Here is a 72,089-nt window from a genome sequence, read left to right on the forward strand (position 1 = left end):
AACACCTCGGAGGTGCAGAGTTTCCTTGGGTTGGCAAGTTACTACAGACGATTCGTTGAAGGGTTTTCGAAGATTTCTTCACCGATGACAGAGTTGACAAGAAAGAATCAGAAGTTCGTCTGGTCAGAGAAGTGTGAGAACAGTTTTCAAGAGTTGAAGCGACGACTCATTTCTGCACCCGTGTTGAGTCTTCCTTCGGAGGAAGGAAAGTTTGTGGTCTGTTGTGATGCATCGAGGATGGGTTTAGGCTGCGTGCTGCAGAAAGAGAAAGTTATAGCTTATGCATCTCGACAGCTAAAGGAGTATGAACAGCGATATCCAACTCATGATTTGGAGTTAGCAACAGTGGTATATTCGCACTGAAGGTGTGGCGTCATTATTTGTATGGAGAGAAGTGCGAGATATACACTGATCATAAGAGTCTGAAGTATTTCTTTACTCAGAAAGATCTGAATATGAGGCAGAGACGTTGGTTGGAGTTGGTTAAGGATTATGACTGTGACATCCTTTACCACCCTGGGAAAGCCAATGTGGTGGCAGATGCGTTGAGTTGGAGGGGCCCAGGACAGTTGTATAGTTCCACCCAGATCTCGAGGGAATTAACTGATGAGATGGTCAGGGAAAAGATAGAACTGGTGGTAGGCCAATTAGCCAATATTACCTTGCAGTCGACCCTGTTAGAGCGAGTCAAAGAGGGTCGGTTAGTGGATGCGCAGTTGTAGGAGGTTAGACAACATGTCTTAGCGGGGAAAGCAAAGGATTATTCCTTTATAAACACACAGTGTAGAGGTCTTGGCTATCCAGGGCGTTACATAACGAGTGAAAATGAAATGTATTAGGGAGAGATAAAACAAATTGTTTCCCTGTACAGTCTAAAATGTCCCAAAGAAGGGACTAATATTCCAACTAGTTGATATTTTAACAAGTACTTCTCAAATTATATTCAATAAGTTCCAAGGTAGTGAGTCGTGAGTATACCGAGAGATAAAAGAATGATATTTGGGAGACATAAAATGAAACGTGGCCCTATACATTCTTAAATGTCCCAAAGATGCCACTACAGCTCAACCTAATGGGTATTTCACCAATTTTCATTCAAAATTTATTCAATAAATTCATGAGTTAGAGACTTGGTGATACGAACCACACCAACGATTGTGGTGAAACCCGATACCAAATATGGCAGCCACCAAGAACACACGAAATTGGAATGAAGAACCGCAACCCAATGCTTAGCCAAGCACGAACCTTGGTATGAGGAAGACGCCACAAACGGGGATGGGAATCCGTTTGATAAGTCAGGTTGAACGCCACAAGGAACCCCCTTGATAAGTTCTAATAGTTTCTTCAAGAACTCAAGAAGAAAAAACTCACAAATTTCATTTCATCATGATCTGACCTTTCCCAAACGTTTACAAGGCCTAATATAGCCGAAAATTACATCAAGACAAGCCCCTTTGTCTTCCTAATGAAAACTGAAAATTAAAGACAAGCCATTTGTCTTCCTAATGAAAACCGAAAATTACAAAAAAAAAAGACTCTTGGACTCACACAAGTCAAGTGTTTGACTTTTCATAAAATAAACAAAGACTAAATAAAAAAAATACAAGATGACAAAATACAATAAGACTCATCAAGCTCCTAAACTGAGTCTTTTGGCTCGCGCCCTCGTCACCGGACCAACTGAAACTAGACTTGGATCTTTAGTCTTGGTGTCCTCATCATTCCCCCCTTCTTGAGAAGGATTTGTCCTCAAATCATCACCTGCATCAAAAGGACTCAAATCAGAAACATTAAAAGTAGCACTAACAGTATACTCACCTGGTAAATCGAGTCTGTAGGCATTGTCATTGATCCTTTCTAGCACTTGAAATGGACCATCTCCTCGAGGTAGCAATTTGGAACGTCTATATGCTGGGAATCGCTCTTTCCTCATGTGTACCCATACCCAATCACCAGGGTCAAAAACCTGCTTGTGACAACCCTTGTTAGCATCAAGTTGGTTAGTGTTTAAAAGAGCCTCCTTAACCTCACTTTTTTTTGCATAAAAATTATTCTGTTTTCTCTCTAATTTTCCCTCATTGATCGAACTCTTCGCTTTCTTTTCTCTCTCACTTGATTCGACCCTTTTCTCTCTTTGTCTCTCTTTTTTCTCACTCCCATTCATCTTTTCACTCTCCTTCTTTTGCTCACTCAATTTTTTTTTATCACTCAATTTTTGCAACCTCACTTGGTCTTCATATACTTGTTTTGGCGTCAATGGAGCTAGAGTGATTGTTCGTTGACGGAACGTGAATGAGTACTTGTTGGTGAAGCCATCATGTTGGACTCGCCGATCAAATTGCCAAGGTCTTCCTAGAAGGTGGTGTCCAGCTTGCATGGGAACCACATCGCACAATACCTCATCCTCATACTTGCCAATTTGAAATGATACCAGCACCTGTTTTGTAACCCTCACTTCACCACTATCATCATTCAACCACTGCAACTTGTATGGACAAGGATGTTTAAGCGTTGGGAGCCCCAGCTTTTCAACCATGGAAGAACTAGCAACGTTAGTGCAACTACCACCATCAATAATAACACTGCATACCTTGTCTTTCACATGACAACGAGTGTGAAAGATGTTCTCTCGCTGCACCTCTTCTTCCTCTTCTTTTGCTTGCAAGTTTAAGGCTCGTCTTGTGACTAGTGCAAGCATTTCACCAGATTCTGGCCCATACTCTTCATCATCGATAGAAGCATCTTCCAATGGTGGCATGTCAGCAACATCATCTTCATCTTCAGAATCGAGCTTGCCACTTTCTCGAATCACCATAACTCTCTTGTTTGGACATTGGCTAGCTATGTGTCCTCGCCCCTGACATTTGAAACACTTTATCTCACTAGAACGGGACGAAGTAGGGGCTGTTTTACCTTGAGGGATCGTGGCTGTGGTGGCTGGTTTTGGTGTAAAGGATGAAGTAGGTTGGTCTTCTTTCTTTGGATAGTTCATCCTCCAAGGTGTTGTACTTGTATTGTGTGGGTTCGGTCTTGGCCTTGAACTTATACTACCCTTCTTGAGCTGCCTCTCAACTTTGATTGCCATATGCACCAAATCCTCCAATTCCACATAATGGTGTAGCTCAATTGGATTAGCAATCTCTCGATTCAACCCATTCAAAAACCTTGCCATGGTTGCCTCCCGATCCTCTTCAACATTGGCTCTAATCATAGCCATCTCCATCTCTTTGTAATACTCATCAACACTTTTGTATCCCTGACGAAGACCTTGCAACTTAAGGTACAAATCTCAATAATAATGAGGTGGTACAAACCGTCGCCTCATCACCCTCTTCATAGTCTCCCAAGTGTCAATGGCACGATCTCCATTTCGCCTCCTGTTGATGCACAACTGATCCCACCAAACAATAGCATAATCAGTAAATTCAATGGCAGCTAGTTTTACCTTCTTCATGTCAGAGTAGTTGTGACAATCAAAAACCAACTCCATCTTCTTCTCCCACTCAAGGTATGCTTCAGGATTGCTCTTCCCCTGAAATGCTGGAATTCTCATCTTGATATTTCCTAAATAATTATCTACCTGGTTCCTAGCTTCTCTATCCTGACCATACCTCCTATGGTTACCCACCGACATCCTATCAAACTCTTCATCAGAAACTAACCCTTCCAAATCCCCTTCATTCTCATCCTCCCTTTGGTACACCCTATTCCTCCGTGGCCTTCGTTGTGTTCCCTCTTCTACCCTATCCAACCTCTCATGTATTTGTTCACACTCCTCCCTCATCATCTTTCGCATCTCCCCAATTAATGCTTGCATTTGTAGATTCGGAACCTCAGGTGGTGGAATATCATTGCTTGCATTTTTCTCTGGATTTTGTGCCATGATGGAAATCTGCAAAATAAGGTTAGAATAATATGGAGAAAAGACCTCACCACACTCCCTCACGTGTCTCGCTCGAACAATATTTTCACTCAACTCCCCTCGTGTTTCACTCAATTTCAATGGCTTTTACCTAGGCTCACACCTCTGCCTTTTTCCACTCGTATTCTTCTTTAAGTTCTTTCAAAACTAATCCAACGGTAATATGGAGTATTCAAGCAGCAAATCCAACCAAACAAACCAAACGATTACCGATGAAAAATTGGCGAAAAATGATGATTTTTGGAACACTTGACTGGGGTTTTGGCAAAAAGTCCTCTAGACCATAGGGAACAAGAATAGAACAAAAATTTTTAGATCGGTTCCTCTTGATTTTTTTTTTCTTCTTCTTTCTTTTCTGTCTTTTCTTTCCTCTTGATCCTCAAACGCAGGTACAAGACACAAGAAAAAAAAATCAGACTTGGATTCGAAAACAAAACAACTCGGATTTCACAAAAGAGCAAGAGAATCTCAATGCAAATTCGGATTTTCACAATGAAAAAACAAGAGAAACTCACTGTCAATTCAGATTTCACAATAAAACAAGAGAAACTCGATGTCAAATCAGATTTCACAATAAGAACAATAGAGACTCAAGGCCAAATTCGGATTGTACAATAAGAACAAGAGAAAAACTCAATGCCAATTCGGATTGAATAAGAACAAGAGAAACTCAATCCCAATTCAGATTTCACAATAAGAACAAGAGAAACCCAAGGTAAAATTCGGATTTCAAAAGCAAAGCAAGAGAAACTTAATGAAAATTTCGGATTTCACAATAAGAACTAGAGAAAACCAAAAGCCCTAAGTCACGTTAAGAACCCTAATTCATGATTTCAGAGAGAGAAAAAAAATTTAGATAGATTTTCAACAACCCTAATTCAAACGCACCAATTGAATAAAGAACTCTATGAAACAAGATTTGTGGCTCGGATTTCACAACAAATAAGGGAAACTTTTGAAAAAAAAAAAGGAAACAATTGAAACAAGGAAACAAATGAAATAAGAAAATTAACAAGCTCTAGAATAGTTTTTTTTCTTCAAAAGTAATATATAGAAACACGAATTGAAAGAAAAACACAAAGGAAAGGATAGGCCAAACCGGATGATCCTAATCTCTGATACCAACTGATACGAACCACACCAACGATTGTGGTGAAACCCGACACCAAATATGGCAGCCACCAAGAACACACGAAATTGGACTGAAGAACCGCGACCCAATGCTTAGCCAAGCACGAACCTTGGTATGAGGAAGACACCACAAATGGGGATGGGAATCAGTTTGATAAGTCAGGTTGAACGCCACAAGGAACCCCTTGATAAGTTCTAATAGTTTCTTCAAGAACTCAAGAAGAAAAAACTCACAAATTTCATTTCATCATGATCTGACCTTTCCCAAACGTTTACAAGGCCTAATATAGCCGAAAATTACATCAAGACAAGCCCCTTTGTCTTCCTAATGAAAACTAAAAATTAAAGACAACCCCTTTGTCTTCCTAATGAAAACCAAAAATTAAAGACAAGCCCTTTGTCTTCCTAATGAAAACCGAAAATTAAAAAAAAAAAGACTCTGGGACTCACACAAGTCAAGTGTTTGACTTTTCATAAAATAAACAAAGACTAAATAAAAAAAAATACAAGATGACAAAATACAATAAGACTCATCAAGCTCCTAAACTGAGTCTTTTGGCTCGCGCCCTCGTCACCGGACCAACTGGAACTAGACTTGGATCTTTAGTCTTGGTGTCCTCATCACTTGGGGGCTTAACGAGGGAAAAAGAAAGGTATTAAGGACATATAAAATGAATTGTTGCCCTATTCATTCTAAACTGTCCCATAGAAGCAACTAGCATTCCACCTAGTGGATTACCAATTTGTTCTCTATTTTAGATTCAATAAGTTTTGTGGTTGTAGTGTCTCATAATTTTACTTAACTAGATAGTAGTACTAGTAGCTAGTTGTAGCTTGTAGTATGTTAGTTTCCGTGGATATTGATTCAAATCAAGACTTAGTTGGAAACTCATTGCAATAGTTATGGATTTTATAAGTTTTGCCTGTAGTTTAAAAATATTAATTATAACATAAGATTTGATTAATATTGCTCGTCTTAGGTTTATAATAACATAAGGTTTAGATTTAATTTATAAGAGCGTGACACTTGTCACAAGCATGTTTATAAAGGAATTAATTATTTTTGATGAATAGTTTAATTAAAAGAAAGATCTAGAAGCTCTAGAACCTTCCATGAGCTGTTAGGATCACGTTTTACTCAGTCAAAGTTGTTTAATCATTTCATAATATGCTGAAAAAGTGCAAATACGTGTACGTTGATATATCGCATACGGGAGATATGGAAAACACGTCGACTTCTCATGAATGAAAGCACGAAGGCTTGGGGTATAGGTCCTGGCGATATATCGCCCAGGGTAGGCGATATATCACCCTTGGGAGATATTTTTGAATTACTTGAGGATTTAAGATTTAAAAACAGCCTTAACCACTTGGACTTGCATCTATTGAACGATTTTGACCGAGTTTTGTGCATCTGTAGACAAAAATTCAAATCTTTTTCATTTTATATTCATTTATTTATTCATCTTCAAAGGGGTTAGTTTCACTCTTTGAACTCTATAAATAGGACCTAGTACTCAGCCATTTCACTCATCATTCAAGCATTGTTCAGAGCCTCCAAGCTGCTAAGGTTACTATAGAGAGAAACACTTGGGTTTTGTATGAAAAGCTTTTCCAATCTAAGCTTTTCTAAACACTTGGGAAGTAAGATATAGTATTATTTCGGTATCAAGGTGTAGATCTAAGTCACAGTTCAACAAGGGTATTTGATACGAACCACGCCAACAATTGTGACGAAACCCAAACCAAATCTGGAAAACAACCCAAGAACGCTCGAATTTGGAATGGAAACCGCGACCCAATGCTTAGCAAAGCACGAACCTTGGTATGGTGAAGACGCCACAAACGGGGATGGATTATCCGTTTGATAAGTCAGATTTGAACGCCACAAGGAAATCCTTGATAAGTTCGAAAGTTTCTTCAAGAACTCAAGAAGAAAACTCACAATTTTTTTTCATTAACCAAAAACTATCTATCTTCCAAACTGTCCACAAGACCTTATATGGCCAAAAATTACAAAGAGGGTTTTAGACATATAAAAACCCTAAAATACCCTTAATGAAAAAGCCCAAAAAAAAACCTAGGCAGAAGACATGTCTTTGACTCCAACAAAGACTCTAATAAAACATGAAAAATATAGTTCAAACTATAACATATAATTAAAGTAAGGTTACAAAGAAGCCAAATCTTAATCAAGCTCCTAAACTGAATCAACTTTGATGAGCAGCACAAGCCTTTGTTCACCCTCAGTAGTGAACTCGATCTCTTCCTGTTGTAGAATTCTCCTGACTAAGTTGTTAAGCTCTTCTTTTAATCTCCTAGCTCGCACCCTCGTCATCGGACCAACTGGAACTTGAATTGGATCATTAGTCTTGATGTCCTCATCATTCCCCCCCTCTTGAGAAGGATTTGTCCTCAAATCGTCACCTACGTGAAAATGACTCAGATCACTAACATTGAAAGTAGCACTAACATCGTACTCACCTGGTAAATCTAGTCGGTAGGCATTGTCATTGATCTGTTCTAGCACTTGAAACGGACCATCTCCTCAAGGTAGCAACTTGGAACGTCTTTGTGCTGGAAATCTTTCTTTCCTCGTGTGCAACCACACCCAATCACCGGGCTCAACCTGCTTGTGACGTCCGGGCTCAACCTGCTTGTTAGCTTGCTTGATGTATTGCTCGGTCCTCCTCTCTATGTTGATCCGTGTCCTCTCATGGAATTGCTTCACAAATTCTGCCTTCTTCTTGCCATCTAAATTCACATGCTCAGAAACTGGTAAAGGTGATAAATCCAAAGGAGTTAAAGGGTTCATAAACAATTTCAAACGGTGAAAACTTAGTAGCAGAATGCATGGAACGATTATTAGCAAACTCAACATGTGGTAAACAATCCTCCCAAGTGTTAATGTTCTTACTAATGATAGCACTCAACAAAGTGGATAAAGTTCTATTCACTACTTCTGTTTGACCATCGGTTTGAGGATGACAAGTAGTAGAAAACAATCGTTTCGTTCCAAGTTTACCCCATAATGTCTTCCAAAAGTAACTCAAGAACTTAGCATCCCGATCTGACACAATTTTCCTAGGCATACCATGTAATCTCACAATCTCCCTAAAGAACAAATCTGCAACATTAGAAGCATCATCAGTTTTATGACAAGGTATAAAGTGAGCCATCTTAGAAAACCGATCTACAACCACAAAGATTGAATCCCTCCCACGCTTACTCCTAGGTAAACCCAAAACAAAATCCATCGAAATATCTACCCACGGTGAACTAGGAATAGGTAAAGACCATTTGGCTGAACTCTCGATTTAGCCTGCCTACAAGTGACACACCTACCATAAATTCGCTCAACATCTCGTTTCATGTGTGGCCAATAGAAGTGCTCCTGTAACATAGCTAGAGTCTTACGACTCCAAAATGTCCCATCAACCATCCACCGTGGGACTCCCGAACTAACAAATCTCTCAACGAACACTTAGGTATACACACAATCGATGCTCCCTAAACAAGAAACCCTCATGCCTATAAAACTTTCCTTCAGCAGATTTTTCACAAGCACCATAAATCTCCCCAAAGTCGTGGTCAACATGATAAAGTTCCTTAATGTGCTCAAAACCCAGGAATTTAGCATCAAGAGTAGAGAATAAGGCATACATGCGTGAAAGTGCATCAGCAACCACATTCTCCTTACCTTGTTTATACTAAATGACATAATGAAACATCTCAATGTACTCAACCCATCGTGCATGTCTCTTGTTCAACTTATGTTGTCCTTTCAAATGTTTCAAAGATTCATGATCTGTACGAATCACAAACTCCTTCGGCCACAAATAGTGCTGCCATGTCTCTAAAGCTCAAACCAATGCGTACAACTCTTTGTCATAAGTGGGGTAGTTAAGTGCAGCCTCACTTAGCTTCTCGCTAAAGTACGCAAGTGGTCTCCCATCCTGCATAAGAACATCGCCAATACCTACACCAGAAGCATCACATTCGACTTCAAATGTGTTAGAAAAGTTAGGCAAAGCAAGTAAAGGAGCGTGAGTAAGCTTGTGTTTAATAAGCTGAAATGCCTCCTCTTGTGCTTCACCCCATTTGAATGCAACGTTCTTCTTGATAACTTCGATAAGTGGTGCGACGATGGTGCTAAAATCCTTCACAAACCTCCTGTAAAAGCTAGCAAGTCCATGAAAACTTCTAACATTACCTACACTGGAGGGGGTCGGCCACTCTTGGATAGCTTTGATGATATGAACCTCACCAATAGTTGTGATGAAACTTGATAACAATGATGTTTTGGAACCCCAAGATTGTGTAGACAAGATTTGTGGAGCCTTGACCCGTCACCTAATTAGATGAGAACCAAGACTATAGAGGAAAGAAAACGCCACACCATGAAATCTAAGAATATCTCAAGGATCAAGGTGATAAGTTTGGTTGTTTGAATGCCACAAGATTAATTTGATAAGTTCAAGAATTCTTTCAAGAACTAAGAGGAACACACCTCACAATACTAATAATATTTTCTCAAAATATAATATCTTACAATGTTCATAAAACCCCTATATATACTTGGAACAATCCTCCAAGAATAGGAAAAGTCATAATTCAGCCTTAAAAGCAACACAAACATAAAAATAATAACTCCCCACGTTTTTAGGCATTTTGGACTTCAAAAGGCAGACAAAAATAACTTAAATGACTAAATTCAATGCATTAACATAACCAGCTAAGGTCATTGGCATTACCCTATTTAATATCCTTGAAACTCATCAAATTCATGCCCTTTAATGACTAAACCATGCTGATTACGTTTTTGGATGTTAATTAGCCTTCACTTGCTTTGATGACATGGACTAAGACTTGATTATTATTTGAGTCAATCTTGGTCTTTTTAGAATCAGCCCAATTCTCTTGGATTAGCCCATTTAGTGCTTCCTTGAAACGCTTGGCTCTAAGTCTTGTAATTGGGCCACTAGGAAGTGACAAAGGGTATAGTGTGATGAAACCCGATAACAATGATGGTTTGGAACCCCAAGATCGTGTAGACCATATTTGTGGAGCCTTGACCCGTCACCTAATTAGATGAGAACCAAGACTATAGAGGAATGAAAACGCCACTCCAGGAAACCTAAGAATATCTCAAGGATCAAGGTGATAAGTTTGGCTGTTTGAACGCCACAAGATTAACTTGATAAGTTCAAGAATTCTTTCAAGAACTAAGAGGAACACACCTCACAATAATAATAATAATATTTTCTCAAAACATAATATCTTATAATGTTCATAAAACCCCTATATATACTTGGAACAATCCTTCAAGAATAGGAAAAGTCATAATTCAGCCTTAAAAGCAACACAAACATAAAAATAATAACTCCCCACGTTTTTAGGCATTTTGGACTTCAAAAGGCAGCCAAAAATAACTTAAATGACTAAATTCAATGCATTAACATAACCAGCCAAGGCCATTGGCATTCCCCTATTTAATATCCTTGAAACTCATCAAATTCATGCCCTTTAATGACTAAACCATGCTGATTACGTTTTTGGATGTTAATTAGCCTCTTCACTTGCTTTGATGACATGGACTAAGCCTTGATTATTTGAGTCCATCTTGGTCTTTTTAGAATCAGCCCAATTCTCTTGGATTAGCCCATTTAGTGCTTCCTTGAAACATTTGGCTCTAAGTCTTGTAATTGGGCCACTAGGAAGTGACAAAGGGTATAGTGTAAATCCAGCTCCATTCCCACATGTATGATCAGCATGTCCAACTCCTTGGTTTGCATCATTTGATCTTCTCTTCATCAACCTCAATACCTTGAGCACTCGCAACAAAACCTAGGAAAACAAGCTTATCAGTGCAGAAAGTACACTTCTTGAGGTTAGCATATAACTTCTCTTTCCTAAGCACATCCAAAACCGAATGCAAATGTGAGGCATGATCATGCAAACTCTTGCTATAAGAATATCATCAAAATACACAACAACGAATTTTCCAATGAAAGCACGAAAAACATGATTCATTAAGCGCATGAAAGTACTAGGTGCATTAGTTAATCCAAAAGGCATGACTAACCACTCATACAATCCATGTTTAGTTTTAAACGTTGTCTTCCATTCATCTCCTTCTTTCATTCGTATTTAATGATACCCACTCTTAAAGATCAATCTTAGAAAACACACAAGAGCCATGCAACTCATCCAACATATAATCTAAACTATGTTGTTGATGGCTCGGCAGTAAACACACATTCTCCATGTCCCATCCTTCTTGGGAACTAGAATCACTGGAACAGCACAAGGACTCATGATACGAACCACACCAACGATTGTGGTGAAACCCGACACCAAATATGGCAGCCACCAAGAACACACGAAATTGGAATGAAGAACCGCGACCCAATGCTGATGAGGACACCAAGACTCAAAATCCAAGTCAAGTTCCAGTTGATCCAAGTCAAGAGGGGAGGAATGATGAGGACACCAGTTTAGGAGCTTGATCAATATTTAGCTTCTTGTAATGAGTCTTTTTATTTTTAATCACGTTTTTTTTAGTCTTTGTTTATTTTGTGATAAGTCAAACATTTGACTTGTGTGAGTCCAATAGTCCTCTTGTCTTTAATTTCGGTTTTCATGAGGAAGACAAAAGGCTTGTCTTTAATTTCGGTTTTCATTAGGAAGACAAAGGGGCTGCCCTTAATTTTTTGGTTTCATTAGGAAGACCAAGGGTCTTGTTTTCATGTAATTTTCGTCCTTATAAGGACTGCCAAAACATTTGAAAAAATCAGATTTGGATGAAATGAAAATTTGTGAGTTTTCTTCTTGAGTTCTTGAAGAGACTATCCGAACTTATCAAGGGTATCCCTTGTGGCGTTCAATCCGACTTATCAAACGGATTCCCATCCCCGTTTGTGGCGTCTTCCTCATACCAAGGTTCGTGCTTTGCTAAGCATAGGGTCGCGGTTTACCATTCCAAATTTTGTGTGTTCTTGGTGGCTGCCATATTTGGTGTCGGGTTTCATCACAGTGTTGGTGTGGTTCGTATCAAATGCTTAGCCAAGCACGAACCTTGGTATGAGGAAGACGCCACAAACGGGGATGGGAATCCGTTTGATAAGTCGGATTGAACGCCACAAGGAATACCCTTGATAAGTTCGAATAGTCTCTTCAAGAACTCAAGAAGAAAACCTCTCAATTTTCATTTCATCCAAATCTCCTTTCCCAAATGTTTACAAGGCCTAATATAGACGAAAAATTACATCAAACAAGCCCCTTTGTCTTCCTAATGAAAACCAAAAATTAAAGACAACCCCTATGTCTTCCTAATGAAAACCGAAAATTAAAGACAACCCTTTGTCTTCCTAATGAAAACCGAAAATTAAAGACAAAAGGACTATTGGACTCACACAAGTCAAAAGTTTGACTTTTCACAAAATAAACAAAGACTAAATAAAAAAAAACGTGATTAAAAATAAAAAGACAAGATGACAAAATACAATAAGACTCATTACAAGAGGCTAAATATTGATCAAGCTCCTAAACTAAGTCTTTTGGCTCGCGCCCTCATCACCGGACCAACTGGAACTATACTTGGATCTTTAGTCTTGGTGTCCTCATCAACTCATGCTTTCTCTCACATGCCCTTTCTCCATCAATTCTTCAACTTGCCTTTGAAGTTCCTTCGTCACCTCCGGATTGCTCCTGTATGTTGGTCGGTTTGGGATTGATGCACCAGGAACAAAATCAATTTGATGTTCAATTCCTCGGATTGGTGGTAAACCATGTGGTACCTCCTTGGGAAACACATCCTCGAACTCCTGCAAAATAGAAACAACAACACTAGGCAACGAAGAATAAACCTCCTTGTACATGAGTAAAATCATCGGCCGTTTTGCAATCAATGCTCGCTTAACCTCACTTGTTTTTGCATACAAATTTCTTTGAATTCTCTCTGATTTTCCCTCCTTGGCCAAACTCTTCTCTCTCTCTTTTCTCTCTCACTTGATTCGACCCTGCTCTCTCTTTGTCTCACTTTTCCCTCACTCTCATTCATCTTTTCACTCTCTTTCTTTTACTCACTCAAATTTTTTTGATCACTCAATTTTTGAAACCTCGCTTGATCTTCATATACTTGTTTTGGTGTCAACGGAGCTAGAGTGATTGTCCGTTGACGGAACGTGAATGAGTACTTCTTGGTGAAGCCATTATGATGCACTCGCCGATCAAATTGCCAAGGTCTTCCTAGAAGGAGATGTCCAGCTTGCATTGGAACCACATCGCACAATTTTTCATCCTCGTATTTGCCAATTCGAAATGATACAACAACCTGCTTTGTAACCCTTACTTCACCACTATCATTCAACCATTGCAACTTGTATTGACGAGGATGTCTATGTGTTGTGAGCTAACACAACATACCTTGTCTTTCACATGACAACGAGTGTGAAAGATGTTCTCCCGCTGCACCTTTTCTTCCTCTTCTTTTGCTTGCAAGTTTAAGGCTCGTCCTGTGACTAGTGCAAGCATCTCACCATATTCTGCCCCAAACACCTCATCATCCATAGAAGCATCCTCCAATGGTGGCATGTCATCAAGATCATCTTCATCTTCGGAATCTATCTCGCCATTTTCCCGAATTACCATAACTCGTTTGTTTGGACATTGGCTAGCTATGTGTCCTCTCCCCTGACATTTGAAACACTTAATCTCACTAGAACGGGACGAAGTGGGGGCTGTTTCACCTTGAGAGGTTGTGGTTGTGGTTGCTGGCTTTGGCTAGGTTTTAGGCTTGTGAGTAAAGGGTTTTCTTCTTTCTTTGGATAGTTCGACCGCCAAGGTGCTGCACTTGGATTTTGTGGGATTGGTCTCGGATTTGAACTTGTACTACCCCTCTTGAGCTGCCTCTCGACTTTGATTGCCATATGCACCAAATCTTCCAATTCCACATAATGGTGTAGCTCAATTGTATTAGCAATCTCTCGGTTCAACCCATTCAAAAACCTTGCCATTGTTGCCTCCCGATCTTCTTCCACATTGGCTCTAATCATAGCCATCTCCATCTCTTTGTAATACTCATCAACACTCTTGTAACCTTGATGAAGACCCTACAACTTAAGGTATAGATCCCGATAGTAATGAGCTGGTACAAAATGTCGCCTCATCACCCTCTTCATATCATCCCAAGTCTCAATCAAACGATCTCCATTTTGCCTCCTGTTGATGCACAATTGATCCCACCAAACAATAGCATAATCAGTAAGTTCAATCGCAGCATGTTTTACCTTCTTCACTTCGAAGTAGTTGTGACAATCGAAAACCAACTCCACCTTCTTTTCCCACTCAAGGTATGCTTCGGGATCACTCTTCCCTTGAAATGCGGGGATTCTCATCTTGATATTTCCCAAATTATTATCTACCCAGTTCCTAGCTTCTCTATCTCGGCCATACCTCCTATGGTTACCCTCTGACATCCTATCAAACTCTTCATCTGAATCTTCCCCTCCAATCTCTCCGTCACCCTCAACATCCCATTGTTGCACCCTGTTCCTCCATGGCCTCCGTTGCGTTCCCTCTTCTACCCTATCCAACCTCTCATGTATTTGTTCACACTCCACCCTCATCATTAATGCTTGGATTTGTAGATCCGGAACCACAGGTGGTGGAATCTCATTGCTTGCATTTCTCTCTGGATTTTGTGCCATGATGGAAATCTGCAAAATAAGGTTAGAACAATATGGATAAGAGACCTCACCACACTCCCTCACGTGTTTCACTCGAACAATATTTGCACTCAAATCCACTCATGTTTCACTCAATTTCAATGGCTTTTACCCTCAAATAAGCTCGCACCTCTGCCTTTTTTCCACTCGTATTCTTCTTTAAGCTCTTTCAAAACTAATCAAACGATATTATGGAGGATTCAAGTAGCAAATCAAACCAAAACAAACCAAACGAATATATATATTTTTGCAAAAAACTGATGATTTTTGATACACTTGCGTGAGGATTTGGCAAAAGAGCCTCTTTAGGCCATAAGGAACAAGATTATAAAGAAAAAATTTAAGAGAGGTTTCCAAAAATTTTAAGAAAGACCCTCATGTGATTTTTTTTTTTTCGGATCCCCTTGATTTTTCTTCTTCTTTCTTTCTTTCTTTTTTTCTTTTTTTTTTTATTTCTCAAACGCAATTACAAGAAACAAGAGAATCAGAATTTGTGGAACTACAACGATTCAAAAACAAGACAACTTGGATTTCACAAAAGAAACAAGAGAAACTCAATGCAAATTTGGATTTCACAATAAGAACGCTAATTCATGATTTCAGAAAAAAAAAATATTAGAGGGTTTTCAGAAACCCTAATTCAAACGCACGAATTGAACAAAGAAATGAAAAGAAAACAAGGAAAAGGATAGGCCAAACCGTATGAACCTAGGCTCTGGTACCAACTGATACGAACCACGCCAATAATTGTGACGAAACCCGAACCAAATCTGGAAAACAACCCAAGAACGCTCAAATTTGGAATGGAAACCGCGACCCAATGCTTAGCAAAGCACGAGCCTTGGTATGGTGAAGACGCCACAAACGGGGATGGATTATCCATTTGATAAGTCAGATTTGAACGCCACAAGGAAATCCTTGATAAGTTCGAAAGTTTCTTCAAGAACTCAAGAAGAAATCTCACAATTTTTTTCATTAACCAAAAACTATCTATCTTCCAAACCGTCCACAAGACCTTATATGGTCGAAAATTACAAAGAGGGTTTTAGACATATAAAAACCCTAAAATACCCTTAATGAAAAAGCCCAAAAAAAACCTAGGCAGAAGACATGTCTTTGACTCCAACAAAGACTCTAATAAAACATAAAAAATATAGTTCAAACTAAAACAAATAATTAAAGTAAGGTTATGAAGAAGCCAAATCTTAATCAAGCTCCTAAACTTAATCAACTTTGATGAGCAACACAAGCCCTTGTTCACCCTCAGTAGTGAACTCGATCTCTTCCTGTTGTAGAATTCTCCTGACTAATTTGTTAAGCTCTTCTTTGAATCTCCTAGCTTGCACCCTCATCATCGGACCAGCTGGAACTTGAATTGGATCGTTAGTCTTGATGTCCTCATCAGTATTCTTATCCTTAAGTTCAGTTCTTCATGGTTCTTTAGTTTTCATTCAGATCCTAACTCTTTGTTATGATTCTTGGTTAGGTGTTTAAGTTCTTTGAAATGTAAGGTTTTCGGTAAGATTCTACCTTGATGGTTTAGTTCTCTTTTTCATGTCCTTTTCTTTAGAAACTCATGGTTTACTATTGATTTTAGGAGTATTCCAAATCTCGTTCTTGTCTCCATATCCCGGTTTTTGGTAAGGAAAATAGGTTAGATTATATGTGTTTATATGTTTATGCTATGGTATGTTTTATGCTATGATATGATATGTGATATGATATATGTTTTGCAGTCACTTGGGCATATGACTTGCTTAGATAGCAAGCCCCAAGAATTTTTATTATTTTCATGGTTTAGAGTTATGATTTACCCTACCTCGATTAGTAGACAGAGGACCTAGATGGGTTATCATATACTATAGTTGTGATCTAACCTACCTCGATTAGTAGACTGAGGACCTAGATGGTTTTATCACATATCACGTTAATGAGTTAATGGCCATTAATATTGTAGTCCTATATGATATACGCTTTTATAGTCATATGTTTTAAAGTATATGCTTTATGATAGTCTTATGTTTTATGATTTATGACATATATGTTTTTAGTAAATTTTCCTTGCTAGGCATTAGGCTCATTCCTTTCTTTTTAAATGATGCAGGAAAATGAGCATGGAAGGCAAGAAGGATTCGTGACAGCTTGGCATGTGTATTGAGGATGAATGAATTGAATGGACTGCTGGAAGATCGAGGATCACGTTGTTTTTAGGTGTTTTGATTTATGTATTTATGTATTTCCGCACTTAGTTTTTTTTACAATTTATTAAAGTTATGATTTTATGTTTTATGTACTAAATAATGGATACACATACCATATTTTGTATTTCGTACCTTATTTTGGACTCTAAGTGAAGTTCTATTATTTTCTGTATTCGAAAATAGTAGTTATGTTTAGTAGTTTTTAATGGTCCGATGTCTAGAGTTAGTCGGGGCATTACAGTGGTAATGAGTTGTAAGTTTAACTAGAGATAAAATGAATCGTGGCACTATACATTCTTAGATGTTCGAAATAAGCCATTAGCATTACAATTAGTGGATAATTCACCAATTTTCTTTCATATTTGAATCAACAAATTCCGAACTAGTTGCTAGTGGGTTTAGCGAGTGAAAAAGAAAAGTATTAGGGAGAGATAAAATGAATTGTAGCACTATTATACATTCTAACTTATCCCAAAGAAGCAACTAGCATTCCAATTAGTGGATATTTAACCAAATACTTCTAAAATTAGATTCAATATGTTTCGAGGTAGTGAGTTGTGAGTTTACCGAGAGATAAAGAAAGATATTTGGGAGAGATAAAACAAATCTTGGCCCTATACATTCTTAAATTTCCCAAAGAAGTCACTAGCATTCTAATTAGTGGAAACTTCACGAACTTTCTATCAAATTTGAATCAATAAATTCTGAGCTAGTGACTTGTGGGCTTAACGAGTGAAAAAGAAAGTTATTGGGGAGAGATAAAATGAATTGTTGCCCTATACATTCCAAAATGTTCTAAAGAAGCTACAAGCATTCCAACTAGTTGATATTTTACCAATTAGTTCTCAAATTTAGATTCAATAATTTTCGAGGCAATGAGTTGTGAGTTTAACGAGAGATAAAGAAAGATATAACAGAGAGACGAAACGAATCGTTTCCCAATACACTAGCATTCCAATTCGTGGGAACTTTACCATTTTTTTTTTCAAATATGATTCAATAAATCACGAGCTAGTGACATGTGGGTTTTATGAGTGAGAAAGAAAGGTATTAGAAATAGGTAAAACGAATTGTGGCTCTATACATTCTAAAATGTCCACAAGAAGCAACTAGCATTCCAATTTACTGATATTTAACAAAATACTTCTCAAATTATATTCAATAAGTTTCAAGGTAGTGAGTTGTGAGTTTACCGAGAGAGATAAAGAAAGATGTTAGGGAGAGATAAAATAAATCGTGGCCCTAGACATTCTTAAATGTCCAAAAGAAGTCACTTGCTTTCCAATTAGTGGATACTTCACAAGTTTTCATTGAAATTTGATTCAATAATTCCCGAGCTAGTTACTTGGGGCCTTAACGAGTGAAAAAGAAAGGTATTAGTTCGAGATTTATTGAATCAAATATTAAAGAGAATTGTTAAAGTATCCACCATTTGGAATTCTAATGGCTTATTTCCAGATTTTAAGATTGTATCGAGCCTAGATTTGCTTTATGTCTCTCTAACAGCTTTCTTTATCTCTCGTTATACTCACAACTCACTACCTCGGACCTTATTAATTCTAAACTTTTGAACTAATCTATAAAATATCCCCTAGTTGGAACGCTAGTTACATCTTTGGAACATTTTTGGATGTGTAGGGCAACAATTGGTTTTATCTAACCCTAATTCTATTCTTTTTCACACGTTAAACCCACAAGCCGCTTGTTCGGGATTTATTGAATCAAATTTGATAGAAAATTGTTAAAAAATCCACTATTTGGAATTCTAATGGTTTATTTCGTGTATATAAGAATGTAGCGGGTCCCGATTCGTTTTATGTCTCTCTAATATCTTTCTTTATCCCTCGTTATACTCACAACTCACTACCTCGGACCTTATTAATTCAAAATTTATGCAGAAATCTGTAAAATAACCACTTCATGGAATGCTACTAACATCTTTGAACATTTTTTAATGTATTGGGCAACAATTGGTTTTATCTATGCCTACTACATTTCTTTTTCACTAGTTTAACCCACAAGTCCCTAGTTCGAGATTTATTGAATCAAATATGAAAGAGAATTGTTAAAGTATCCACTATTTCGAATTCTAATGGCTTATTTCCAGATTTTAAGAATGTATAGGGCCCAGATTTGTTTTATGTCTCTCTAACAGCTTTCTTTGTCTCTCGTTCTACTCACAACTCTCTACTTCGGACCTTATTAATTCTAAACATTTGAACTAATCTGTAAAATATCCCCTAGTAGGAACGCTAGTTACTTCTTTGGAACATTTTTGGATGTGTAGGGCAACAATTGGTTTTATCTAACCCTAATTCTATTCTTTTTCCCACGTTATACCCAAAAGTCGCTTGTTCGGGATTTATTGAATCAAATTTGAAAGAAAATTGTTAAAATATCAACTATTTTGAATTCCAATGGCTTATTTTGTGTATTTAAGTATGTAGCGGGGCCCGATTCATTTTATGTCTCTCTAATATCTTCCTTTATCTCTCGTTATACTCACAACTCACTACCTCGGACCTTAGTAATTCAAAATTTGTACAGAAATCGGTAAAATAACCACTTGATGGAATGCTACTAACATCTTTGAACATTTTTTAATGTATTGGGCAACAATTGGTTTCATCTATCCCTAATACATTTCTTTTTCACTAGTTTAACCCACAAGTCCCTAGTTCGAGATTTATTGAATCAAATATTAAAGAGAATTGTTAAAGTATCCACCATTTGGAATTCTAATGGCTTATTTCCAGATTTTAAGAATGTATAGGGCCTAGATTTGTTTTATGTCTCTCTAACAGCTTTCTTTGTCTCTCGTTATACTCACAACTCACTACCTCGGACCTTATTAATTCTAAACTTTTGAACTAATCTATAAAATATCCCCTAGTTGGAACGCTAGTTACATCTTTGGAACATTTTTGGGTGTGTAGGGCAACAATTGGTTTTATCTAACCCTAATTCTATTCTTTTTCACACGTTATACCCACAAGTCGCTTGTTCGGGATTTATATTAATCAAATTTGAAAGAAAATTGTTAAAATATCCACTATTTTGAATTCTAATGGCTTATTTCGTGTATAAAAGATTGTAGCGGGTCCCGATTCGTTTTATGTCTCTCTAATATCTTTCTTTGTCTCTCGTTATACTCACAACTCACTACCTCGGACCTTATTAATTCCAAATTTGTGCAGAAATCGGTAAAATAACCACTTCATGGAATGCTACTAACATCTTTGAACATTTTTTTAATGTATTGGGCAACAATTGGTTTTATCTATCCCTACAACATTTTTTTTCACTAGTTTAACCCACAAGTCCCTAGTTCGAGATTTATTGAATCAAATATTAAAGAGAATTGTTAAAGTATCCACCATTTGGAATTCTAATGGCTTATTTCCAGATTTTAAGAATGTATAGGGCCTAGATTTGTTTTATGTCTCTCTAACAGCTTTCTTTATCTCTCGTTATACTAACAACTCACTACCTCGGACCTTATTAATTATAAACTTTTGAACTAATCTATAAAATATCCCCTAGTTGGAACGCTAGCTAAGATAATAACTCAATTCATCCTTACTTGCAAAGTGTCGACCCACATTTAAATCAGATCCATCGTGTCTCCCACTATTTTGACTTGCTCCTCTGGTAAATTCTTGTAATGACCCACTACTCTAGACTATTTGGACCATTAACGAAACTATACATAAAACTTACATTTTTACGAAAATACCATAATTTATTGAGTAACTTGCAAAATAAGAGTTATTTACAAATAACAGAATACTAAGAAGGATTATGGGATCCCATTGTCTTTAAAACAAAAGATGATTTAAAATAAAAGACATTACATCATTGGTGCGGAAAATACACATAAAACCATAGAAAACATAAAATGAGACTACATCCTCGAATCGAATAACGCTCGGACCCTTGACTCCATTCATCATCGATACACATCCTCCAAGCGTCAGGAATCTTACCGCCTCTAAGCTTATTTTCCTGCACATAAACAGAAAGGAGTGAGCCTAATGCCCAGCAAGGAAAATCTAACACAAAGTCATATACATAATTTCATAAAAACATAAAGACTTAACATAATACATATAACATACACTTATTATAATGGCCATTATTACTTGGGGTCCCATAGACTAAACAAGCATATTCCCATGGGATTAGTGGGGTCCTACTAGCTAAGTAGGTCATATGGGTCATATGCCCAAGCCTACAAACATATCATAACACATTAATAACATAAAACATATAGATAACATAAGCACATAACATATTGATTCTAGCCTATTTTCCTTACCAAAGTTACCGGGATATAATGGACTGAGTTGGGACTTTTTGGAACACTCCTACAACCATAAGAAAGAGTGAGTCTAAAGAAAGGAGATGAAATGAAAGAGATGGAAAGACTAAACCATAAAAGAACATACTTACCGACTTATATGCTTAAGAACTTGGATTCCCTAACCAAAATAAGAATGAGGTTAGGGGACTGAGTAGAAGGTTTTGAGAAAGGAAATAACATGAAATAAATGAAATAGAGTTTCGGGTTTACCTCAAAGATTTGCAAGATCAATCTAACCTCCACCGAAATACTATAGAACTCACTTCCCAAAGTGTTTGATAAGCTTATGATGTTGAAGCTTATAGTTTTTCCCAAACCAAGTGTTTACACTCTCACACTCACTTAACACTAGCAGCTTCTGAACTTAGAGCAAATGGTGAATAATGGCTGGGTACTAGGTCCTATTTATAGAGTTTGGGAATGAAAGTATCTTGATTTTACTTGAATAAAAATAATGGCTTTTTAGGTGAAAATCATTTGAATAATCGTTCAGCAGAGGCTGAAGACTCGTTCAAAAGATGCTGGACTGTTGAAGGAGTTTGAATGGCTGAAAGGAAAAGAATTAAAAAATGTTTGAACATATGCTGGAGGAGGCGATATATCGCCCCCTATAGGCGATATATCGCCTGGACCATTGTTCCCGAGGCGACCGTGCATCGATTCGTGTTTTCCGTATCTACGTGCTGCGATATATCGCCCCCTATAGCTGCGATATATCGGCACACGCTGAATATTTAAACACGAAATTACACATTTTTAGCTAAGTTTGAATGGAGTAAACAGCCTTGACTAAGCCCTCAACGTACTCAAAGCTGCTGACTGACCCTATAGCATTTAAACTTTACTCCTTATTAAATTAAATCCTCAAAAATCTTTAATCCTTAATCACCATTCATAACATGTGCTTAAAATCCTATTGGTTGATGTCTAAACCTTATAATATAATAAATATAATCCTTAATATCAGTCACATTAATCAAACCTTAGGTTATACTTAATATTCTTAAACTATAGATTAAACTTAGAAAATCTATAAGTACTACTATGAGTGTCCAAATAATTCCCGGTCTGAACCAAAAATCCATAGTAACAAAGATAACACTACTAAACAATTAGTTAAGTAAAGTTCTTGGACTCTACAATTCTCCCCTACTAAAAAGAATTTCGTCCTCGAAATTTACTTACCAAATAACTCCGGATACCGGCTCTGCATGTCCTCTTCCAACTCCCACGTTGCCTCGCGTTCAGAACTATTGCTCCATAGGACTTTGACTATAGGAAAGCTCTTGGACCGTAACTGATACGAACCACACCAACATTGTGATGAAACCCGAAACCAAATATGGAACAGCCACCAAGAGCACACGAAATGGAATGAAGAACTGCGACCCAATGCTTAGCCAAGCACGAACCTTGGTATGAGGAAGACGCCACAAACGGGGATGGGAATCCGTTTGATAAGTCAGGTTGAACGCCACAAGGAACCCCTTGATAAGTTCAATAGTTTCTTCAAGAACTCAAGAAGAAAAAACTCACAAAATTTCATTTCATCATAATCTGATTTTTCCAAATGTTTTCAAGGCCTTATATAGCCGAAAATTACATCAAGACAAGACCCTTTGTCTTCCTAAAAACCGAAAATTAAAGACAACATTTTGTCTTCCTAATGAAAACCGACAAATAAAGACAAGCCTTTTTGTCTTCCTAATGAAAACCGAAAAATAAAGACAAGCCTATTGTCTTCCTAATGAAAACTGAAAAATAAAGACAAAAGGACTCTTGGACTCACACAAGTCAAGTGTTTGACTTTTCACAAAAACAAACAAAGACTAAATAAAAAATACAAGATGACAAAATACAATAAGATTCATCAAGCTCCTAAACTGAGTCTTTTGGCTCGCGCCCTCGTCACCAAACCAACTGGAACTAGACTTGGATCGTTAGTCTTGGTGTCCTCATCAGCAAGCATCGCACTATTTCAAACACACAGTGTAACGGTCTTGGTTATCCATTGCGTTACAACTTGGTATTAGAGTGTCCTAGGTTTAAGGGTTCCTGAAGATAGGTTGGACATGTACACTCGCCACTAAAGACATGCTCGACTCAGGGTTTTGGAATTGATTACATGAAATTATGTGCATAAGTTCTTGATTGAAATATGAATGTATTATGTTGTATGACTATAGGGAGCATGAGAAACAGATAGGGCCTGGCCCTTGACTATTGTGTGATGAGATTGAGGCGTGCTGATAAGCATTGCTATTGCTTGTGAATGAATATTTGTGTAACGCCCTGATGAGGACACCAAGACTAAAGATCCAAGTCTAGTTCCAGTTGGTCTGGTGACGAGGGCGCGAGCCAAAAGACTCAGTTTAGGAGCTTGACGAGTCTTATTGTATTTTTTCATCTTGTATTTTTTATTTAGTCTTTGTTTATTTTGTGAAAAGTCAAACACTTGACTTGTGTGAGTCCAAGAGTCCTTTTGTCTTTACTTTTCGGTTTTCATTAGGAAGACAAAAGGCTTGTCTTTAATTTCGGTTTTCATTAGGAAGACAAAAGGCTTGTTTTTTTTAAATTTCGGTTTTGCTTTAGGAAGACAAAGGGCTTGTCTTGATGTAATTTTCGCCTATATTAGGCCTTGAAAACATTTGGAAAAAATCAGATTATGTTGAATGAATTTGTGAGTTTTCTTCTTGAGTTCTTGAAGAGACTATCCGAACTTATCAAGGGTATCCCTTGTGGCGTTCAATCCTGACTTATCAAACGGATTCCATCCCCGTTTGTGGCGTCTTCCTCATACCAAGGTTCGTGCTTGGCTAAGCATTGGGTCGCGGTTCCATATTTGGTGTCGGGTTTCGTCACACTTGTTGGCGTGGTTCGTATCACGCCCTGGATAGCCAAGACCGCTACACTGTGTAATTGTAAAGGTGCAGGACTTGCTAATCAAGTCATTTAGTCAAAACGTGTCACTAAACCATAAATGTGCTAGGGTTAAAATGGTTTTGGTCTCAAAAGATACATTTCATATATTCAAACAGATTTACATATGGGATCCCAAAAAGGAACAGTGTTTAAAAGTAAGTTTACAAAATTTCCAAAATACAGACTATCGTCAGCCACTCTAAGGCCAAAATAGACATTATAACTCCTCTGTTCCTGCTATCCTCACAACTGTGGCAGCTGATCAGCTGGTCATGTACATTCCGCTCGCAGAGCTCTCCAAATCAGGGTTGATCAAGTTTGCCCTTGCCTTTACCTGCACCACGTAGCACCCATGAGCCAAGGCCCAGCAAGAAAACATAATATACCTCACAGACAACAATAACAGATAAATAACCCATTAAGCATGATCAAACATTTAACATTCCACTTTAATCACATAGCATGTAATCAGAATCAAAGATGCAACCAATCATTAATAACAGTCAAGTCTCGTGATAACTAGGGCCGACAACTTAGGCCGCACCCTCTGTTTACCCCACTGACTCCGGCCCACTTAAACCGAGCTCAGTGCATAATGATAAGCTGTCCTCGGCTACCAGTGGTCGAGTCACGCCCTATGCGCAAGTGTAACCTTTGGCACTCTTAGGCCATTGGTTTACTGTTTACATGGCATAATACCATCCTTTCAAAGCTCACATATTAGGGAACCCTTAGTCCCGTTTCAAATACACAATCGAGTGCAGTTTTCTTACCTTTGGCTTCCAAGTGTACTAGCTACGAGCAATGCTCCTTGAGCGCGATCCGATCCCCGAGCCCTAGCTTAGCACCTAGTCACAACCAAGAAAAAGGATACCATCAACAATCTTAAAAAAGCTTCTAGACAAAGGTCTAGTCTCTGGAACATTGATCTTCACCAAACATGGTAAAAGATTCAATCCCGAGCACCCTAGGTTAAATTCCCAAGCCTAGAATCTCAAACTCCCAAAAGCTCTTAAGGGTCGCGGCATTAGCCACCCATGCCGCGGCATGGCCCCAACCAGAGGCCTCCTAATGCCCAAAAACAGACAAGGGTCGCAGCCCTACTCAAACCATGCCGCGGCCCGCCCTCCTTCCTCAGCACACATCAGCTTCGAAGGGTCGCGGCTCACCAAGAACTATGTTGCGGCCCGACCCCTTCGAACCCAGAAAAACCTCCATTTTTACTCTCAAACCTCATGCAAACTCACCCAAAACAACCCCAATTCCACAACTCAATTACCCAAAACTTCCCACAAGATTCCAGCAACACAACCCAGCTGAAACCTATACTAGAAACCCATCAAAAACCTATTTCAATCACTGAAACTTTCTAACTCAAGAACACAAAACCCAGCCATGGAAACACTATAACTCAGCCATTAAACCTTAAATTCGAGCCTACCTCAACTGCAGAACCAATCCTCCAAGAGCTTTTTGGGCTAACTTCCAAGGTTCTAGCTCAATTTAATCTTCAAATCCAAAAACCCAAAACCTCTTAGAACACACTCAAAATCACATAATTTCAACCACAGAAAATGGGATTCAATGCTTACCTCAACCTTGATTAAGTTCCTTTGACAATCCTTGAGCTAATCCTCTAACTGCCAGCTTTAATCTTTAGAATTCCAGCCACAATCCTATGTTCTATGCTTTTCCTTTGAGAGAGAAAGAGAGGAAGAGGAAAGAGTCGGTCTATTTTATGTTCTACTATTTTCTGTAGCTCCTTAAGTCTATCCTTAGGCAATTAAGCTGATCCCAAAGCTCGGGGTACCGGAAACGTCCCCGAGGGAAAAATGGTAAAATTCCCCAATATTCCCACCTAGACTTCCTAACCTCAAATATATCTCCAATTATTTATTTTCATAACCCGGTAATCTAAATAACCACCCGATACCTGAAATACCCCTTGACTTGTCCAAAGTCAAACATTAGGCCCCGTTGTGACTTTCCCGCTATCTAGCTCCCTAGGATCGCCTCAAGTCGCCCGCTGCAGATTTACCCACATAATAATGTGGTTCTCACAAACATAACATTTAACCACATCTATAATCATATAATCATACAAGCATGCTTACCATGTAATCATGCATTAAATCAATAAATTCACACATAAACCAATTATGCCCTCCTGGCACACTAATCAAGGCCCTTAAGCCATATTAGTGATTTTGGGTCGTTACAACTATCCCCTCCTACTGAGAATTTCGTCCTCGAAATTTACCTGAATAGCTCGGGATACTGATCCCGCATCGCTGTCTCTAACTCCCAGGTCACTTCCTCGACCTTGCTATTTGTGCACAACACTTTCACTAACGGAATTGTCTTATTCCGTAAGACTTTGTCCTTTCGATCCAAAATTTGAATTGGTCGCTCTTCATAAGACAAGTCTGTCTGCAACTCTAAGTCCTCATACTTTAGCACATGTGTCATATCTGAAACATACTCCCGCAACATGGAGACATGGAATACATCATGAACTCCTGACAACGACGGTGGCAAAGCCAACCTGTATGCCACCTGTCCAATCCTTTCTAAAATCTCAAAAGGTCCAACAAACTGAGGGCTCAGCTTGCCCTTTACTCCAAATCTCCTCACCCCTCTCAGTGGTGAAACTCGCAGAAACACATGGTCCCCAACCTGGAACTCCACGTCCCTACGCTTAGGATCAACGTAGCTTTTCTGTCTACTCTGCGAAGCAAGCATTCTGGCTCGAATCTTCTCAATAGCCTCATTGGTCTTCTGAACCATGTCTGGCCCCAAATACCTTCTCTCACCCATCTCATCCCAATGAATGGGTGATCTACACTTCCTTCCATATAACATCTTGTAAGGAGCCACTCCAATCGTGGATTGGTAACTGTTATTATACGAGAATTCGATCAACGAAAGATATTTACTCCAAGATCCCTCGAAGTCAATTACACACGCCCTAAGCATGTCCTCCAATACCTGAAACGTCCTCTCAGACTGTCCGTCAGTCTGAGGATGAAAAACCGTGCTAAAATTCAACTAAGTCCCCATGGCTCTCTGCAGAGTTCCCCAAAACTTGGAGGTAGAGATAGGGTCTCGATCAGATATAATAGACTTTGGAACCCCATGGAGATGGACTATCTCCCTCACATACAACTCTGCATATTGTTCCATTGAGTACATCGACTTCACTGGCAGAAAATGAGCTGACTTAGTGTACATGTCCACTATCACCCACACCGAGTCACAAAGTCCCACTATCCTGGGTAGTCCTCCCACAAAATCCATCGTGATGTCCTCCCACTTCCACTCTGGGATACCCAAAGGCTGAAGCAATCCCGCTGGTTGCTGATGCTCAGCCTTTACCTGCTGACATGTCAAACATCTGGCCACATACTCTACTACATCCTTCTTTATCCCAGGCCACCAATATAATGTCCGTAGATCCTAATACATCTTTGTGGTACCTGGATGAAGTGATTATGACGTAGTGTGAGACTCATCTAGTATCTCCTAATGAGGACACTAAGACTAAAGATCAAAGTATAGTTCCAGTTGGTCCGGTAACGAGGGCGCGAGCCAAAAGACTCAGTTTAGGAGCTTGATCAATATTTAGCCTCTTGTAATGAGTCTTATTGTATTTTGTCATCTTGTCTTTTTATTTTTAATCACGTTTTTTATTTAGTCTTTGTTTATTTTGTGAAAAGTCAAACATTTGACTTGTGTGAGTCCAATAGTCCTTTTGTCTTTAATTTTCGGTTTTTATTAGGAAGACAAAGGGTTGTCTTTAATTTTCGGTTTTCATTAGGAAGACAAAGGGGTTGTCTTTAATTTTTGGTTTTCATTAGGAAGACAAAGGGGCTTGTTTGATGTAATTTTTTGGCTATATTAGGCCTTGTAAACATTTGGGAAAGGCAGATTATGATGAAATGAAATTTGTGAGTTTTTTTATACGAACCACGCCAACAAGTGTGACGAAACCCGACACCAAATATGGAACAGCCACCAAGAACATACGAGATTGGAATGGAACCGCGACCCAATGCTTAGCCAAGCACGAACCTTGGTATGAGGAAGACGCCACAAACGGGGATGGAATCCGTTTGATAAGTCAGGATGAACGCCACAAGGAATCTCCTTGATAAGTTCAAAAGTTTCTTCAAGAACTCAAGAAGAAATAAACTCAGAATTTCATTCAATATAATCTGATTTTTTCCAAATGTTTTCAAGGCCTTATATAGCCGAAAATTACATCAAGACAAGCCCCTTTGTCTTCCTAAAAACCGAAAATTAAAGACAAGCCAAGACAACCTTTTGTCTTCCTAATGAAAACTGAAATTAAAAACAAGCCTTTTGTCTTCCTAATGAAAACCGAATTTAAAGACAAAAGGACTATTGGAATCACACAAGTCAAATGTTTGACTTTTCACAAAAAATAAACAAAGACTAAATAAAAATATAAGATGACAAAATACAATAAGACTCATCAAGCTCCTAAACTGAGGCTTTTGGCTCGCGCCCTCGTCACCAGGCCAACTGGAACTAGACTTGGATCTTTAGTCTTGGTGTCCTCATCATTTTTCTTCTTGAGTTCTTGAAGAAACTATTAGAACTTATCAAGGGGTTCCTTGTGGCGTTCAACCTGACTTATCAAACGGATTCCCATCCCCGTTTGTGGCGTCTTCCTCATACCAAGGTTCGTGCTTGGCTAAGCATTGGGTCGCGGTTCTTCATTCCAATTTTGTATGTTCTTGGTGGCTGCCATATATGGTGTCGGGTTTCACCACAATCGTTGGTGTGGTTCGTATCATCTCCTGTCTGATCCCCTCATCTGCCGGAACACAAATCCGTCCCTGATATCAAAGCATACCAGTCTCAGAAATAGAATAATCCCTAGCTGTCCCTGCTAAGACATGCTGCCTAACATCTTGCAACTACGCATCCACTAGTTGTCCCTCCTTGATCCGCTCTAACAGGGTCGATTGCAAGGTAATATTAGCTAACTGGCCTACTACCAATCTATCTTTGCCTTGGCCATCTCATCAGCTAACTCCCTCGAGATCTGGGTGGAACTATACAATTTTCCTGGGGCCCTCCTACTCAATGCATCTGCCACCACATTGGCCTTCCCAGGGTGGTAAAGGATATCACAATCATAATCCTTAACCAGCTCCAACCAACGCCTCCGCCTCATGTTCAGATCCTTCTGAGTGAAGAAGTATTTCAAACTCTTATGGTTAGTGTATATCTCGCACTTTTCCCCATACAGGTAATGTCGCCACACCTTCAGTGCGAATACCACTGCTGCTAATTCCAAGTCATGAGTAGGATACCGCTGCTCATACTCCTTCAACTGCCACGATGCATAAGCTATAACTTTCTCATTCTGCATCAGCACACAACCTAAACCCATCCTCGATGCATCACAATAGACTACGAACTTTCCTTCCTCCGAAGGAAGACTCAGCACAGGTGCAGAAATAAGTCGTCGCATTAACTCTTGGAAATTGTTCTCACACTGCTCTGACCAAACAAACTTTTGATTCTTCCTCGTCAGCTCTGTCATCGGTGAAGAAATCTTTGAAAATCCCTCTACAAACCGCCTGTAATAGCCTGCCAACCCAAGGAAACTCCGCACTTCCGAGGCGTTCCTTGGCCTCGGCCAATCTCTTACTGCTTCTACCTTGGACGGATCCACCTTAATCCCTTCTGCTCCAACTATATGCCCAAGAAAAGTCACATCTGGCAACCAAAACTCACACTTCTTAAACTTGGCGTATAACTGACGCTCCCTTAACCTCTGTAAAACCTGTCGAAGATGCTGCTCATGCTCTGCCTCTGAACTGGAGTAAACCAAGATGTCGTCGATGAAGACAATGATGAACTGATCCAAGAAGTCCCTGAACACCCTATTCATCAAATCCATAAAGATTGCCGGGGCGTTGGTCAAACCAAACGACATGACCAAAAACTCATAGTGCCCATACCGTGTTCAAAAGGCCGTCTTCAGTATATCCTCATCTTTGATCCTCAGCTGGTGATAACTAGATCGAAGATCAATCTTTGAGAACATCGTCTTTCCCTGCAGCTGATCGAACAAGTCATCATTCCTTGGTAGAGGGTACTTATTCTTGATAGTCAACTTGTTCAATTCTTTGTAGTCTATTCACATCCTCAGAGTCCCATCCTTCTTCTTAACAAACAACATTGGAGCGCCCCATGGAGAATAACTAAGCCTGATGAATCCCAAATCCAGAAGTTCTTGCAACTGTATCTTCAATTCCTTCAACTCTGCTGGTGCCATCCTATATGGTGCCCGTGATACAGGTTCCGTCCCTGGTGCTAACTCAATCTCAAACTGAATCTCCCTGTGCAGCGGTAACCCTAGTAGATCCTCAGGAAATACGTCTAAGAACTCGCACACCAATCTGGTCTCTCTCGGCCCTGCTGGCATAACCCTTGTAGTATCGACAACACTAGCCAGAAAACCTATACACCCACCCTGTAACAAGTCTCTGGCTCTCAATGCTGAAATCATGGGTACACGGGGTCCAGACACCGCACCCACAAAGACAAAAGGATCCTCGCCCTCAGGCTCAAAAGTCACCATCTTCTTCCTGCAGTCAATAGTAGCTCCATACCTGACCAACCAATCCATCCCTAAGATCATATCAAAATCCTCCATATCTAACTCAATCAGATCCACCAAAAGTTCTCTATTATCAACCATCACTGGCAATGCCCTAATCCATCTCCTAGAAACTACCAGTTCCCCTGTAGGCAATAAAGTCCCAAACCCTGCAGTCTGATATTCACTAGGTCTACACAATCTATCAATCACTTTACTAGAAACAAAGGAGTGTGTACCACCAGAATCAATCAATACAGTAAAAGGAGTGCCAACGCTAGAAAGCTAACCTGTCACTACCGAGGGACTAGCCTCGACCTCTGCCTAAGTTAAGGTGAATACTCGAGCTGGAGTCAAGCTATCCACCTTTCCTACTTCACCTTTCTTCACTGTTGGGCAGTCTTTCCTGAGATGCCCCACTGTTCCGCACACAAAGCAAGCCTTGGCCCGACACTTGCCCAGATAACGTCTTCTACACCTTGGGCACTCCGGATAGATCCACCATGCCTCGCCGCCACCCTGACGGCCACCCTGTCCACCCCGACCCCTCCTATCAGGACCAGCAGCGATCGAAGTGTCAGGAGTCTTTCTCTTGAAGTCACTGGGGCCTCCGCCCCTACCTGCCCCTGAATAAGGAGACACCACTCTGCGGCCATCGCGTCTCACCGCACTTTCTTTCCAAATCCTGTTCTCCGCTTCCTCTGCCGTAAGAGCCTTCTCAACGGCCTAGGCATAAGTTGTTCCTCCAGGTACCGTTGTAATCCTAACATCCCGGGCTATCATAGCATTAAGCCCCCTAATAAATCTATCTTGCCTAGCAGCATCAGTAAGCACAAGATCTGGTACAAATTTCGCAAGTCTATCAAATTTTAGGGCATATTCAGTAACGGTCATATTGCCTGATGAGGACACCAAGATTAAAGATCCAAGTCAAGTTCCAGTTGATCCAAGTCAAGAGGGGGGGAATGATGAGGACACCAGTTTAGGAGCTTGATCAATATTTAGCTTCTTGTAATGAGTCTTATTGGATTTTGGCATCTTGTATTTTTATTTTAATCAGTCACTTAATCACGTTTTTATTTAGTCTTTGTTTATTTTGTGAAAAGTCAAACACTTGACTTGTGTGAGTCCAATAGTCTTTTTTTTTGTAATTTTCGGTTTTCATTAGGAAGACAAAGAGGGGCTTGTCTTGATGTAATTTTCAGTTTTTCATTAGGAAGACAAAGGGGCTTGTTTTTGATGTAATTTTCGGCTATATTAGGCCTTGTAAACGTTTGGGAAAGGTAGATTATGTGAAATGAAATTTGTGAGTTTTTCTTCTTGAGTTCTTGAAGAAACTATTAGAACTTATCAAGGGGTTCCTTGTGGCGTTCAACCTGACTTATCAAACGGATTCCCATCCCCGTTTGTGGCGTCTTCCTCATACCAAGGTTCATGCTTGGCTAAGCATTGGGTCGCGATTCTTCATTCCAATTTCGTGTGTTCTTGGTGGCTGCCATATTTGGTGTCGGGTTTCACTACAATCGTTGGTGTGGTTCGTATCATTGCCCTGCACCAAACCCACGAACTCATTAACTTTTGCTGCCCTGACGGCAACATTGTAGTATTTATAACTGAACAAGTCTCTGAAGCCTTCCCAACTCAAAGCGGTAACTTCCCTGGTCTGCGATGCCACTTCCCACCAGATGCGGGCATCCTCTCTCAACATATAAGTCGCACAAGCCACTCTATCATGCCCCTCTACTCTCATGAAATCCATAATAGTAGTAATCATAGTCAGCAATTGCTCGACCTTCAGTGGATCAGGTCCCCCTTCAAAGATTGGGGGTTGCTGCTTCCTAAACCGCTAATATAACGGCTCCCACCTATTCCCAACCTCCCCAGACTGTACAGCTGGTACCACTGCAGGTGGTACAATAGGGGCAGCACTCCCTGATGGAGCCTGCTGTCGCAGAAGGCGAGTCTGTTCATCCTGGCTCTACAACCGAGCCTGCATATCTGCCATGAGTTGCTACCAGTTCTCAGGGACTGGCGGAGGAATCTGGCCCTGGTCATCACCCCCGGTCCCAGATCTAGTGCCGGCTAATCGCGTAGACTTACTTGGACGCATAGCTATCCAAGTGAATCTGCAATCAACGACTCGGCAATCAGACCATGATGACAGGGTAAAAGCTTCTCCGAAGTTCACCAATGGTGCATAACCAATCACAAACAATCAACATATAGGCATTTATCCACATGCACCAATTACTAATAAGCATGCCCCAATCTCATCACACAATAGCTATGAAACAAGCATTCACCCATACACAATATGCAATTAATCTTCCAAATATTCATTTACATACACGACGATGCTAATAAAACATGCCTCAATGTTCTCACACAATAGTCAAGGGCCAGGTCCTATCAGTATCTCATGCTCCCTATTAATCCAACAGATATCAACAATCATAGTTCATTCCAGGCATATAAGCATACACATTACCAAACCCTGAATCGAGCTTGTCTCTAGCAGCAAATGTACATGTCCAGCCAGTCTTCAGGAACCCTTAAACGTAGGACGCTCTGATACCAAGTTGTAACGCCCTGGATAGCCAGGACCGCTACACTGTGTACTTGTAAAGGTGCAGGACTTGCTAATCAAGTCATTTAGTCAAAACGTGTCACTAAACCATAAATGTGCTAGGGTTAAAATGGTTTTTGATACGAACCACGCCAACAAGTGTGACGAAACCCGACACCAAATATGGAACAGCCACCAAGAACACACGAGATTGGAATGGAACCGCGACCCAATGCTTAGCCAAGCACGAACCTTGGTATGAGGAAGACGCCACAAACGGGGATGGAATCCGTTTGATAAGTCAGGATGAACGCCACAAGGAATCTCCTTGATAAGTTCAAAAGTTTCTTCAAGAACTCAAGAAGAAATAAACTCACAATTTCATTCAACATAATCTGATTTTTCACATTGTTTTGGCAGTCCTTATAAGGACGAAAATTACATGAAAACAAGACTCTTGGTCTTCCTAATGAAACCGAAAAATTAAGGACAGCCCCTTTGTCTTCCTAATGAAAATCGAAATTAAAGACAAGCCTTTTGTCTTCCTCATGAAAACCGAAAATTAAAGACAAAAAGGACTATTGGACTCACACAAGTCAAATGTTTGACTTATCACAAAATAAACAAAGACTAAAAAACGTGACTAAAATAAAAAGACTCATTAAGCTCCTAAACTCAGTCAACTTTGATGAGTAAGACAAGTCTTTGTTCTCCTTCATTGTTGACCACGGTCTCCTCTTGTTTTAGGACTTTGTGGACTAGGCTGTTAAGTTCTTCCTTGAATCTCTTGGCTCGTGCCCTCGTCACTGGACCAACTGGAACTTGACTTGATACTTGGGTCTTGGTGTCCTCATCATTCCCCCCCTCTTTAGAAGGATTTGACCTCAAATCGTCACCTGCATCAAAAGGACTCAAATCAGAAACATTAAAAGTAGCACTAACATTATACTCACCTGGTAAATCGAGTCTGTAGGCATTGTCATTGATCCTTTCAAGTACTTGAAATGGACCATCTCCTCGAGGTAGCAATTTTGAACGCCTTTGTGTTGGGAATCGCTCTTTCCTCATGTGTAACCATACCCAATCACCGGGCTCAAAAACCTGCTTATGACGACCCTTGTTAGCTTGCTTAATGTATTGTTCAGTCCTTCTCTCTATGTTGAGTCGCGCCCTCTCATGGATTTTCTTCACAAATTCTGCCTTCTTCTCACCATCTAAATTCAAATGCTCAGAAACAGGTAAAGGTGATAAATCCAAAGGAGTTAGAGGATTAAAACCATAAACAATTTCAAATGGTGAAAATTTAGTAGCAGAATGCATTGAACGATTATAAGCAAACTCAACATGTGGCAAACAATCTTCCCAAGTCTTAATATTTTTACTTATGATAGCCCTCAACAAGGTGGATAGGGTCCTATTAACTACTTCTGTTTGACCATCGGTTTGAGGGTGACAAGTAGTAGAAAATAATAGTTTTGTCCCAAGTTTTCCCCACAATGTTTTCCAAAAATAGCTTAAGAACTTGGCATCCCTATCTGATACAATTGTTCTAGGCATACCATGTAATCTCACAATCTCCCTAAAGAACAAATCTGCAACGTTAGAGGCATCATCAGTTTTATGACATGGAATAAAATGAGCCATCTTAGAAAATCTGTCTACAACCACAAAGATTGAATCCCTCCCACGCTTACTTCTAGGTAAACCCAACACAAAATCCATTGAAATGTCAACCCATGGTGAACTAGGGATAGGTAGGGGTGTGTAAAGGCCATTTGGCTGAACTCTTGATTTAGCTTGCCTACAAGTGACACACCTACCACAAATTCGCTCAACATCTCGTTTCATGTGGGGCCAAAAGAAGTGCTCTTGCAACATAGCTAGGGTCTTAGCAACTCCAAAATGTCCCATCAACCCTCCCCCGTGGGACTCTCTAACTAGCAAATCTCTCAAAGAACAATTAGGTACACACAACCTATGCTCCCTAAACAAGAAACCCTCATGCCTATAAAATTTTCCTTCAGCAGATTTTTCACAAACACCATAAATTTCCCCAAAATCATGGTCAGCAGAATACAGCTCCTTTATGTGTTCAAACCCAAGTAATTTAGCATCAAGAGTTGAGATTAGGGCATACCTGCGAGAAAGGGCATCAGCAACCACATTCTCCTTACCTTGTTTATAGCGAATGACATAAGGAAATGTCTCAATGAACTCAACCCATCTTGCATGTCTCTTGTTGAGCTTGTGTTGGCCTTTCAAATGTTTCAAGGATTCATGATCTGTGCGAATCACAAACTCCTTTGGCCACAAATAGTGCTGCCATGTTTCTAAAGCACGCACTAGTGCATACAATTCTTTGTCATAGGTGGGGTAATTGAGGGCAGCCCCACTTAGCTTTTCGCTAAAGTATGCAAGCGGTCTCCCATCCTGCATAAGAACAGCGCCAATACCTATTCCAGAAGCATCACATTCAACTTCAAAAGTGTTAGAAAAGTTAGGCAAAACAAGTAAAGGAGCATGAGTAAGCTGGTATTTCAGTAGCTGAAATGCCTCCTCTTGAGCTTCACCCCATTTAAATATCACATTCTTTTTTATAACTTCTGTAAGAGGTGCGGCGATGGTGCTAAAATTTTTCACAAACCTCCTGTAGAAGCTAGCAAGTCCATGAAAACTTCTAACATTACCTATAGTTGTAGGGGTCGGCCACTCTTGGATGGCTTTGATCTTTTCTTCATCCACCTGAATACCTGTAGCACTTACAACAAAGCCTAGGAAAACAAGCTTATCGGTGCAGAAAGTACACTTACTGAGGTTAGCATATAAACTCTGTTTCCTAAGAACATCCAAAACAGAATGCAAATGCAAAACATGGTCATGCAAATTCTTACTATAAATAAGAGTATCATCAAAATACACAACCACAAATTTTCCAATGAAAGCACGCAATACATGATTCATTAAACGCATGAAAGTGCTAGGTGCATTAGTTAGTCCAAAAGGCATGACTAACCACTCATACAATCCATGTTTAGTTTTAAAAGCAGTTTTCCACTCATCCCCTTCTTTCATACGTATCTGATGATACCCACTTTTAAGATCAATTTTGGAAAACACACAAGAACCATGCAATTCATCTAACATGTCATCTAAACGAGGAATGGGATGTCGATATTTTACCGTTATATTGTTGATGGCTCGACAGTCAACACACATCCTCCATGTTCCATCCTTCTTGGGAACTAGAATCACTGGAACAGCACAAGGGCTCATGCTTTCTCTCACATGCCCTTTCTCCATCAATTCTTCAATTTGCCTTTGCAATTCCTTTGTTTCATCAGGATTACTTCTGTATGCTGGTCGATTTGGTATTGAAGCACCTGGAACAAAGTCAATCTGATGTTCTATCCCTCGAATAGGTGGTAAACCATGTGGTACCTCCTCAGGAAACACATCCTCAAATTCCTGCAAAATAGACACAACAACACTTGGCAACGAAGAATCAAGTTGGTTAGTATTTAAAAGAGCCTCCTTATACATGAGTAAAATCATGGGCTGTTTTGTAACCAATGCTCTCTTAACCTCACTTTTTTTTGCATAAAAATTATTTTGTTTTCTCTCACTTGATTCCCCACTTTTCTCTCTTTGTCTCTCTTTTTCCTCACTCTCATTCATCTTTTCACTCTCTTTTTGCTCACTCATTTTCTTTTTGTCACTCAGTTTTTGCAACCTCACTTGATCTTCATACACTTGCTTTGGTGTCAATGGCGCTAGAGTGATTGTTCGTTGACGGAATGTGAATGAATACTTGTTGGTGAAGCCATCATGCTGCACCCGCCGATCAAATTGCCAAGGCCTTCCTAGAAGGAGGTGTCCAGCTTGCATGGGAACCACATCACACAACACCTCATCTTCATACTTGCCAATGCGAAATGAGACCAGTACTTGTTTTGTAACCCTCACTTCACCACTATCATTCAGCCATTGCAATTTGTATGGACAAGGATGCCTAAGCGTTGTAAGCCCCAGCTTGGCAACCATGGAAGCACTAGCAACATTAGTACAACTACCTCCATCAATAATGACACTACATACCTTGTCTCTCACATGACAACGAGTGTGAAAGATGTTCTCTCGCTGCACCTCTTCTTCCTCTTCTTTTGCTTGCAAATTCAGGACTCGCCTTGTGACTAGTGCAAGCATCTCACCAGATTCTGGTCCATACTCATTGTCAGAAGCATCTTCCAAAGGTGGCATGTCAGCAAGATCATCTTCATCTTCAGAATCTATCTCTCCACTTTCTCGAATCACCATGACTCTCTTGTTTGGACACTGGCTAGCTATGTGTCCTCGCCCCTGACATTTGAAACACCTTATCTCACTAGAATGAGACTTAGTAGGAGTTGTTTTACCTTGAGGTGGTGTGGCTGTGGTGGCTGGTTTCGGTGTAGATGATGAAGTGGGTTGGTCTTCTTTCTTTGGATAGTTCGACCTCCAAGGTGTTGTACTTGGATTGTGTGGGCTCGGTCTTGACCTCGAACTTGAACTACCCTTCTTGAGCTGCCTCTCAACTTTGATTGCCATATGAACCAAATCCTCCAATTCCACATAATGGTGTAGCTCGATTGGGTCAGCAATCTCTCGGTTCAACCCATTTAAAAACCTTGCCATGGTTGCCTCCCGATCCTCTTCAACATTGGCTCTAATCATAGCCATCTCCATCTCCTTGTAATACTCATAAACACTTCTGTAGCCCTGACGAAGACCCTGCAACTTAAGGTAGAGATCTCGATAATAATGAGGTGGTACAAACCGTCGCCTCATCACCCTCTTCATGGCCTCCCATGTGTCAATAGGGCGATCTCCATTCCGCCTCCTGTTGATGCACAACTGATCCCACCAAACAATAGCATAATCAGTAAACTCAATGGCAGCAAGTTTTACCTTCTTCATGTCGGAGTAGTTGTGACAATCAAAAACTAGCTCCATTTTCTTCTCCCACTCAAGGTATGCTTCAGGATCACTCTTCCCCTGAAATGCTGGGATTCTCATTTTGATATTCCCCAAATAATTATCTACCTGGTTCCTATCTTCTCTATTCCCACCATACCTCCTATGGTTACCCGCCGACATCCTATCAAACTCTTCATCAGAAATTACCCCTTCCAAATCCCCTTCATTCTCATCCTCCCTTTGGTGTACCCTACCCCTCCTTGGTCTCCGTTGTGCCCCCTCTTCTACCCTATCCAACCTCTCATGTATCTGCTCACACTCCGCCCTCATCATCCTTCGCATCTCCCCAATTAATGCTTGTATTTGTAGATTCGGAACCTCAGGTGGCGGATTATCATTGCTTGCATCTTTCTCTGGATTTTGTCACATGATGGAGAATCTGCAAAACAATAAGGTTAGACAATTATAGAAAGGACCTCACTGCACTCCCTCACGTGTTTCACTCAAAGAAAAATGGTCACTCAAGTACACTCGTGTTTGCACTCAATGATGGCTTTTACCCTCAATTAAGCTCACACCTCTGCCTTTTTCCACTCTATTTTCTTCTTTAAGCTCTTTGAAAACTAATGAAACGGTGATATGGAGGTTCAAGCAGCAAATCCAACCAAACAAACCAAACGAACACCGACGAAAACTGGTGAAAATGACGAAAAATGATGATTTTTGGAACACTTGTGTGGGGTTTTGGTCAAAAGGCCTCTAGACCATAAGGAACAAGATTAGAACAAAAATTTTTAAGACAGGTTTCCAGACTCTTTTTTTTTTTTTTTTTTAGGTTCGGATCCTCTTGATTTTTCCTTTCCTTTCTTCCTTTTTTTTTTTTTTTTATCTCTCAAATTTGATAACCCAGATACTCAATTTTTGAAAAGGAAAAAAAAAATTTGAACACCAAAGAACCAATCCGAAAACCAAGCAAACTGTGGTACTATAACAGATTCAAGAACAATCCCAATAACAGAAAACCAATATTCCCAAAATCTAATCTGTGATTCAAACAATAAGATCAAAACCAAACTAATTTGTGGCACTGTAACAGTCTCGAATTCCACAACAAATAAAGGAACCAATGGAAACCAAGGACACAATTGAAACAAGGGAATGATCAATACCAATTTCGGATTTCACAACAAGAACAAGAAACCCAAGGCAAAATTCGGATTTCAAAACAAAACAGCACTAGAAACTCAATGAAAATTCAGATTCTACAATTAGAACAAGAGAAAAAAAAAACTCAAAGCCCTAATTCACGATTTCAACAAGCTCTAGAATAGTTTCTGATTTCACAACAAACAATTGGAACAAGGATATTAAGAACACGATTTGAACAAAGAAACAATCTGGAATAAAGAGATTAACTATAATGGTTTCAGATTTTTAGAAGGAAAACAAGAACAAAGACTAAGAAAATCAAGAACACGAATAGATAGATTTTTTTTTTTTTTTATTTCAGAAACCCTAAAATTGAAATACGAATAGAACACAAATGAAAAAAAAAAGGATAGGCCAAACCGGATGATCCTAAGCTCTGATACCAACTGATACGAACCACGCCAACAAGTGTGACGAAACCCGACACCAAATATGGAACAGCCACCAAGAACACACGAGATTGGAATGGAACCGCGACCCAATGCTTAGCCAAGCACGAACCTTGGTATGAGGAAGACGCCACAAACGGGGATGGAATCCGTTTGATAAGTCAGGATGAACGCCACAAGGAATCTCCTTGATAAGTTCAAAAGTTTCTTCAAGAACTCAAGAAGAAATAAACTCACAATTTCATTCAACATAATCTGATTTTTCACATTGTTTTGGCAGTCCTTATAAGGACGAAAATTACATGAAAACAAGACCCTTGGTCTTCCTAATGAAACCGAAAAATTAAGGACAGCCCCTTTGTCTTCCTAATGAAAATCGAAATTAAAGACAAGCCTTTTGTCTTCCTCATGAAAACCAAAAATTAAAGACAAAAAGGACTATTGGACTCACACAAGTCAAATGTTTGACTTATCACAAAATAAACAAAGACTAAAAAACGTGACTAAAATAAAAAGACTCATTAAGCTCCTAAACTCAGTCAACTTTGATGAGTAAGACAAGTCTTTGTTCTCCTTCAATGTTGACCACGGTCTCCTCTTGTTTTAGGACTTTGTGGACTAGGCTGTTAAGTTCTTCCTTGAATCTCTTGGCTCGTGCCCTCGTCACTGGACCAACTGGAACTTGACTTGATACTTGGGTCTTGGTGTCCTCATCCGTTTTGGTCTCAAAAGATACAATTTATATATTCAAACAAATTTATATATGGGATCCCAAAAAGAAACAGTGTTTAAAAGTTGGTTTACAAAATTTCCAAAATACAGACCACCGTCAGCCACTCTAAGGCCAAAACAGACATTATAACTCCTATGTTCCAGCTATCCTCATAACCGTGGCAGCTGAGCAGCTAGTCATGTACATTCCGCTCGCGGAGCTCTCCAAATCAGGGTTGATCAAGTTTGCCCTTGCCTTGACCTACACCACGTAGCACCCGTGAGCCAAAGCCCAGCAAGAAAACATAATATACCTCGCAGACAACAATAACAGATAAATAACCCATTAAGCATGATCAAACATTTAATTTTCCACTTTAATCACATAACATGTAATCAAAATCAAAGATGAAACCAATCATTAATAACAGTCAAGTCTCATGATAACTAGGGCCGACAACTTAGGCCACACCCCTGTTTACCCCACTGACTCCAGCCCGCTTAAATCGAGCTCAGTGCATAATAATAAGATGTCCTCGACTACCAGTGGCCGAGCCGTGCCCTATGCGCAAGTGTAACCTTTGGCATTCTTAGGCTGTTAGTTTACTGTTACATGGCATAATACCATCCTTTCAAAGCTCACTTATTAGGGAACCCTTAGTCCCGTTTCAAATACACAATCGAGTGCAGTTTTCTTACCTTTGGCTTCCAAGTGTACTAGCTATGAGCGATGCTCCTTGAGCGTGATCCGATCCCCGAGCCCTAGCTTAGCACCTAGTCACAACCAAGATAAAGGATACCATCAACAATCTTAAAAGAGCTTCTAGACAAATTTCTAATCTCCGGAACATTGAACTTCACCAAACATGGTAAAAGATTCAATCTCAAGCACCCTAGGTTAAATTCCCAAGCCTACAATCCCAAAAGCTCTTAAGGGTCGCGGAATTAGCCACCCATGCCACGGCATGGCCCCAACCAGAGGCCTCCTAATGCCCAAAAACAGACAAGGGCCGCAGCCCTACTCAAACCATGCCGCGGCCCGCCCTCCTTCCTCAGCACACATCAGCTTCGAAGGGTCGCGGCTCACCAAGAACTATGTTGCGGCCCGACCCCTTCGAACCCAGAAAAACCTCCATTTTTACTCTCAAACCTCATGCAAACTCACCCAAAACAACCCCAATTCCACAACTCAATTACCCAAAACTTCCCACAAGATTCCAGCAACACAACCCAGCTGAAACCTATACTAGAAACCCATCAAAAACCTATTTCAATCACTGAAACTTTCTAACTCAAGAACACAAAACCCAGCCATGGAAACACTATAACTCAGCCATTAAACCTTAAATTCGAGCCTACCTCAACTGCAGAACCAATCCTCCAAGAGCTTTTTGGGCTAACTTCCAAGGTTCTAGCTCAATTTAATCTTCAAATCCAAAAACCCAAAACCTCTTAGAACACACTCAAAATCACAGACTTTCAACCATAGAAAATGGGATTCAATGCTTACCTCAACCTTGATTAAGTTCCTTTGACAATCCTTGAGCTAATCCTCTAAATCCCAGCTTTAATCTTCAGAATTCCAGCCACAATCCAATGTTCTATGCTTTTCCTTTGAGAGAGAAAGAGAGGAAGAGGAAAGAGTCAGTCTATTTTATGTTCTACTGTTTTCTGTAGCTCCTTAAGTCTATCCTTAGGCAATTAAGCTGATCCCAAAGCTCGGGGTACCGGAAACGTCCCCGAGGGCAAAATGGTAAAATTCCCCAATATTCCCACCTAGACTTCCTAACCTCAAATATATCTCCAATTATTTATTTTCATAACCCGGTAATCTAAATAACCACCCGATACCTGAAATACCCCTTGACTTGTCCAAAGTCAAACATTAGGCCCCGTTGTGACTTTCCCGCTATCTAGCTCCCTAGGATCGCCTCAAGTCACCCGCTGCAGATTTACTCACATAATAATGTGGTTCTTACAAACATAACATTTAACCATATCTATAATCATACAAGCATGCTTACCATGTAATCATGCATTAAATCAATAAATTCACACATAAACTAATTATGCCCTCCTGGCACACTAATCGAGGCCCTTAAGCCATATTAGTGATTTTGGGTCGTTACAATTTGGATAATGGTTTGCATACTGATTGTATGTGGTTAACTGCCTGAATTGAATTTATATGTTGTACCTGTTTATAGAATGTAGGAAGCATTGTAAAGTATGAATGTACCCGGTTGCAATCGAATTTTGTAGCTAAATGCATAGAATTGTGAATTAGTGTTTATTATGCTTTATGTGTGCATGATTATTGTGGTTATTTGGACCTGGTTGTGGATTGGTTCGGAGTGTGAACCTCGGGGCTTAGGAGTTTAGTCAGCAGTGGCGGATGAATTCAAATTGTTTGCGCCCATAATGGTTAAGTGGACTTGGCGTTGTATTACAAGGGGTTGCAGATGATAGTCGGAGTTGGAATCCTCCGTCTACCCCTGAAAGTCGCAGCAGATGTTCGCTAGTATGTGAGTAAGCTGTGGGGCTTAATAGTTTAGACTAGATGGCAGAACAACAGACTCTTCTGGAGAAGGAGTTGCTTTGTATAATTTGACAGTGAGGTTACCAGTGTTGGTTTAATATAAGGATACAGACAGATAAGAGCACTAAATGGAAGGCTTAAAAGGCGTTATCCTCTGATTTTGAGGAAAGTTTGGGTTGCCTAAGAATTGGTGAGTGGATGGCCAAAGTTAATTCATCCTTGGTTATATGAAGATGAGAGGTCATGACTAAGGGGTTGCGCTAATTATTTGTGACGGAAGGATGCCCGGAAGGGTGCTCAGACTGAGACCTTGGCATGATGAGTTGGGAGGAACTCAGATGGTGATTCGATAAAAGAGGTTATAAAGACATAGTTTGAGCTGCGGAGACTAATAGGCTTATAAGCTTGATTTGGAATGACAAGGTAACGACAGTGTATGTCAATGAGTTTTGTGAGTTGGGTAATTCATTTTGGGAAATTGATACAGGTGGATGTAGCTGAAAATGATGACCCATTTAAGGATTAAACTCTGGAATAGTCCAGAGCATCAAGGTCGCTCGGATGTATGAGATCTTCATTTGTATTTAGGCAGCAGAGAGGGCCATGTTAGCTGTGGAATGAGGTATAGAGCATGAATGTCGTAGGGCAAGAGATGCAAATGACAGTATTTCCATTGGCAGAATTTAGTAAGGATAGATTCTTGGTAATCGAAGCAGAAGAACCCCAGTCAGTTCTATGGCTTCTGGTTTTGACAGGAAAGGGTCTGATTTACAAGGAAGCCGTCAACACAATGATGGGAACCAGTAAGGTTATTTAGTATGCACCAGAGGCAGGGGACGCTACCTGGGAAGATGTCAGGTGAGGGCACGACTTGTACATGGAATGGTTTAATATGTTAGGATGGATTTCCCATGATTAGGGAACGGAAGACTGGAATTCCTTGTTGCATTCGAAGCCCAAGGCTAGTTCCTCGAAGATGATCAGTTGACTGAATAGTTCACGTTTTTGGTTATATAACAAGCTGGAAGAGTTCAATGTTGAGAATGTCCCGGGAAGGATTTAGACATAGAGAATATGCCTCAAGGGTAATATATGAGGGACTGGAGATATTAGTATTCATTGAGGATGAATTAGAAACTTCTGGAAGAGGAATTGGGATACAAGTAATAAAGGGGTTCGTAGTGAGAGTTAAATTGTTAAAGAGACAACCATGGATTGTAGGGGATATCACTTGGAGAATATTAATTGGACTGAGTGGAGACTAAGCTGACCAGTAGGAATTCAGATGGGTATACAAGGAAGGACTGGGTATGCTTCAGGGCTGGGCTACGGATAGGTTTGATATCACGGACATTATGGAAGATGGTAATGGTTTGACAGAAAGAATTACTAAAGCAGTCGAAGAATTTTGACCTCAGAGTGGATTAGACAGAGCATCAATACTATGGGAATTGTTGGCATCGTCTATTAAGGATGAAGAGTTTAAATGCTCGGTTACAAGACAAGACAATGTCTTCAGGAATTGATCTACGATCTGGTTATTACCGGCTGAGGATCAAGGAAAGAGACATCTCAGAAATTTCTACTTGTACCAAGTAGGGTATGATGAATTATGAACTAAGGTTCTTAACCGATTTAAGCTTTAGTGCCACAGGTAGGTTTTACAAGCAGAAAGGATAGGAACAATATGAACAAGGCATCTTCGGTTTTGATGGCAGTAAACTCTGTGGAATACAAATGACTACTACGCTGATGATGTTGATACTAAGGAAGCAGGGTCACAGGTAAGGCTCTAGGAAGTGTCAGTTTTGATCTCGCCAGGGGGGGGGGGGGGTATTCAAGACAATGCTACAAGAAGAGAAAGGGACAGGTATGAAGAGATTTGATCTGAAACCACATAGAAGCTACTGAAGAACGTATGAAGGATAGAGAGCACAACGAGGTTGGTAAACACGTCATCTACTATGTAAGTGTCTTCGCAGGCAGCTACACCAGAGATTAGAATGACAGTAAAACTTGAAGTTAGACTGAATGGATAGTGTCAGATCAAAAGTTCAGAAGACAGAGTGAGGATTGATTAGCGCTTGGTGATGTAGGAATATGCGTGTTAGGGTTGAATACATAAGGGTAGCATGAAGGACCTAACTTTTGATAAAGATGTGAACCGTGAGTGGAACATCACAGGTTGAGACGTGCCCAGGCACAGACTAACGCGAGGATGGATCGGGCCTCGCGGGAGGTGAAAGAATGGGAACATGGTCGATATACATAGACGTTGAGTTGGCAGTGTATGCATAGTGTAAGGTATTTGAACGTTTGGTCATTTGTAAGAAAGATAATCATGAGACCAAGATTTAGTGAACGTAATGGATGGATGGTTGATGTTAGACATCCTCGACTGTACGAGGAGGGAGATTTAATTGGAGGCAGATCTTTTACTGGGGAGGTGTATGTCACTTGAATAGAATGCCACAGGCTATAGTGGAACGAACAAGGTAATGATTGAGATTGGTATAGCATCGGTGTGTGGTGATGAACAAATACGTATCCCTTTGGACAGTAGAATCCAAAGTGGTGGTTTTGTGGACACGGGTAAAAACCCTATGAGTGTAATACAAGTTAAGGAACAAGGATCGGATGAGTGGTCCGATGGGACTTTGGCGTGGAGATGAGAATTCTAAGTGGGTGTCATTCCACCTCCTAGGGTATGTTGTACTGGGAGGTTTAAGCGAGTGACAGAATTTAATATGCTCGAATATCGAAAGGTAAAGTGATATGGTGGTGGATCATAGGAATGGACCACATTAGACTATAAGTAAAGTGATTGGACAGGGAAAGTTTTAACTCAGCAGAATGAGTTAACGTAATTTGGTTCATGTGAACTGGTAATGGGGCAGAGCATTGATAATGTTGAGTTGAAACCCTATAGCTTTCCAAGATGTGGAAAGAAACTAGAGAACGAAGAGAATGGAGTGGGAACCTGGAATTATTGGTTGATTGCGGATGGAATAGCAATCTGAAAGCTTAACAGTTATTTTTAAGGGATTAAGCGTAGTGTGCGAATATTTGAGATATTAAGGAAAGTATAATCCTTGATGAAGTAATCACATGGAAGAATGATGGAGTATAGCTAAGGTGACACGGTATAGGACATGGTAAGATAAAAAAGCAAGGAGTACTATGCTAAGTAAAGAAATGAATGGTAGTGGTTACTATGGTTCAGTATTGGTTCAGGGGAAAATCAAAGAGGTTGTTGGAATTTCTAAGGCAGGAGTATCTGCCTATCTGAAAGGACATAAGAGCTTGTAAATTGTTAACTCTGGAATACAAAGTTCCAGGATGAAGATTTGTGTTTCTCCAAGTGATGCAGACAAGGAAGAGTATAATATTCTGGGGAAAGAAAGGGGAGTTCTGACTCCCGATTCAACAGGAATTCTGAGGTTGTACCAAAGGTTAGGCTGGGGGCCTATAAGTTGATCTCACCCTGGTAAGGGTGATGACTCATGAGTATTTCTAGTATTGATGATAAGACAATAAAGCGACCGTCGATGAATTAAGCAGACTCTGGAGTTTCTGCAGATCTGATGTGCAAGCGAAGGTTAATGAATGTATAGTTATCAGACAAGATCTTGTGGAACAGGATTGTTACTCACGTAAAAGTGTTATTGAAGAATAAGAGTAAAGGTGTTAGACCTTGGATTATAGACAGAAGTACCAGATTTGTTATCTGATGTATTCGAGTAAATTTCGAGGACGAAATTGTTATAAGGAGGGGATAGTTGTAACGACCCAAAATTACTAATAAGGATTAAGGGCCTTGATTAGTGTGCCGAGATGGCATAATTGGAAGTTATGTGAATTAATGGTGAAAATGCATGATTATGTGATATGTATGATCCTATGATTATATGGATATGTGGAATGCATGATTATGAGTATTAGATAAGCAAGCGGGCCCTGTTTAGCTTGTAAGGGCATAGTTGTAATTTTGGCATGTTAGGGAATAAATGTGATTATTTGTGATAACTGTTGAGACCACATTATTTTGTGGATATATATTCGCAGCCTTCGGCATGAGGCGATCCTAGGGAGCAAGTAGCGGGATAGTCACAACAGAGTGTTTTGTAAAAATGACCTAAATGGAAACTTTTATTAGGCAAATAGCTTTTCAAAAAAAATTATTAGCAAAATGGCCTTTTTTTTAATTAACAAAAAATCTTAATTAAAACTCATTTAATTAACACTAATATATATTTTTTGGCTGAATTCTCCTGAACTAGATTGAAAATAAAAAAGAAACCCTAGGAAGAGAAATCCTCATGCACTCTTGAACGTAAGTGTCTGATTCTCCTTTCCTCATTTATTGTAAAGGTTAGTACTTTACTTGAATCTCAGTTTTTACAATTGGGTATTCATTATTTCAAGTTATATAACTATATTTAGCATAAATATACATTTTTCTGCTGAGAAAAATGAAATGCTAGTGTAAAAATAGGTCTAACTCGAGGTTGAAGACAACCTGGCAATATGCGACCCTGTGTGACAGTCTCTTAGTGCAATTTTTAGCAGTGACTAAATTGCACTAAGCGACCTATGAGACCCATATGGATCGCACAGGGTCGCTTAGTGCAATTTTCAGCAGTGACCAAATTGCACTAAGCGACCTTGTGCGACCCATATGGGTCGCACAGGGTCGCTTAGTGCAATTTTCAGCAGTGACCAAATTGCACTAAGCAACCCTGTGCGACCCATATGGGTCTCACGGGGTCTCTTAGTGCAATTTTCAGCAGTGACCAAATTGCACTAAGCGACCCTATTTGATTCATAGGGTCGCATGGGGTCTCTTAGGGTCGTTTTGTATGTTTTAAAATGAACTTGTATGGCTTTAAAGTATTTATAAGCTAATTGATATGTTATTTTTATTTTATACTTGTTAATTTAAATATTTAACTTTATGACAGATATGGATTATGCCTTTATTTGCATGGACTATAATGGTGAGTGGAAGATTGTAGATAAACGCATTTGGGAATGGTTTGGTACTGGTTGCAACAAGGGATTTTTGGTTGATAGAACATAAAGTTTCATCAATTAGTGGATAAAGTCTACGAAAAAATAGGTGTTGATCGAAATTTGTATGAAATTGAAATTACTCATAAGTTAGTTAGTGAAACATTTAGTAAGATGGCACCAAGTCAGGTTTGTAATGATTCTGATGTTGAGGATCTTATGATATTCTACAAAGATAAAGACGTGATTCCTCTATATGTGTGCGTGAAAAAGAATAAAGGTAAAGGAAAGACAAATATTGTCAGTGATGGTGATGATGAAGAGTTTGGTTGTGATGATAGTGGTTTTGATAGAGGAAGCTTTTATGATAACTATTTTGGTTGTCATATAATTGAACAAGTTTCAAATGAAGATCTAGTGCAGAACAATGGAGACATCATTGGTTCCAATCCAACACCAAATGATATAGTACACGAGGGAGGTGACAATGTACTCGAGGAATGTGAAAAATTAGTTGAAGAAAATAACAATGTAACTGAAGGAGGTCACAATGTAGTCGAGAGCGGCCAGATCATCCCTTATCAAAATTTTGATATTGGAGAATTGTAGAGTCCAAGAACTTTACTTAACTAATTGTTTAGTAGTGTTATAGTATGTTTAGTGTTATCTTTGTTACTATGGATTTTTGGTTCAGACCGGGAATTATTTGGACACTCATAGTAGTACTTATAGATTTTCTAAGTTTAATCTATAGTTTAAGAATATTAAGTATAACCTAAGGTTTGATTAATGTGACTGATATTAAGGATTATATTTATTATATTATAAGGTTTAGACATCAACCAATAGGATTTTAAGCACATGTTATGAATGGTGATTAAGGATTAAAGATTTTTGAGGATTTAATTTAATAAGGAGTAAAGTTTAAATGCTATAGGGTCAGTCAGCAGCTTTGAGTACGTTGAGGGCTTAGTCAAGGCTGTTTACTCCATTCAAACTTAGCTAAAAATGTGTAATTTCGTGTTTAAATATTCAGCGTGTGCCGATATATCGCAGCTATAGGGGGCGATATATCGCAGCACGTAGATACGGAAAACACGAATCGATGCACGGTCGCCTCGGGAACAATGGTCCAGGCGATATATCGCCTATAGGGGGCGATATATCGCCTCCTCCAGCATATGTTCAAACGTTTTTGAATTCTTTTCCTTTCAGCCATTCAAACTCCTTCAACAGTCCAGCATCTTTTGAACGAGTCTTCAGCCTCTGCTGAACGATTATTCAAATGATTTTCACCTAAAAAGCCATTATTTTTATTCAAGTAAAATCAAGATACTTTCATTCCCAAACTCTATAAATAGGACCTAGTACCCAGCCATTATTCACCATTTGCTCTAAGTTCAGAAGCTGCTAGTGTTAAGTGAGTGTGAGAGTGTAAACACTTGGTTTGGGAAAAACTATAAGCTTCAACATCATAAGCTTATCAAACACTTTGGGAAGTGAGTTCTATAGTATTTCGGTGGAGGTTAGATTGATCTTGCAAATCTTTGAGGTAAACCCGAAACTCTATTTCATTTATTTCATGTTATTTCCTTTCTCAAAACCTTCTACTCAGTCCCCTAACCTCATTCTTATTTTGGTTAGGGAATCCAAGTTCTTAAGCATATAAGTCGGTAAGTATGTTCTTTTATGGTTTAGTCTTTCCATCTCTTTCATTTCATCTCCTTTCTTTAGACTCACTCTTTCTTATGGTTTTAGGAGTGTTCCAAAAAGTCCCAACTCAGTCCATTATATCCCGGTAACTTTGGTAAGGAAAATAGGCTAGAATCAATATGTTATGTGCTTATGTTATCTATATGTTTTATGTTATTAATGTGTTATGATATGTATATGTGTATGTTTGTAGGCTTGGGCATATGACCCATATGACTAACAAGACCCCAAAAGGGTTATGGGCATATGACCTACTTAGCTAGTAGGACCCCACTAATCCCATGGGCATATGCTTGTTTAGTCTATGGGACCCCAAGTAATAATGGCCATTATAATAAGTGTATGTTATATGTATTATGTTAAGTCTTTATGTTTTTATGAAATTATGTATATGACTTTGTGTTAGATTTTCCTTGCTGGGCATTAGGCTCACTCCTTTCTGTTTATGTGCAGGAAAATAAGCTTAGAGGCGGTAAGATTCGTGACGCTTGGAGGATGTGTATCGATGATGAATGGAGTCAAGGGTCTGAGCGTTATTCGATTCGAGGATGTAGTCTCATTTTATGTTTTCTATGGTTTTATGTGTATTTTCCGCACCAATGATGTAATGTCTTTTATTTTAAATCATCTTTTGTTTTAAAGACAATGGGATCCCATAATCCTTCTTAGTATTCTGTTATTTGTAAATAACTCTTATTTTGCAAGTTACTCAATAAATTATGGTATTTTCGTAAAAATGTAAGTTTTATGTATAGTTTCGTTAATGGTCCAAATAGTCTAGAGTAGTGGGTCATTACAGTTGGTATCAGAGAAACGGTTCCTTTGCATGAAGTTCTCCTCGATACACAGGCTCAAAGCTCCGAATTGAACCGCCAAGTAAGTGTTTAAGTTACAAGTTACAAGTTACTTTGCCTATATGTATAGCTAACAACTTTAGTGTTTATGTTTCAGTTAAGAATGAATGGAGCTTTAACCTACCAAGATATCCGAGCCATTAAGGCCTTAAAAAGAATAAGGGATCCAAGAAACACCGTAGGAGCCCTAGAAAGGATTACTCGAAGGTTGCTTTTGTTTCACCAAGCGATAGGTGGCCTTCAAGAGGCTAAACAAATAATGCTAAGATCAACGGAACAATATGTATTAGTAATTAGGTTGTTTATGGATTTTCATTCTGTAATAGCAGCCTTAGAAGAAATATGGGAAGAAATGCGTGAGGAGGATGAATTGCCTTTAGCCATGAGATACTATTTCCTCTTAGTTAGGTTTACCGCGAAATTTGAGTTTCAGTTCACAAATGAGCAAAAGAATAGGATTCTCACCAACCTTCCTATAGGACGTTTTGATGCTCATGACAATGATGATTATGAACAAATATGTAGAGTCCAAGAACTTTACTTAGCTAATTGTTTAGTAGTATTATAGTATGTTTAGTGTTATCATTGTTACTTTGGATTTTTGGTTCAGACCGGGAGTTATTTGGACACTCATAGTAGTACTTATAGATTTTCTAAGTTTAACCTATAGTTTAAGAATATTAAGTATAACCTAAGGTTTGATTAATGTGTCTGATATTAAGGAATATATTATTATATTATAAGGTTTAGACATCAACCAATAGGATTTTAAGCACAAGTTTTGAATGGTAATTAAGGATTTAGTATTTTTGAGGATTAAATTAAATAAGGGTAAAAGTTTGAATGTATAGGGTCAGTCAGCAGCTTTGAGCACGTTGAGGGCTTAGTCAAGGCTGTTTACTCCATTCAAACTCAGCTAAAAATGTGTAAATTCGTGTTTAAATATTCAGCGTATGCCGATATATCGCAGCTATAGGGGGCGATATGCCGCAGCACGTAGATACGGAAAACACGAATCGATGCACGGTCGCCTCGGGAACAAAGGTCCAGGCGATATATCGCCTATAGGGGGCGATATATCGCCTCCACCAGCATGAATTCAAATACATTTGAATTCTTTTCCCTTCAGCCATTCAAACTCCTTCAACAGTCCAGCATCTTCTGAACGAGTCTTCAGCCTCTGCTGAACGATTATTCAAATGATTTTCACCTAAAAAGCCATTATTTTTATTCAAGTAAAATCAAGATATTTTCATTCCCAAACTCTATAAATAGGACCTAGTACCCAGCCATTATTCACCATTTGCTCTAAGTTCAGAGGCTGCTAGTGTTAAGTGAGTGAGAGAGTGTAAACACTTGGTTTGGGGAAAAACTATAAGCTTAAACATTATAAGCTTATCAAACACTTGGGAAGTAAGTGAGTGCTATAGTATTTCGGTGGATGTTAGATTGATCTTGCAATCTTTGAGGTAAACCCAAAACTCTAGTCCTTTCTGTATTCTATGTTATTTCTTTTCTCAAAACCTTCTACTCAGTCCCCTAACCTTATTCTTATTTTTGGTTAGGGAATCCAAGTTCTTAAGCACTTAAGTGGTGGTAAGCATATTTTCGTTTAATGGTTTAGTCTTCCTATTCTCTTTCATTTCATCTCCTTTCTTTAGACTCACCCTTGTTCATTGTGGTTTTAGGAGTGTTCCAAAAGACCTAACTCAGTCCATTTTATCCCGGTAACTTTGGTAAGGAAAATAGGCTAGAATTAATATGTTATGTGCTTATGTTATCTATATGTTTATGTTATTAAAAGTGTTATGATATGTATATGTGTATGTAGGCTTGGGCATATGACCCATATGACTAACAAGACCCCAAATGGGTTATGGGCATATGACCTACTTAGCTAGTAGGACCCCATTAACCCCATGGGCATATGCTTGTTTAGTCTATGGGACCCCAAGTAATAATGGCCATTATAATAAGTGTATGTTATATGTATTATGTTAAGTCTTTATGTTTTCTTATGAAATTGTGTATATGACTATGTGTTAGGTTTTTCCTTGCTGGGCATTAGGCTCACTCCTTTCTGTTTATGTGCAGGAAAATAAGCTTAGAGGCGGTAAGATTCGTGATGCTTGGGAGGATGTGTATCGATGATGAATGGAGTCAAGGGGCCGAGCGTTATCGATTCGAGGATGTAGTCTCCTTTTATGTTTTTTTATGGTTTTACATGTATTTTCCGCATTATTATGAAATGTCTTTTATTTTAAATCTTGTTTTGTTTTAAAGACAATGGGATCCCAAAATCCTTCTTAGTATTCTGTTTATTTGTAAATAACTCTTATTTTCAAGTTACTCAATAAATTATGGTATTTTCGTAAAAATGTAAGTTTTATGTATAGTTTCGATAATGGTCCAATTAGTCTAGATTAGTGGGTCATTACAGTTGGTATCAGAGCAAACGGTTCCTTCGCATGAAGTTCTCCTCGATACACATGCTCAAAGCTCCGAATCGGACCGCCAAGTAAGTGTTTAAGTTACAAGTTACAAGTTACTTTGTCTATGTGTATAGCTAACAACTTTAGTGTTTATGTTTCAGTTAAAAATGAATGGAGCTTTAACCTACCAAGATATCCGAGCCATTAAGGCCTTAAAAAGAATAAGGGAGCCAAGAAACACCGTAGGAGCCTTAGAAAGGATTACACGAAGGTTGCTTTTGTTTCACCAAGCAATAGGTGGCCTTCAAGAGGCTAAACAAATAATGCTAAGATCAACAGAACAATATGTATTAGTGATTAGGTTGTTTAAAGATTTCCATCCTGTAATAGCAGCCTTAGAAGAAATATGGGAAGAAATGAATGATGAGGATGAATCACCATTAGCAATGAGATACTATTTCCTCTTAGTTAGGTTCACCGCAAAATTTGAATTTCAATTCACCAAGGAGCAAAAGAATAGGATTCTCACAAACCTTCCTAGAGGGCATTTTGATGCTCATGATAATGATGACTATGAGGCTATAGATGATGATATGTTAGATGACGGATCGGATGTAGAAGATCCCGATTTTTAGATTAGTAGTTTTTATTTGTTTTATTTACTTTTATGTTATGATTGTAATAAGTGAAATTGTTTTCCAAATGAATAAACATGCTATTTGAATATCATGTGTGAGTTTGAAATTTTTTTCACAATCATAATAAATACTAAATAAAATGAATAATGACTGAGTTCGGTGAGGGTGGATACGAATCAATGAACCTGGTTTCCTTGTTGAGAGTTAGGGGGCCTTAGTAGTGGGAACGATTTTACTGATCCCAGCCCTCCCTCAATATGGTTAACTTTGGAACAAAGATAAGTTTCGAGCCTGAGAATTAAGTCATATAGGATGATTAGAAACACACTTAGAAAATAAATATGACTTGTTTTTCTAAGTATAGAAACCCACTCTAATAATAAATAAAGACCTATATAATTTTTCATAAAAAGTCATAATAAATAGGTCCGAGATATGTTTGTTTTAGAATAAGTTTTTGCCTTAGAGCCTATTAGGAAAAAGTTCTAACATGTTTCTTTTAACTGTTAGAACTCTGCTACGATGTCTCTCCGAAGATCTGCTCGCACCAACGGGAACGCTTCCAACGATGTTCCAGCGACCAATGCGGTCCCTACCGTTCGCCGAAGGAGAGTACGTGTTACTGCTCGCCGCAATGCGCCGGCACAGCCAGCTGACAACACTGCAGAGATTGCCAGACTGCGACAGCAAGTTGAGGAACTTCTGCAGCAACAACGCCAACAGGCTCAATCTCAGCCTCAGCCTCCGCCACAGCCACAGCCGCAGCCGCAGCCACAGCCAATGGCCCCAGCACCCCAACAAGTTGGTCCGTATGGGGGATGGCCTATGACGAACTACGCTCCTTATCCTGTACAGCATATGGAGCCAGTGTACGAGAGGTTCCGCAAGCAGCACGCTCCGAACTTCGAAGGGACTACGGACCCCTTTGAAGCAGAAGAATGGCTAAGGAATGTGGAGCCGATCCTAGCCCACATGAACCTTAGTAATGCAGACCGCATATCCTGCGTCTCATCTTTGCTCAAGAAAGATGCCAGGATATGGTGGGACTTGGTCCAGCAATCCCACGATGCTGCCACCATGACGTGGACCCGATTTGTGGAGCTCTTCCACAAGAAGTACTACAATTCAGCAGTGCTTGCTACGAGAGTTGAGGAGTTCACCAATCTGAAGCAAGGGAATTTAACAGTGGAGGAATATGCTCGTCAGTTTGATCGCTTAGCCAAGTTCGCGGCAGAGTTAGTTCCGACCGATTATCTAGGGTGAACAAGTTTGTTAGAGGACTTCGCCCGAAGATCGAGATGGGGGTTAAACTAGCAAACCCGGGAAACACTTCATATGCCGACGTTCTTGAGACGGCAATTGAAGTAGAAAGGTTGCAAGCCAACGTGAGCAAAGAAGAAGCCAGCAAGCCGGAACCTAGGCAGCAGAGCCAACCTCAGGCCAGTCGGAACAACAATCAGTCCAGCAACAGTCAGTCCAACAACAACGGTAACGGACAGAAGAGAAGGCATCCTGACAACAAGCAAGCCGACAACAATAAAAGGGCACGACCAAGTAATGGGGGAAATAGGTCGGGCTACGTGGAATACCCGCCATGTGCCAAATGTCAGAAGAAGCACCCCGGAGAATGCCGTGCCAACACCAAGGAGTGTTTCAACTGTGGTCAAGAAGGGCATCGTAAAAGAGACTGTCCTCAGCAAAAGCCGGAAGGAAAGAAGGACGAAAAGATGGTTCCTGCTCGGGTTTTTGCCTTAACCCAAGGAGAGGCGGATGCTAGCAACAAGGTGGTCACAGGTCAGGTTTCCATCCTCAATAAATTATGTCATGTATTATTTGATTCGGGAGCCACCCATTCGTATATTTCGTTAGGAATGATAGATAAACTAGACAAACCTAGTGAAAGATTTAGAACTAGGTTTGCAACCGAGTTGCCTTCGGGCAAAGTAGTTCTATCATCACGAATTGTACGAGGCGTACCAATCAAGATTGAGGACAAGGAACTAGAAGGAGACCTGATAGAGCTGGTGATCAAAGACTTCGACGTCATACTAGGCATGGATTGGCTAGCACGGCATGGCGCAACGATCGACTGCAGACGCAAGAAGGTGACATTCGATACTCCTGACGGCCAGAAACTGTGCTTCATGGGACAAGCTTCAGGACTACGCACACCGTTAGTATCATCTCTCAAAGCTCAGAGAATGATGGAGAAAGGATGTCAAGCATTCTTAGCCAACATCACGAATGTGGAGAAGGAGACATCACTCAAAGTTGGAGATGTTCGAGTCATACAAGAATTTCCAGAAGTTTTCCCCGATGACTTGCCAGGATTGCCGCCAACTAGAGAAATAGACTTCACGATAGAATTAGTACCGGGCACCGAGCCTATCTCTAAGGCACCATATCGGATGGCACCTACGGAACTCAAGGAGTTAAAGACGCAGCTACAAGAACTCCTAGACTTGGGTTTCATTAGGCCAAGCCATTCACCATGGGGAGCTCCGGTACTATTCGTAAAAAAGAAGGACGGAAGTATGCGCATGTGCATAGACTACCGTGAGCTGAATAAAGTAACGATTAAGAACAAATACCCGCTACCTCGGATTGATGATTTGTTTGATCAACTCCGAGGCGCGACTGTATTCTCTAAGATCGATTTACGGTCCGGGTATCATCAGCTCAAGGTAAAGGGGGAAGATATTCCTAAGACAGCCTTTAGGACTCGTTATGGACATTACGAGTTCTTGGTTATGTCTTTTGGTCTTACTAACGCGCCAGCCGCGTTTATGGACTTAATGAATAGGGTCTTCAAGGACTACTTGGATAAATCCGTCGTTGTGTTCATCGACGACATTTTAATTTACTCCAAGGATGAAGTGGAGCACGAGGAACACTTGAGGATAATTTTGACGCGATTGAAGGAGCACCAACTCTACGCGAAGTTCGAGAAATGCGAGTTTTGGCTCTCACAAGTGGCGTTCCTCGGGCACATCATATCGAAAGACGGAGTTGCAGTAGATCCATCGAAGGTAGAGGCCGTGAAAGATTGGCCTAGACCAAAGAACGCATCGGAAGTAAGAAGCTTCTTAGGGCTAGCAGGTTACTATAGAAAGTTTGTAGAGGGCTTTTCTAAGATAGCCACTCCACTCACCAACCTGACCCGGAAGCAACAAAAGTTTAACTGGAGTGATAAGTGTGAGGAAAGCTTCCAGTTGCTTAAGGATAAGCTTTGCTCAACACCAGTACTTAGTGTCCCAACACCCAACGACAAGTTCGTTGTCTACTGTGATGCATCAAAGTTAGGATTGGGATGCGTACTGATGCAAAATGACAAGGTGATAGCCTACGCGTCACGTCAGTTAAAGGAGTATGAACAACGCTATCCAACTCACGATATGGAGTTGGCAGCGGTGGTCTTTGCGTTAAAAATCTGGCGCCATTATCTTTACGGAGAACGGTGCGAGATTTATACGGACCACAAAAGTTTAAAATACTTCTTTACTCAGAAGGAGCTTAACATGAGGCAGCGCCGGTGGTTGGAATTAGTGAAGGATTACGACTGCGAAATCCTATACCACCCGGGGAAGGCAAACGTAGTTGCCGATGCACTTAGCCGAAAAAGTTATGGGAACTTAGCAGCCTTATCCGGAATAGAAAAGCCACTGCAACAGGAGCTTATCAGTGCTGGAATAGAAGTGGTTGTAGGCAAGTTGGCTAACTTGTCTATCCAATCGAATCTGCTAGAAGACATACGGAATGGTCAGAGACATGATGATTCACTAGCAACGCACATGGATGCAGTCAGAGAAGGCAAGACTACAGATTTCTCAATATCCAGTCAAGGTTTATTGAGATATAAGGATCGGGTATGCGTGCCAGACGATCAAAGTATTAAGAAGACGATCCTAGAAGAAGCGCACAACACCCCATACTCGGTTCATCCAGGGTCTACCAAGATGACTCATGACATCAAGGCAGTCTATTGGTGGCCAGGGATGAAGAAGAACATAGCGGAGTATGTATCTAAGTGTCTGGTATGCCAGCAAGTGAAGGCGGAGCATCAGCGGCCTGCAGGATTATTGCAACCGCTTAGCATACCGGAGTGGAAGTGGGACGATATAGCCATGGACTTCGTGACGGGTCTGCCAAAGACAAATAAGCAGCATGATTCTGCTTGGATAGTCATAGATAGACTAACCAAGTCGGCTCATTTTCTGCCTGTTAAGACTTCTTATACGGCAGACCAATATGCAGACATCTACATCCAAGAGATTGTACGATTGCATGGAATCCCCAAGACGATAGTATCAGATAGAGGATCAGTGTTTACGTCAAGATTTTGGAGAAGCTTACAGCAAGCCATGGGTACTAAGTTAAGTCTTAGTACAGCTTTCCATCCTCAGACAGATGGGCAGTCAGAGCGTACGATTCAGATTTTAGAGGATATGCTACGCGCATGTGTACTTGACTTCGGAGGATCGTGGAACAAGTACTTGCCGCTGATCGAGTTCTCGTACAACAACAGCTACCAGTCGACGATCGAGATGGCACCTTATGAGTTGCTATATGGAAGAAGGTGTCGATCACCGTTGCACTGGGACGAGGTAGGAGAAAGGCAGCTTCTAGGGCCCGAAGCTGTTAGACAAGCACAAGAAGCAGTAACGCTTATTAGACAGCGTATGCTTGCTGCTCAAAGCCGACAGAAGAGCTATGCGGATACCAAGCGACGCGATGTGGAGTTCCAAGTTGGAGATCAAGTCTTCCTGAAGATATCTCCTATGAAGGGTGTCAAGCGGTTCGGGAAGAAAGGCAAGCTCAGTCCCCGATTCTTAGGTCCTTTTGAGATATTGGACAAAGTGGGACCAGTTGCGTATAGACTAGCCCTACCGCCAGCACTAGCCGATAGTCACAACGTCTTCCACATCTCGATGTTACGCAAGTATGTGTCAGACCCATCTCACGTCCTCAAGTACGATACCATAGCACTCCAGAAAGACTTAAGTTACGAGGAACGACCGGTTAGCATCCTAGATAGGGGGATGAAGCAGTTACGGTCCAAGAGCTTTCCTATAGTTAAAGTCCTATGGAGCAATAGTTCTGAACGCGAGGCAACGTGGGAGTTGGAAGAGGACATGCAGAGCCGGTATCCGGAGTTATTTGGTAAGTAAATTTCGAGGACGAAATTCTTTTTAGTAGGGGAGAATTGTAGAGTCCAAGAACTTTACTTAGCTAATTGTTTAGTAGTATTATAGTATGTTTAGTGTTATCATTGTTACTTTGGATTTTTGGTTCAGACCGGGAGTTATTTGGACACTCATAGTAGTACTTATAGATTTTCTAAGTTTAACCTATAGTTTAAGAATATTAAGCTAAGGTTTGATTAATGTGTCTGATATTAAGGAATATATTATTATATTATAAGGTTTAGACATCAACCAATAGGATTTTAAGCACATGTTTTGAATGGTAATTAAGGATTTAGTATTTTTGAGGATTAAATTAAATAAGGGTAAAAGTTTGAATGTATAGGGTCAGTCAGCAGCTTTGAGCACGTTGAGGGCTTAGTCAAGGCTGTTTACTCCATTCAAACTCAGCTAAAAATGTGTAAATTCGTGTTTAAATATTCAGCGTATGCCGATATATCGCAGCTATAGGGGGCGATATGTCGCAGCACGTAGATACGGAAAACACGAATCGATGCACGGTTGCCTCGGGAACAAAGGTCCAGGCGATATATCGCCTATAGGGGGCGATATATCGCCTCCACCAGCATGAATTCAAATACATTTGAATTCTTTTCCCTTCAGCCATTCAAACTCCTTCAACAGTCCAGCATCTTCTGAACGAGTCTTCAGCCTCTGCTGAACGATTATTCAAATGATTTTCACCTAAAAAGCCATTATTTTTATTCAAGTAAAATCAAGATATTTTCATTCCCAAACTCTATAAATAGGACCTAGTACCCATCCATTATTCACCATTTGCTCTAAGTTCAGAGGCTGCTAGTGTTAAGTGAGTGAGAGAGTGTAAACACTTGGTTTGGGGAAAAATATAAGCTTAAACATTATAAGCTTATCAAACACTTGGGAAGTAAGTGAGTGCTATAGTATTTCGGTGGATGTTAGATTGATCTTGCAATCTTTGAGGTAAACCCAAAACTCTAGTCCTTTCTGTATTCTATGTTATTTCTTTTCTCAAAACCTTCTACTCAGTCCCCTAACCTTATTCTTATTTTTGGTTAGGGAATCCAAGTTCTTAAGCACTTAAGTGGTGGTAAGCATATTTTCGTTTAATGGTTTAGTCTTCCTATTCTCTTTCATTTCATCTCCTTTCTTTAGACTCACCCTTGTTCATTGTGGTTTTAGGAGTGTTCCAAAAGACCTAACTCAGTCCATTTTATCCCGGTAACTTTGGTAAGGAAAATAGGCTAGAATTAATATGTTATGTGCTTATGTTATCTATATGTTTATGTTATTAAAAGTGTTATGATATGTATATGTGTATGTAGGCTTGGGCATATGACCCATATGACTAACAAGATCCCAAATGGGTTATGGGCATATGACCTACTTAGCTAGTAGGACCCCATTAACCCCATGGGCATATGCTTGTTTAGTCTATGGGACCCCAAGTAATAATGGCCATTATAATAAGTGTATGTTATATGTATTATGTTAAGTCTTTATGTTTTCTTATGAAATTGTGTATATGACTATGTGTTAGGTTTTTCCTTGCTGGGCATTAGGCTCACTCCTTTCTGTTTATGTGCAGGAAAATAAGCTTAGAGGCGGTAAGATTCGTGATGCTTGGGAGGATGTGTATCGATGATGAATGGAGTCAAGGGGCCGAGCGTTATCGATTCGAGGATGTAGTCTCCTTTTATGTTTTTTTATGGTTTTACATGTATTTTCCGCATTATTATGAAATGTCTTTTATTTTAAATCTTGTTTTGTTTTAAAGACAATGGGATCCCAAAATCCTTCTTAGTATTCTGTTTATTTGTAAATAACTCTTATTTTCAAGTTACTCAATAAATTATGGTATTTTCGTAAAAATGTAAGTTTTATGTATAGTTTCGATAATGGTCCAATTAGTCTAGATTAGTGGGTCATTACAAAATAGATGATGATATGCTAGATGACGGATCGGATGTAGAAGATCCCGATTTTTAGATTAATAGTTTTTATTTGTTTTATTTACTTTTGATTGTAATAAGTGAAATTGTTTTTTTTCCAAATGAATAAGCATGCTATTTGAATATCATGTGTGAGTTTGATTTTTTTTTTCACAATCATAATAAATACTAAATAAAATGAATAATGACTGAGTTCGGTGAGGGTGGATACGAATCAATGAACCTGGTTTCCTTATTGAGAGTTAGGGGGCCTTAGTAGTGGGAACGATTTTACTGATCCCAGCCCTCCCTCAATATGGTTAACTTTGGAACAAAGATAAGTTTCGAGCCTGAGAATTAAGTCATATAGGATGATTAGAAACACACTTAGAAAAAAATAAAGATGACTTGTTTTCTAAGTTTAGAAACCCACTCTAATAATAAACAAAGACCTCTATAATCTTTCATAAGAAGTCATAATAAATAGGTCCGAGTTATGTTTGTTTTAGAATAAGTTTTTGCCTTAGAGCCTATTAGGAAAAGTTCTAACATGTTTCTTTTAACTGTTAGAACTCTGCTACGATGTCTCTACGAAGATCTGCTCGCACCAACGGAAACGCCTCCAACGATGTTCCAGCGACCAATGCGGTCCCTACCGTTCGCCGAAGGAGAGTGCGTGTTACTGCTCGCCGCAACGCACCGGCACAGCCAGCTGACAACACTGCAGAGATTGCCAGACTGCGACAGCAAGTCGAAGAACTTCTGCAGCAACAACGCCAACAGGCTCAATCTCAGCCTCAGCCTCCGCCACAGCCAATGGCCCCAGCACCCCAACAAGTTGGTCCATATGGGGGATGGCCTATGACGAATTACGCTCCATATCCTGTACAGCACATGGAGCCAGTGTACGAGAGGTTCCGCAAGAAGCACGCTCCGAACTTCGAAGGGACTACGGACCCCTTTGAAGCAGAAGAATGGCTAAGGAATTTGGAGCCGATCCTAGCCCACATGAACCTTAGTAATGCTGACCGCATATCCTGCGTCTCGTCTTTACTCAAGAAAGATGCCAGGATATGGTGGGATTTGGTCCAGCAATCCCACGATGCTGCCACCATGACGTGGACCCGATTTGTGGAGCTCTTCCACAAGAAGTACGAGAGTTGAGGAGTTCACCAATCTGAAGCAAGGGAATTTAACAGTGGCGGAATATGCTCGTCAGTTCGATTGCTTAGCCAAGTTCGCAGCAGAGTTGGTTCCAACCGATTATCTGAGGGTGAACAAATTCGTGAGAGGACTCCGACCAAAGATCGAGATGGGGGTGAAACTAGCGAACCCGGGAAACACTTCATATGCCGACATTCTTGAGACGGCAATCGAAGTGGAAAGGCTGCATGCCAATGTAAGCAAAGAAGAAGCCAGCAAGCCCGAACCTAGACAGCAGAGCCAACCACAGGCCAGTCGGAACAACAATCAGTCCAGCAACAGTCAGTCCAACAACAACGGTAACGGACAGAAGAGAAGGCATCCTGACAACAAGCAAGCTGACAACAAGCAAGCTGACAACAATAAAAGGGCACGACCAAATAATGGGGGAAACAAGTCGGGCTACGTGGAATACCCGCCATGTGCCAAATGTCAGAAGAAACACCCCGGAGAATGCCGTGCCAACACCAAGGAGTGTTTCAACTGTGGTCAAGAAGGGCATCGTAAAAGAGATTGTCCTCAGCAAAAGCCGGAAGGAAAGAAGGACGAAAAGATGGTTCCTGCTCGGGTTTTTGCTTTAACCCAAGGGGAGGCGGATGCTAGCAACAAGGTGGTCACAGGTCAGGTTTCCATCCTCAATAATTTATGTCATGTATTATTTGATTCGGGAGCCACTCATTCGTATATTTCGTTAGGAATGATAGATAAACTAGACAAACCTAGTGAAAGAGTTAGAACTAGGTTTGTAACCGAGTTGCCTTCGGGCAAAGTAGTTCTATCATCACGAATTGTACGAGGCGTGCCAATCAAGATTGAGGACAAGGAACTAGAAGGAGACCTGATAGAGCTGGTGATCAAAGATTTCGACGTAATCCTAGGCATGGATTGGCTAGCACGGCATGGCGCAACAATTGACTGCAAACGCAAGAAGGTGGTGTTCGAGACTCCTGACGGCCAGAAACTTTGCTTCATGGGACAAGCTTCAGGACTACGCACACCGTTAGTATCATCTCTCAAAGCTCAGAAAATGATGGAGAAAGGATGCCAAGCGTTCTTAGCCAGCATCACGAATATGGAGAAGGAGACATCACTTAAAGTTGGAGATGTTCGGATTATACAAGATTTTCCAGAAGTTTTCCCCAATGACTTGCCAGGATTGCCGCCAATTAGAGAAATAGACTTCATGATAGAATTAGTACCGGGCACCGAGCCTATCTCTAAGGCACCATACCGGATGGCACCTACGGAACTCAAGGAGTTAAAGACGCAGCTACAAGAACTCCTAGACTTGGGTTTCATTAGGCCAAGCCATTCACCATGGGGAGCTCCGGTACTATTCGTGAAGAAGAAGGACGGAAGTATTCGCATGTGTATAGACTACCGTGAGTTGAATAAAGTAACAATTAAGAACAAATACCCGCTACCTCGGATTGATGATTTGTTTGATCAACTCCGAGGCGCAACTGTATTTTCTAAGATCGATCTACGGTCCGGGTATCATCAGCTCAAGGTAAAGGGAGAAGATATCCCTAAGACAGCCTTTAGGACTCGTTATGGACATTATGAGTTCTTGGTTATGTCTTTTGGTCTTACTAACGCGCTAGCCGCGTTTATGGACTTAATGAATAGGGTCTTCAAAGACTACTTGGATAAATTCGTCGTTGTGTTCATCGACGACATTTTAATTTACTCCAAGGATGAAGTAGAGCACGAGGAAACACTTGAGGATGATTTTGACGCGATTGAAGGAGCACCAACTCTACGCGAAGTTCAAGAAATGCGAGTTTTGGCTCTCACAAGTGGCGTTCCTCGGGCACATCATATCAAAAGACGGAGTTGCAGTGGATCCATCGAAGGTAGAGGCCGTGAAGGATTGGCCTAGACCAAAGAACGCGTCGGAAGTAAGAAGCTTCTTAGGGCTAGCAGGTTACTATAGAAAGTTTGTAGAGGGCTTTTCTAAGATAGCCACTCCACTCACCAACCTGACCCGGAAGCAACAAAAGTTTAACTGGAACGATAAGTGTGAGGAAAGTTTCCAGTTGCTTAAGGATAAGCTTTGCTCAACACCAGTACTTAGTGTCCCAACACCCAACGACAAGTTCGTTGTCTACTGTGATGCATCAAAGTTAGGATTGGGATGCGTACTGATGCAAAATGACAAGGTGATAGCCTACGCCTCACGTCAGTTAAAGGAGTATGAACAACGCTATCCAACTCACGATATGGAGTTGGCAGCGGTGGTCTTTGCGTTAAAAATCTGGCGCCATTATCTTTACGGAGAACAGTGCGAGGTTTATACGGACCACAAAAGTTTAAAATACTTCTTTACTCAGAAGGAGCTTAACATGAGGCAGCGCCGGTGGTTGGAATTAGTAAAGGATTACGACTGCGAAATCCTATACCACCCGGGGAAGGCAAACGTAGTTGCCGATGCACTTAGCCGAAAAAGTTATGGGAATTTAGCAGCCTTATCCGGAATAGAAAAGCCGCTACAGCAGGAGCTTATCAGTGCCGGAATAGAAGTGGTTGTAGGCAAGCTGGCTAACTTGTCTATCCAATCGAATCTGCTAGAGGACATACGGATTGGTCAGAGACATGATGGCACACTAGCAACACACATGGATGCAGTCAGAGACGGCAAGACTACAGATTTCTCAATATCCAGTCAAGGTTTATTGAGGTATAAGGATCGGGTATGCGTGCCAGACGATCAAAGTATTAAGAAGACGATCCTAGAAGAAGCGCACAGCACCCCGTACTCAGTTCATCCAGGGTCTACCAAGATGACTCATGACATCAAGGCAGTCTATTTGATACGAACCACGCCAACAAGTGTGACGAAACCCGACACCAAATATGGAACAGCCACCAAGAACACACGAGATTGGAATGGAACCGCGACCCAATGCTTAGCCAAGCACGAACCTTGGTATGAGAATGGGAATCCGTTTGATAAGTCGGATTGAACGCCACAAGGGATACCCTTGATAAGTTCGGATAGTCTCTTCAAGAACTCAAGAAGAAAACTCACAAATTTTCATTCAACATAATCTGATTTTTCCAAATGTTTTCAAGGCATTATATAGCCGAAAATTACATCAAAATTACATCAAGACAAGCCCCTTTGTCTTCCTAAAAACCGAAAATTAAAGACAACCTTTTTGTCTTCCTAATGAAAACTGAAATTAAAGACAAGCCTTTTGTCTTCCTAATGAAAACCGAAAAATAAAGAAAAGGACTCTTGGACTCACACAAGTCAAGTGTTTGACTTTTCACAAAATAAACAAAGACTAAATAAAAATATAAGATGACAAAATACAATAAAACTCATCAAGCTCCTAAACTGAGGCTTTTGGCTCGCGCCCTCGTCACCAGGCCAACTGGAACTAGACTTGGATCTTTAGTCTTGGTGTCCTCATCACTATTGGTGGCCTGGGATGAAGAAAGACATAGCGGAGTATGTATCCAAGCGTCTGGTATGCCAGCAAGTGAAAGCAGAGCATCAGCGGCCTGCAGGATTATTGCAACTGCTTAGCATACCGGAATGGAAGTGGGACGATATAGCCATGGACTTCGTGACGGGTCTGCCAAAGACGAATAAGCAGCATGATTCTGCTTGGATAGTCATAGATAGACTAACCAAGTCGGCTCATTTTCTGCCTGTTAAGACTTCTTATACGGCAGACCAATATGCAGACATCTACATCCAAGAGATTGTACGATTGCATGGAATCCCCAAAACGATAGTATCAGATAGAGGATCAGTATTTACGTCAAGATTTTGGAGAAGCTTACAGCAAGCCATGGGTACTAAGTTAAGTCTTACTACAGCTTTCCATCCTCAGACAGATGGGCAGTCCGAGCGTACGATTCAGATTTGAGAGGATATGCTACGCGCTTGTGTACTTGATTTCGGAGGATCATGGAACAAGTACTTACCACTGATCGAGTTCTCGTACAACAACAGCTACCAGTCGACGATCGAGATGGCACCTTATGAGTTGCTATATGGAAGAAGGTGCCGATCACCGTTGCACTGGGACGAGGTAGGAGAAAGGCAGCTTCTAGGGCCCGAAGCTGTTAGACAAGCACAAGAAGCAGTAGCGCTTATTAAACAGCGTATGCTTGCTGCTCAAAGCCGTCAGAAAAGCTATGCGGATACCAAGCGACGCGATGTGGAGTTCCAAGTTGGAGATCAAGTCTTCCTGAAGATATCTCCTATGTGTCAAGCGGTTCGGGAAGAAAGGCAAGCTCAGTCCCCGATTCATAGGTCCTTTTGAGATATTGGACAAAGTGGGACCAGTTGCATATAGACTAGCCCTACCGCCAGCACTAGCCGATAGTCACAACGTCTTCCACATTTCGATGCTACGCAAATATGTGTCAGACCCATCTCACGTCCTCAAGTACGATACCATAGCGCTCCAGAAAGACTTAAGTTACGAGGAACGACCGGTTACCATCCTAGATAGGGGGATGAAGCAGTTACTGATGAGGACACCAAGACTAACGATCCAAGTCTAGTTCCAGTTGGTTTGGTGATGAGGGCGCGAGCCAAAAGACTCAGTTTAGGAGCTTGATGAATCTTATCGTATTTTGTCATCTTGTATTTTTTATTTAGTCTTTGTTTGTTTTTGTGAAAAGTCAAACACTTGACTTGTGTGAGTCCAAGAGTCCTTTTGTCTTTATTTTTCAGTTTTCATTAGGAAGACAATAGGCTTGTCTTTATTTTTCGGTTTTCATTAGGAAGACAAAAAGGCTTGTCTTTATTTGTCGGTTTTCATTAGGAAGACAAAAGGTTGTCTTTAATTTTCGGTTTTTAGGAAGACAAAGGGTCTTGTCTTGATGTAATTTTCGGCTATATAAGGCCTTGAAAACATTTGGAAAAATCAGATTATGATGAAATGAAATTTTGTGAGTTTTTTCTTCTTGAGTTCTTGAAGAAACTATTGAACTTATCAAGGGGTTCCTTGTGGCGTTCAACCTGACTTATCAAACGGATTCCCATCCCCGTTTGTGGCGTCTTCCTCATACCAAGGTTCATGCTTGGCTAAGCATTGGGTCGCGGTTCTTCATTCCATTTCGTGTGCTCTTGGTGGCTGTTCCATATTTGGTTTCGGGTTTCATCACAATCTTGGTGTGGTTCGTATCACTTGCTAATCAAGTCATTTAAATAAAAATGTGAATCTAGAGACATAAACAGGTTAAGTTTAAAAGATTTTGGTTATAAACGAATAGTTTTCATTAAAATAAATGTTTGATACATGGGATCCCAAATCAGGGTTTAAATGACATAATTACAAGATTTCCAAACGTTATAAATAATCAAAGCCACGTTAATGGAAAAATACAAATTTTAGGTCTCCTTCCCTGTAAAAATCCTCGACCTTGGTGGCCAGCAGCTGCCAATGTACACCTCGCCCCCAGAGCTCTCAAACCCATGGTCGATTCATCTTACCCTTGTCTTTACCTGCACCACACAAAACTCGTGAGTCGAGGCCCAGCAAGAAAACATAATATCATAGCACAATCAATATCAAAAACCAAGTAGTTCACAGAGCATACCCAAATGATTTACAAGACATTAATCAATTACCCAGCAAGCCATAGCACTCATTCAATCCAGGACATCAGTCAATGTAACGACCCAAATTCGCTGATAAGGCTTAGGGCCTTGATTAGCGTGCCTGGAGGGCAATAAGTGAATTATTGTTATAATATGTGAGTTTATGTGAATATGTAATTAGTGATGCATGTTTAGGTAAATTAAATATGCATGTGGGCCCCCGTCTGGCTATTAGGGGCATGATTGTAATTTTAGCCCGTTGAGGGCATAAATGTGATAATTGTGATATACCTGTGATATATCTGTGTTGCACGATCCGAGACAGTCCTAGGGAGCGGTTAGCTAGAATGTCACAACGGGGTCAAAAATCCGACTCAGGCCGAGTCTAGGGGTATTTCGGGTGTTAGTCATTTTATGGGGTAATCGGGTTATGGAAATAAATATTTGGAGATATATTTGAGATTAGGATGTCTAGGAGGGAATATTAGGGAAATTTACCATTTTGCCCTCGGGGACGTTTTTGGTACCCCAAGCCTTGAGGTAACCTTAGAGACTAAGTTTAATAAAACAAAACATTAGAAGTTTTCAGAACATTATGAGCCAACCCAAACCTCTCCTTCCTCTCTCTTATTTTCTCTCAACCATACCAAGGGGAAGCTTTGCAAATTAAGCTAGGATTTGAGCTTTAAGCTCGGAGTAATTGCTCAGCATCACTTGGAGGTGCAATCAAGTAAAGGTAAGCTCTTAAGTTGATGGGTTATATTGAATTTCTACTGATGTTTCATGGTATGCATGTGAGCTAAGTTTAGATTTGTTCTTCATTGTTTGGCTGAGATTTGGTAGTCTTTGTTAGGTTTTGAAGCTAAGGCTGTGTTAGAACTTCTGTGATGAATGTTTGAATTGTTTGGCTGACTTTTGTGGATAATTGGCTTGGTTTTAGGAGAGAAAATGGAGGAATTTTCTGGGTTCGAAGGGTCGGGTCGCGACCCTGTTCTTGCTGAGCCGCGGACCCTTAGAGCTTGGGGCATCTGGAATTGAAGGCGCGCCGCGGCGCCCTTCAGGAAGGGCCGCGGCGCGTGTGGGCTATTTTGAGGCAGGGCCTCGGGTTGAGTTGGGGGCAGCGGCACTTAGAGAATTTTTGGGTTCTAGAGGGGTTTTAGGCTCGGGAATTCGATAGTTAAGGCTCGGAAAGGATTTTATCACCGGGATTGATATAATTCAATGTCCCGGAGACTAGAATCATAGTCTAAAGCTATTTAATGGATTAAAACTTGATGGTGGGAATTGTTAATGCGTTGTGAATAGGGTTTCAGCGAGGCTCGGACTAGGGAACTGTGCTCGGGACATCGGTGCCTGGAAAGCTCGGGACGCAGGTAAGAAAACTACTGTTTCCATAGAGCTTGTGTGGCAGGGCTCGGCCCATATGATTGAGTTGCAGGGCTCGGCCCTATATGACTGTGTTGCAGGGCATGGCCCTTTGATTTAATTTATATGTGTTTAGATATCCGTTTAGTTATATTATGTGTGTCTATAAATGATGGAACGATGATGGCCGGGAACGGCGAGGGTCGGGAATGGCGAAGGCTGAGAACGGCAAGGGACCGGGAGAAGCGTTTAGCACGCGGAGTGCGAGTTGCCATGGCAAGACCCCAGGGGATACCTAGGATATCCTTCAAGTATAGACCGCGAACCCAGGGCCTGGTATAGCGCCTGGGACGGCATGGCCGTACGTGTATAACCTGATGATAACTTGATTTTGTGTTAAGTGTTTGATATGCGTATATTATCTGCTTGTGAGGGTTTTCTTGCTGGGCTTCGGCTCACGGGTGCTCTATGGTGTAGGTAAAGGCAAGGGGAAAGCCGATCAACCTTGGTATGGTGAGCTTGATGAGCGGCACGTACATGTCTGGTCTGCCTGGCTGCCACGGCCAGGGGTGTTTTTGGGAGATGATTGTACTAAACTTGAAATTTGTCGTTTAGTCGACTATGGTTATATTTTGAATTGTAAATATTTCTAAACAATGTTTTTGGGATCCCAAGTGTTAATGTCTTATAATTTTCAATGAAAGGTTTATTATCAAGTTTTTGACTCTAATTATGGTTTAATTACAGTTTTGTCCTAAAACCTCGATTAGCGAGCTAATTGCACACTTTAAACTCACTTAGTAACAACTCTAAGGCAGTAGGGCGTTACAGTCAATAACCAATGATCTAGTTTCCAGATATTCAACATATCATTTACATCAAATTAACAACAGTATACATGTCAAGCAACAACTAGGGTCGATGCCCTTAGGCCGCACTATCTATTTAATCCACTGTCTTTGGCTCACTTAGGCCAAGCCCAGTGTTCAACCCACTAACTCCGGCCTGCTTAAACCGAGCTCAGTGATTATTAAGCTGTCCTCGGCTACCAGTGGCCGAGTCGCGCCCTGTGCGCCAATATTGATTTCGGCACTCTTAGGCTGTTCATTTCATGTTCACATGGCCTAATACCATCGTACAATAATGCATACAAGTATAGGGAGCTCTTAGTCCCAACATATTTACACAACCGGGTGCAGTTTTCTTACCTTTAATTCCAAGTGCTTTGATTAAGAAAGACGACCCCGAGCACGATCCTGCCTCGAGCCCAAGCGTACACCTAGTCACAACCACGATAAAGGATTCCATCAATAATAAATGAATAAGGGTTTCCAGGAAAACTTATAGCCTCCGGGATATCAAATTCCACCAAACACGGTAGTGGAATCGATCCTGAGCACCCTAGGTTAGGTTCTCGTGTCTAAAATCTCCAAAAGGCCAAAAATGCCCTTAAGAGCCGCGGCCCAAGCTTCCTATGCCACGGCTTGCCCCTGACCAGAGGCTTAGCCTCGCCCAAAAACAGACACGGGTCGCGGCCCAGCATTCCCCATGCCGCGGCCCGCCTTTCTTCCTCTGGTCCCATCTGCTTCGAAGGGTCGCGGCACACCAAGAACTGAGCCGCGGCCCGACCCCTTCGAACCCAGAAAATCCACCATTTTTAACACTCAAACCTCACTCAAATCCATCCAAATTCATCCTAATGACACAATCCAATTATCACAAACATTCTAACATGTTTTTAGAACACAACCCAGCAAAAACCTAGTCTAGAAACTCACTAAAATAATATTTTAATCTTTGAAACCCACAAGCTCAAGAACACCAAAACTAGCTAGGAAATCACAGAATTCAAACACTAAACCATAAATTGGAACTTACCTTCACTGAAGTACCAATCCTCCAAGAGATTGCTGAGGTATCTCCCAAATCTTTAGCCTCAATTCAGTTCTAAATTCAAAACCCAAAAACTCTTAGAACCCAGACAAAACTATAGAATTTAGTCAGCTAAACCACAATTCAATACTTACCTAAACTCCTGATCTGAACCTTCAGATTGCTACTGAAACTCTCCCCACAACTCCAGCTCAAATTCATGAGTTTCCAGCCCAAAAATCCTTTGTTTATGTGGTTTCCCTTGAGAGAGAAAAAGAGAGAAGAAATAGAGTTGCTTTGCTAATCTATCCTTAACTAACCAAGTCAATCTCGAGGCTCGGGGTACCAAAAACGTCCCCGAGGCAAAATGGTAAAATTCCCCGGTATTCCCACCTAGGCTTCCTAACCTCAAATATATGTCCAATTATTCATTTCCATAACTCAATAACCCAAATAAATGTCCATTACCCAAACAACCCCATGACTCGCCCCGAGTCGGGTACCGGGTCCCGTTGTGACTTTCCCGCTACTTCCTACCTAGGATCGCCTTGTGCCGAAGGCTGCGAATATATATCAACATAATAATGTGGTCTCAACAGTTATCACAAATAATCACATTTATGCCCTAACGGGCCAAAATTACAACTATGCCCTTACAAGCTAAACAGGGCCTGCATGCTTATCTAATACTCATAATCATACATTCCACATATCCATAGGATCATACATATCACATAATCATGCATTTTCACCATTAATTCACATAACTTCCAATTATGCCCTCCCGGCACGCTAATCAAGGCCCTTAAGCCTTATTAGTAATTTTGGGTCGTTACAATTGGGCCTCTCCCGCCCTTCTTCGTTGTGGCCAGATCGCACACCGATATTGGACCAAGGAAGAGTTTCAGGACTACCTAGACCTGATAGACGTCTACCTTCACCGTCTGAGGAGACAGTTACCTCCTCAAAGCTTTGTTCCCATCGACCATGTGACATCTCTCAACTCCAACTGGTTCTGCCAACATGGCACCAACTTGAGTTGTGAGAT

At 40.3% G+C, this 72,089-nt stretch overlaps 1 protein-coding gene across 1 annotated transcript; it reads right to left on the minus strand.

Moving 5' to 3' along the window:
• Positions 1–34,436: 34,436 nt before the first annotated feature.
• LOC133794454 (uncharacterized) lies at positions 34,437–38,619 on the minus strand (the record flags this gene model as incomplete). Its single annotated transcript, XM_062231682.1, has 4 exons — positions 37,204–38,619; positions 36,759–37,116; positions 35,137–36,707; positions 34,437–34,776 (listed from the first exon to the last, which is right to left on the minus strand). Coding segments are annotated over exons 1-4 (3,672 nt in total), but the record flags the coding sequence as incomplete, so codon positions are not given.
• Positions 38,620–72,089: the final 33,470 nt, after the last annotated feature.

The sequence above is a fragment of the Humulus lupulus genome, chromosome 8 (genome assembly GCF_963169125.1).
Source record: "Humulus lupulus chromosome 8, drHumLupu1.1, whole genome shotgun sequence".
Lineage (NCBI taxonomy): Eukaryota > Viridiplantae > Streptophyta > Magnoliopsida > Rosales > Cannabaceae > Humulus > Humulus lupulus.